The sequence below is a fragment of the Manihot esculenta genome, chromosome 18 (assembly GCF_001659605.2).
Source record: "Manihot esculenta cultivar AM560-2 chromosome 18, M.esculenta_v8, whole genome shotgun sequence".
Classification (NCBI taxonomy): domain Eukaryota; kingdom Viridiplantae; phylum Streptophyta; class Magnoliopsida; order Malpighiales; family Euphorbiaceae; genus Manihot; species Manihot esculenta.
The window spans coordinates 32655965-32728053 of NC_035178.2; the positions used below are offsets into that span (position 1 = coordinate 32655965).

A 72089-nucleotide genomic window follows, 5' to 3' on the forward strand; every position below is an offset into this window, starting at 1 on the left:
TTTAAGGTTTTAAGTAAGAAAGAAATTGAGTTTTTGAAAGAAAAGCACTATGGAGGAAATTCCAGGTTCGGCCGCCGAACTTGGTGGAGTTTTGGAGTCACCTTTGGCTTCCGAAGGTGGTCTGGCCAGCCACCTATAAAAGGCCCCATGTCCGAAAATGGGCAAGCTTTCTCCTCTATTTTCTGGCAAAGGTGAGTTCATGCCCTTCCATGGTTAGTTTTGATGATTTCCTTCAAATCCTTCATGTTTTTGACAAGTTTTAACTTGGTATTGAAGATTTTGAGCTAAAGATCAAGTTTTGGAGCTTGGCGATCCAAGGAGCTTGATTCCTCCCATCTCCAAGTTAGGGATCGCCTCTCTTCTCGATCTTCAAGAGGTAAGCTTAGATCCTACACTTCTTGTATGTTTTATGAAAGTTTTGAGGGGTTTTAAGAGGGTTGATGCATGTTTTAGAGTATATGCCTAATGTTAGGGTTTAGGTTGGTTTTATGGGTAATGTATGATATATGTGTTGCTAGATGTGTTTTGTTGGGGTTTAGGCTAGTTTGAGACCCCTATATGCTTGTGTATGTGTGTATGCATGTTGTAGAATAGCTAAATGCATGTTTGGGAGGTTAGGGAGGCTTAAATGTGCATAAGGGCTGAGTTCTGCCATTTCTGGAAGAACTCAGGTTCGGCAGTTGTAACGACCCAAAAATCGGACCGCTATCGGCGCTAGGATCCAGATCGGCTTAAGACCGCCGGGACCTGTAGCAAGCCTGACATAGCCTGTAAACCTGTTTAATCCCATACATGATCAACAACATACATAAAAATTTAAACTTTTCTTTACATTCATTCACCAAACTCAACCTGTGCATGCACTATACATAACATGGTTATAAACATTAACTCCTCTTTGGAGTCCCAACAGTGCCCCAATGGGGTGACATCATATATATAGAGTTTGGTTACAAAAGCATCATAAAACATAGACCATGTTTACAAAAGGGATTACTATACAAACTCGGTCAAGCACAATTTCTAAACCTCAATCTCAAAATCAACAAATACATGACATAACTATTCATAACTTTTACATCATTATACAATTTATCATGTCCACATTCTATCTATTACATACACATAACTTCATTCATCTTGACTTCTCTATCTAGCCCGTACCTGCAACCCTGGGGGATTAGGGAAGGGGGTGAGCTACTAGAGCCCAGTGAGCAGAATACTAAAACATTAAAAAAAATACATGCTATCATGGAATGCATCACATCACAGGTAAATCACATCAAGGATGGTGTTGTCACCTATAGTCCTCTACATTCCAAAGTGCCGGGACGTAGAATGGGTCAACCGGTCTTTCCCTTAAACATAACATAACATAACATTCCAAGATGCCGGGACGTAGAATGGGTCAACCGGTCTTTCCCTTACATAGTGCCGGGACGTAGAATGGGTCAACCGGACTTCCATACCATACCATATCGTATCACATCGCATCATATCGAGGACTAAGGATCATCCAACATCCATCCACATCCATCATAGAATTATGCAATGCAACATATTCGTGAATTCTAATGCAAACAACCTAGGATATCGCATGGCATTCATGATGCATGAACATGCTCAAACTTACAATTTATTTGCTTTAAAACATAGAGGTTTATTCTACTCACCTCAGCTAGCTCTGACAATGACTGAAGCAGCTGACTCACTGCTGGGGTCCTCGGTTCCTCGGGTTTGAACCTATACAGGTGGACTCAAATGAGGGACTAAACATACATGAACATAACTCTAAACTACTCCCCAAAAACCCCCTAAAACATCATGAAACAATCATAGAAAAACATGCAAAGGAAGGCTGGACAGGGCACTTTCGGCGGCAGGTTCGGCGGCCGAAAGTCCCTCCAGAGCCGAAAGTCAGGCAGGTTCGGCGGCACCTTCGGCTGCTGAAACTCCCAGACAAAGATGAAACTCATGCATGTTCGGCGGCACTTTCGACGGCCGAAACTGCCCTCCAGAGACGAAAGTCCTCTTTCGGGGGCAGGCTTCGGCAGCCGAAAGGCTTGCCTCCCAAGCAGGTTCGGCGGCTGAAAGTCCTTCGGCTGCCGAACCTGGTTTCTGCCAAAGGGTAGAAACTTGGTTCCTCATGCACAGTTGCCTCCCAAAACCATCCAAACATGCATTTTTCCTAATCTACAATATACATACTCAAGCATACAAGTTCCTAGGGGCTTCAAACTATCTTAAACCCCATCTACAACACATTAAACATCCACATTGTCCAAAAACATAACATGGACCCATAAACCTAACCATAAGCTAAACATGCATTCTACCCCATAAATCTACTTAAAACTTACTTAAAACATGCCATAAGCTCAAGATCGGCCCTTACCTCTTGAAGATCGAAAGGAGAACGACCCTAGCTCGGAAAATGGGAGAGAGAGAGTTCCTTGAACCTCCAAGCTCCAAAACTTGCTCAAATGCTCAAAAGCTTCAAAACAAGGGTAAAACTAATGAAAATAGAGAAAGATTTGAAGGAAGGAACTCAAAACCGACGAGGGATGGCGGAGAGCTCACCTTGGCCGAAAATGGGGAGAAAAGCTCGCCCGTTTTCGGCTAAGGGACCCCTTTATAGGTGGCTGGCCAGGCCACGTTCGGGAGCCGAAAGTGCCTCCGCATGCATGCCATGTTCGGCGGCCGAACCTGGTTTCCCTCACTTATGCTTTCGGGGGCCTAAGGCACACCCGAAACGCATGCATGTTCGGCGGCCGAACTTGAGGTTCGGCGGCCGAACCTGAGTTTTCCTCCAAGGTTGTTTTCATGCAAAAAAACTCATTTTCTTTCATGCTTAAAACATAAAACACATTAAAACATTTTATGAAAACATAGTTTTACCCTTCTAGAGGTCTCCGACACCCGAGATTCCACCGGACGGTAGGAATTCCGATACCGGAGTCTAGCCGGGTATTACAGTAGCCGAATGCACTTTCGACCGCCGAACCTGCCTATGGAGGCAAGCTTTTGCCTGCCGAACCCTATCCCCGAAAGTTGGACTTTCGGCTCTGGAGGGGAGTTTCGGCCGCCGAAGGTGCCGCCGAAGATGCATGAGTTTTGTCTCTGGAAGGGACTTTCGGCCGCCGAAGGTGCCGCCGAAAGTGGCTGAGTTTCGGCTCTGGAGGGACTTTCGGCCGCCGAACCTGCTGCCGAAAATACCCTGTTCAGCCTTCCTTTGCATGATTTCTATGAGTGTTTTATGATGTTTTAAGGGGTTTTTATGGAGTAGTTTAGAGTTATGTTAGTGTATGTTTGGTCCCTCATTTGAGTCCACCTGTGTAGGTTTGGACCCGAGGAACCGAGGACCCCAGCAGTGAGATAGCTGCTTCAGAGTCTCTGCAGAGTCAGCCTGAGGTGAGTAGAATAGAACTTTACGTTTTAAAGTAAACAAATTTTGAGCATGTACATGCATCACGAATGCCATGATATATTAGGTTGCTTGCATTAGAATCCACGAATATATTGCATTGCATACTTTGATGTTGATGTGGATGGATGTTGGATGACCCATTAGCCCTAGATATGATATGATGACGATGGTACGGTGTGGAAGTCCGGTTGACCCATTCTACGTCCCAGCATAATGTAAGAGAAATTCCGGTTGACCCATTCTCCGTCCCGGCACATTGGAATGTTAGGATATATTATGTTTAAGAGAAAGTCCGGTTGACCCATTCTACATCCCGGCACTTTGGAATGTAGAGGGCTATTGGTGACAAGTCCATCCTTGATGTGAATTGTTTGTGATGTGATGCATTTCATAAAAGCATATATTTTAAATATAATGTTTTACTATTCTGCTCACTGGGCTCTAGTAGCTCACCCCTTTCCCTTAACCCCCAGGTTTGCAGGTTCGGGATAGATCAGAAGGTCAGCAAGAGTAAAAGTATTGTGTATGTAATAGTTAGATGTGGACATGAGCAAATAATGAAAGATATTGTAATGGAATGTAATGTAAAGTAATGTGTAAGGATGTTATGAGGTTTAGTATTGTGCTTGACCCTAATGTGATGTTAATCCCCTTTTGTACATGATCATTATGATAAATGTTTTAATGTTAAGAAAGGTTAGACCAAGCTTGATGTATGTATGATGTCCCACTAGGGCATTTGATGAGGGCTCTTGTGTGGGGTTTATGTTATGTTATGATGTATGCAGGTCAAGCTTGGTGAATGAAAATGTCTGAAAATTTTATGTATATGTTGATCATGTATGGGATTATCAGGTATGATAGGTTGTATGATAGGCTTGCTACGGGTCCCGGCGACCTTAAGTCGATCTGGATCCTAGCGCCGATAGCGGTCCGATTTCGGATCGTTACAGATTGGTATCAGAGCCCTAGGTTCATATGGTCGGACCTAGAGAGTGTCGGGCTCATAGATGTTCTAGAAGGGCAAGCACAATAGGAAAATAATGTCCACTAGGATAGGATGTGGAGTCCTGTCTTGAATAATGATGTGAAATGCCATGATTTTATGCATGTGCATTAATGTTATGCTATGTATGTGATGCTATGTATGTGATGCGGGTTCATGTGTTTCCACATGAACCATTTGATGCTAATGTTTTATGTGATATGTGTTGTTTTTCAGTAAGCAGAATGAGAGGCACTCGTCGATCTGCACGATTGACTGGAGTACCACTAGAGGAGGAAGGCATGGATGCCTGTCCCCCAGCATTGCCAAGGGCAATGTCATGTAGATCAAGTAGAGAGAGAGTGTCAAGGGACCCTAGAAGGTCTTTTGATACAAGCAGAAGGGGAGCAGTTTAGGGAGGAGTGTCAGCTGAGGGGGAAGATATGGATGTGGATCAGAGAAGGGATGGAAATATGGATGTGAGCATGTCTGACGAGGGTACAGGGGAGTCTCAGGGAGGCGCTCAGGCCTCGGGGTTTGGTTATCCACCCCAGTATCCACCCTTTCCACAAGGCTCAGGGTATCCGATGGGGGGTACATCGGATTACTCCAGCTTTAACCCCTACCCTACCTTCATCCCTTATCCACCTTGCTATCCACCATACCCCCAATACCCAATGTATCCACTCTCACCTTTCTACCCAAATGTGACAAACCCTAATCAAGGGAATGTTGCACCTCCTCCACCACCCCCTGAACCTGTAGCCCCTGAAGTCCAAATACCTAAGCCTAGCTCATCTATAGGGAGCAGAGTTAAGATGACAGACTACTTGAAGCTGGATGCTCCCAAGTTCAAGACGGGAGATGATCCTTTTGAGTACCTGAAGACAATTAAGATGATTACAGATGAGTTAGGGGCAGATGTCAGTAGAGCCATTCAGATAGCGGGGTTCACACTCAAATGCAAAAAGGCCCGTGAGTGGTTCAAGAACTATGTGGACCCTAGATTGGACAGTATGACCTAGGAGGAGTTTGCAAATGAATTTGCAGGATGGGCTTTCCCTGATAGCTCCAGGGAGCTGAAGATGATTGAGTTTGAACAACTAAGGCAGACAGAGGAGATGAGTGTAGATAAATTCACTGATAGGTTCCTGGAGCTTTTGCCGTTTGTAGGGCAAGCTTTTGACACAGACCTGAAGAAGTCTAAGAGGTATGTCATGAAGCTTCACTCCAGGTATTCCTCTTTGATCCAATCAGCAGAGAGGGAGAGTTTCCATGCCATAGTGGATATGGCCCGGAAGATGGAGGCTAATGCCATCATTCAGGGGATAGTTAAGTAGTCTGTAGCACAGTCTTCGGGTTCCAAGACCCCAGGTGGGGGAAAGTTAGATCCCTCTTCTCTGAGTGCAGCAGCTTCAGGCAGTAAGAGGTGGGGTAACACCACCAGAAAGCCAAAGAAGAACAAGTTCTGGAATCGGTTGAAGTCCGGTCTGGATTTAGGTGGTGGCTCGAGCTCGGGTTCAGATGGTGCAGAGTGTTTGAGGTGTGGTAAGCTACACAAGGGAGTGTGTCAGTTTGGGACTACAACCTGCTTCAGATGTGGGCAAGAGGGACACAAGGCACGGGAGTATCCTAGGGCACCTTTCATGGCACCATCCCAGCAGACAGCTTCTGGTAGTGTGGCACAGCCAGCAGCTCCAGCCATGACTCAGGACAGTGGCAGAGGCTGAGGGAGAGGGTCAACCTCTTCTTCAGTAGGTTCCCAAGGTGAAGGTCCATCAGCTCCAGCTCGGATCTTCACTATGACTCAGCAGGAGGCGAACACATCCAACACCGTGGTGTCAGGTAATCTCATCATTGGTTGTTCAGATGTGTATGCTTTAATGGACCCTGGTGCATCTCATTCTTTTGTTGCTCCGAGAGCCGTAGAGAGGTTGGGTTTGATAGTCTCCGGGTTAGAGTGTCCCCTCTGGGTCAGTGGACCCAAGTGTGATCCATCAGTGGCAGAGTCAGTCTACCGGTATAGTCCAGTGTTTGTGGAGAGTAGATGCCTTCCAGCCGATCTTGTGGTGCTAGATTTGACGGATTTTGATGTCATTCTAGGGATGGATTGGCTGTCTGCTCATGGGGCTACCTTGGACTGCAGGGACAAGGTAGTCAGGTTCAAAGATCAGAATGGGTCAGAGGTCGCCTTCAGAGGAGACAGGAGGGGTACGCCTAGAGGTATGATATCAGCCCTACAGGCTCATAGGTTGCTCAGGAGAGGTTGTCAGGGGTTTCTAGCTCATGTGAGAGAGCTGGATAGTCAGGTTAGGGAGCCCGCCTCAATGCCCGTGGTCAGAGAGTTCTTAGATGTCTTCCCAGACGAGCTTCCAGGACTACCACCTGCTTGGGAGATAGAGTTTGAAATTGAATTGATGCCTGGAACCAGACCAATCTCTATCCCTCCCTACAGGATGGCGCTAGCAGAGTTGAAGGAACTGAAGGAGCAGTTGCAAGAGTTGGTAGACAAGGGTTTCATCCGATCGAGTACCTCACCTTGGGGTGCTCCAGTGTTATTTGTGAAAAAGAAGGATGGATCCCTCAGACTTTGTATCGACTACAGGCAGTTGAACAAAGTCACTACCAAGAATAAGTATCCGTTACCTAGGATCGACGATCTATTCGACCAGTTAGTAGGAGTAGGTTGTTTCTCCAAGATAGATCTAAGATCCGGGTACCATCAGCTGAGAATAAGAGAAGAAGATGTGCTGAAGACGGCGTTCAGAACCAGATATGGGCATTATGAGTTCCTAGTAATGCCGTTTGGGCTGACCAATGCCCCTACAGCATTCATGGATCTCATGAACAGAGTGTTTAGCCAGTATCTGGATCACTTTGTTATCGTCTTCATTGATGATATCTTAGTGTATTCCAGGAATGCAGAGAGGCATGCCCATCATCTGAGGATAGTTCTTCAGACCCTGAGAGAGCATGGCTTGTATGCCAAGTTCTCCAAGTGTGAATTCTGGTTGAGGAGCATCTCATTCTTGGGGCATGTTGTGTCAGAAAACGGAATTGAAGTGGACCCCAAGAAGGTGGAAGCGGTAGCTAACTGGCCTAGACCCACTACAGTGACAGAGATAAAAAACTTATTGGGTTTGGCAGGTTACTACAGGAGGTTCGTACAGGACTTCTCAAAAATTGCCGCTCCTATGACTAGATTAACTAAGAAGAATCAGAGGTTTGTGTGGTCTGATCAGTGTGAAGAGAGCTTCGAAGAGCTGAAGAAAAGGTTGACGTCGGCACCGGTGTTAGCTCTGCCTACCAGTAATGAAGACTTCACAGTGTTTTGTGATGCGTCCCGTGTAGGACTAGGTTGTGTGTTGATGCAAAATGAAAGGGTAATTGCTTATGCTTCTAGACAGCTGAAGAAGCATGAGTTGAATTATCCTACACATGACCTAGAGATGGCAGCAGTGATCTTTGCACTCAAAATGTGGAGGCATTACCTCTATGGGGTAAAATGTGAGATCTTTACTGATCATAAAAGTTTGCAATACATCTTGAGTCAAAGAGAGTTGAACCTGAGGCAGAGAAGATGGGTAGAACTACTTAGTGACTATGATTGCAAGATCCAGTACCATCCGGATAAGGCAAATGTTGTAGTAGACACTCTTAGCCAGAAATCACTTGGCAGTCTATCCCATATTACAGCAGAGAGAAGACCGGTGGTGAGAGGGTTTTACAAACTCATCAATGAAGGGTTGCAGTTGGAGTTGTCTGGTGCAGGTGCTTTGATAGCTCAGATGAGAGTGACACCCGTGTTTCTGGAGTAGGTGGCTCAGAAACAGCATGAGGACCCCGAGTTAGTAAAGATAGCCAGAGTAGTTCAAGCAAACAAGAATGAAGAGTTCAGATTTGACAGCAAGGGGATCCTCCGCTATGGGAGTAGATTATGTGTACCAGATGACGTGAGTCTGAAAGGTGACATTATGAGGGAAGCTCATAATGCCAGATACAGCATTCACCCTAGAGCTACCAAAATGTACCAGGATCTGAAAAGAGTCTATTGGTGGCCAGCTATTAAAAGAGAAGTGGCACAGTTCGTGTTCGCCTGCGAAGTATGTTAGAGGGTGAAGCTAGAACATCAGAAGCCGGCTAGAATGCTTAACCCACTGCCAATTCCAGAGTGAAAATGGGAGAATATAGCTATGGATTTTGTGGTGGGGTTACCGGCAACGTCCAACAGATTGGACTCCATATGGGTGATTGTGGACAGACTGACCAAATCTGCTCACTTCATCCCTATTAGGAGTGGCTATTCTGTGGACAAATTGGCGTAGGTATTTGTTGATGAAGTGGTCAGACTGCATGGGGCTCCTGTTTCAATAGTGTCTGATAGAGGACCCCAGTTCACCTTCAGGTTTTGGCGAAGTCTGCAGAGTGCTATGGGTACCAGGCTGGATTTTAGCACTGCCTTCCATCCACAGACCGACGGACAGTCAGAGAGGACCATCCAGACAATTGAAGATATGCTCAGAATGTGTGTGCTAGATTTTGGCGGTTCTTGGAGGCAGCATCTACCTTTGGTGGAGTTTGCCTACAATAACAGCTATCATGCTAGCATCGGGATGGCCCCTTATGAAGCTCTTTATGGGAGGAAGTGCAGGTCTCCTGTTTGCTGGGAAGAAGTTGGAGAAAGGGCCTTAGCAGGGCCTGAGCTAGTAGAAATCACCAGCAGAGTAGTGCCCATCATCAGAGAAAGGATCAAGACCGCTGTGAGTCGGCAGAAAAGCTATGCAGATGTCCGCAGGAAGCAAGTAGAGTTTCAGGAGGGAGATTTGGTGTTGCTTAAGATGTCTCCTATGAAAAGGGTGATTCGTTTTGGGAAGAAAGGTAAGCTAGCTCCATGGTACATCGAACCCTTTGAAATCTTGCAAAGGATCGGGGATGTATCGTACAAGTTGGACTTACCTGCTTCAATGGAAAGCATCCATCCGGTTTTCCATGTTTCTATGTTACGGAAGTTTGTGTCAGATCCGGGCAAGGTTCTTAGTGAGCCAGATGTAGAGATCTGAGAATATCTCACCTATGTTGAGCAGCCAGTGCGGATCCTTGACACGCAGATTAGAAAGTTGAGGAATAAGGAAATCCCGATGGTGAAAGTCCTTTGGAACCACCACAACATTGAAGAATGTACATGGGAGACACGGGAGTCTATGCTCCAGCAATACCCTCATCTCTTTTAAGGTTAGTATCCTTATGTTCTTATGTGTTTATGTGTGCTATGCTGTAATACCCGGCTAGACTCCGGTATCGGAATTCCTACCGTCCGGTGGAATCTCGAATGTCGGAGACCTCTAGAAGGGTAAAATCATATTTTCATAAAATGTTTTAATGTATTTTATGGTTTTAAGCAAGAAAGAAAATGAATTTTTCCATAAAAATAACCTTGGAGGAAGATTCAGGTTCGGCCGCCGAACCTCAAGTTCGGCTGCCGAACATGCATGCGCTTCGGGAGTGCCTTAGGCCCCTTAAGGCATAGGTGAGGGAAGTCCAAGTTCGGCCGCCGAACCTTATGTTTGGCCGCCGAACATGGCATGCATGCGGAGGCACGTTAGGCCCCCGAAAGTGGCCTAGCCAGCCACCTATAAAGGGGTCCCTTGTCCGAAACGGGCGAGCTTTTCTCCCCATTTTCGGCCAAGGTGAGCTCTCCGCCGTCCCTTGTTGATTTTGAGCTTCTTCTTTCGAGTTTTCATGATTTCTTATGAGTTTTAACTTGGTTTGAAGAGTTTTGAGCAAAAGAGCAAGTTTTGGAGCTTGGAGACCAAAGGAGCGAGATCTCTCCCATCTCCGAGTTAGATCGCCTTTCCTCTCGATCTTCAAGAGGTAAGAGTAGATCTTTAGCTCATTTTATGTTTTAAGCAAGTTCTATGAAGATTTATGGGGTAGAAATGCATGTTTAGGTTATTTTTGAGTTTATGGGTTTATGTTGAGTTTTTGGGCAATGTATGATGAATATGTATGTTTGATGTGTTGTTGTTGGGGTTTAGGATAGTTTGAGACTCCTATAGGTTTGTTGGCTTGTGTTGTAGAATAGGTAAATGCATGATTGTATGGTTTGAGAGGTGTTTGTGCATGTGGATGGCTGAGTTCTGCCCTTTGGAAGAACTCAGGTTTGGCAGCCGAAAGGACTTTCGGCCGCCGAACCTACCTGTGGAGGCCAACTTTTGGCTGCTGAACCCTGCCCCCGAAAGTGGACTTTTGGCTCTGGAAGGGACTTTCGGCCGCCGAAGGTGCCACCGAACATGTATGAGTTTTGTCTCTAAAGGGAACCTTCGGCCGCCGAAAGTGCCGCCGAAGGTGCATGACTTTCGGGTCTGGAGGGACTTTCGGCCGCCGAACCTGCCGTTGAAAGTGCCCTGTTCAGCCTTCCTTTGCATGATTTATGTGATTATTTTATGGTGTTTTAAGGGGGTTTTTGGGGAGTATTTTAGAGTCATGTTCATGTTTGTTTGGTCCCTCATTTGAGTCCACCTCTGTAGGTTCGGACCCGAGGAACCGAGGACCTCAGCAGTGAGTCAGCTGCTTCAGTGTCTGTCAGAGCTAGCCAGAGGTGAGTAGAATAACTCTATATGTTTCAAAGTAAATAAATCAGTCTTTAAGCATGTTCATGCATCACGAATGCCATGAGATATATTAGGATGTTTGCATTAGAATTCACGAATATGTTGCATTGCATAATATGATGATGATGTGGATGAGTATTGGATGATCCTCTAGTCCTCGTATGATATGATGTGATATGGTATGATATGGTATGGTATGGAAGTCCAGGTCGAGGCTCATTCTACGCCCCTGGCACTATGTTAAGAGAAAGACCAGGTCGAGGCCCATTCTACGCCCCTGGCATTATTGGAATGTTATGTTATGTTATGATATGTTAAGAGAAAGACCAGGTCGAGGCCCATTCTACGCCCCTGGCACTATTGGATATATTGAGGACTAGTGGTGACAAGACCATCCTTGATGTGATTTGTTTGTGATGTGATGCATTCCATGAGATCATGAGTTTTAAATTAAATGTTTTATTATTCTGCTCACTGGGCTCTAGTAGCTCACCCCTTTCCCTAATCCCCCAGGTATGCAGGTACGGGATAGACCAGGAGGTCAAGAAGAGTAAAGCGATGTCTTGTAATAGCTAGCTGTGGACATGAGATTATTGTAATGTAATGTGTCGAATGGTTATGAAATGTTAAGTATTGTATTGAGGATAGAATTGTGCTTGACCCTAGTATGTTAGTTAATCCCTTTATACAGGGTCTTTAATAATGTTTTATCATTGTTATGTAAACCAAACTTAATGTATGTTATGTTACCCCATTGGAGCATTGATGAGGACTCCAATGCGGGGTTAATGATTATGATTATTAGTTGTGCATGCACAGTTGAGTTTGGTGAATTGAATGAGAAAAGTTTAAAATTTTATGAAATTGTTGATCATGTATGGGATTAAACAGGTTTACAGGTTGTATGTTAGGCTTGCTACGGGTCTCGGCGGCCTTAAGCCGATCAGGATCCTAGCGCCGGTAGCGGTCCGGTTTCCGAGTCATTACATATGCCATGTTTTGCTTGTTTGGTGAACATTCGGGGACGAATGTTCTTAAGGGGGGAGAATGTAATACCCGGCTAGACCCCGGCATCAGAATTCCTGCTTTCCGGCGGAATCTCGGATGTCGGAATCCTCTAGAAGGGTAAAATGTGTTTTTCTAAAATGTTTTCAAGTGTTTTAAGGTTTTAAGTAAGAAAGAAATTGAGTTTTTGAAAGAAAAGCACTATGGAGGAAATTCCAGGTTCGGCCGCTGAACTTGGTGGAGTTTTGGAGTCACCTTTGGCTTCCGAAGGTGGTATGGCCAGCCACCTATAAAAGGCCCCATGTCCAAAAATGGGCGAGCTTTCTCCTCCATTTTCGGGCAAAGGTGAGTTCATGCCCTTCCATGGTTAGTTTTGATGATTTCCTTCAAATCCTTCATGTTTTTGACAAGTTTTAACTTGGTATTGAAGATTTTGAGCTAAAGATCAAGTTTTGGAGCTTGGAGATCCAAGGAGCTTGATTCCTCCCATCTCCAAGTTAGGGATCGCCTCTCTTCTCGATCTTCAAGAGGTAAGCTTAGATCCTACCCTTCTTGTATGTTTTATGAAAGTTTTGAGTTTTAAGAGGGTTGATGCATGTTTTAGAGTATATGCCTAATGTTAGAGTTTAGGTTGGTTTTATGGGTAATGTATGATATATGTGTTGCTAGATGTGTTTTGTTGGGGTTTAGGCTAGTTTGAAACCCCTATATGCTTGCGTATGTGTGTATGCATGTTGTAGAATAGCTAAATGCATGTTTGGGAGGTTAGGGAGGCTTAAATGTGCATAAGGGCTGAGTTCTGCCATTTCTGGAAGAACTCAGGTTCGGCAGTCGAATGCACTTTTGGCCGCCGAACCTGCCTGTGGAGGCAAGCTTTTGGCTGCCGAACCCTGCCCCCGAAAGTTGGACTTTCGGCTCTGGAGGGGAGTTTCTGCCGCCGAAGGTGCCGCCGAAGATGCATGAGTTTTGTCTCTGGAAGGGACTTTCGGCCGCCGAAGGCGCCGCCGAAAGTGGCTGAGTTTCGGCTCTGGAGGGACTTTCGGCCGCCGAACCTGCCGCCGAAAGTGCCCTGTTCAGCCTTCCTTTGCATAATTTTTATGAGTGTTTTATGATGTTTTAAGGGGTTTTTGGAGAGTAGTTTAGAGTTATGTTAGTGTATGTTTGGTCCCTCATTTGAGTCCACCTGTGTAGGTTTGGACCCGAGGAACCGAGGACCCCAGCAGTGAGATAGCTGCTTCAGAGTCTCTGCAGAGTCAGCCTGAGGTGAGTAGAATAGAACTTTATGTTTTAAAGTAAATAAATTTTGAGCATGTACATGTATCACGAATGCCATGATATATTAGGTTGCTTGCATTAGAATCCACGAATATGTTGCATTGCATACTTTGATGTTGATGTGGATGGATGTTGGATGACCCATTAGCCCTAGATATGATATGATGACGATGATACGGTGTGGAAGTCCGGTTGACCCATTCTACGTCCCAGCATAATGTAAGAGAAAGTCCAGTTGACCCATTCTACGTCCCGGCACATTGGAATGTGATGATATGTTATGTTTAAGAGAAAGTCCAGTTGACCCATTCTACGTCCCGGCACTTTGGAATGTAGAGGGCTATTGGTGACAAGTCCATCCATGATGTGAATTGTTTGTGATGTGATACATTTCATAAAAGCATATGTTTTAAATATAATGTTTTACTATTATGCTCACTGGGCTCTAGTAGCTTATCCCTTTCCCTTAACCCCCAAGTTTGCAGGTTCGGGATAGATCAAAAGGTCAGCAAGAGTAAAAGTATTGTGTATGTAATAGTTAGATGTGGACATGAGCAAATAATGAAAGATATTGTAATGGAATGTAATGTAAAGTAATGTGTAAGGATGTTATGAGGTTTAGTATTGTGCTTGGCCCTAATGTGATGTTAATCCCCTTTTGTACATGATCATTATGATAAATGTTTTAATGTTAAGAAAGGTTAGTGTAACGACCCGAAAATCGGACCGCTACCGGCGCTAGGATCCAGGTCGGCTTAAGGCTGCCGGGACCCGTAGCAAGCCTAACATACATCTTGAAAACCTGCTTAATCCCATACATGATCAACAATATACATAGAAATTAAAACTTTTCTTTCATACATTCTCACATATACCAACCTCAACCTGTGCATGCGCTGAACATAGTCATAACTATACACATTGACCCCTCTGTGGGATCTCATCAATGGCCCAATGGGCGATACATCATAAGTTGAGTTGGTTTACATCTACATTATAAAACATCTAAGATCATGTATTCAAAGGGATAACAACATCCATAGGGTCAAGCACAACTTCTAATCCTCAATATCATTATACATAACATGTCTATTCAAACTTTACATCATCTTACGATTTATCATGTCCACTTTCTATCTATTACAAACATATGACTTTACTCTTCTTGACTTCTGTGTCTAGCCCGTACCTGCAATCCTGGGGGGATTAGGGAAAAGGGGTGAGCTACTAGAGCCCAGTGAGCAGAATAATGAAAAACAACATTTAAATTCTCATGCCATCATGTAATGCAACACATCACAACAAATCACATCTCGGATGGTATTGTCACCAATAGTTCTCTACATTCCAAAGTGCCGGGACGTAGAATGGGTACAACCGGTCTTTCTCTTAACATAACATATCATAACATTCCAATGTGCCAGGGACGTAGAATGGGTACAACCTGGACTTTCTCTTACATAGTGCCAGGGACGTAGAATGGGTACAACCTGGACTTCCATACCATATCATGCCATAACATCATCATACCATATGAGGACTAAAGGATCATCCAATAACCAATCCACATCAACATCATAAATGCAATGCAACATATTCGTGAATTCTAATGCAAACAACCTAATTCATCACATGGCATTCATGATGCATGAACATGCTAAAAACTTTATAATTTATTCGCTTTAAAACGTAAAGGTTTATTCTACTCACCTCTTGGCTAGCTCTGACAATGACTGAAGCAGCTGACTCACTGCTGGGGTCCTCGGTTCCTCAGGTCCGAACCTACACAGGTGGACTCAAATGAGGGACCAAACAACTAGAACATAATTCTAAAAACATCCCCCAAAAACCCCCTGAAAAACCTCAAAATAATCATGCAAAAACATGCAAAGGAAGGCTGAACAGGGCACTTTCGGCGGCAGGTTCGGCGGCCGAAAGTCCCTCCAGAGCCGAAAGTCAGGCAGGTTCGGCGGCACCTTCGGCGGCCGAAACTCCCAGACAGAGGCGAAACTCATGCATGTTCGGCGGCACTTTCGGCGGCCGAAACTCCCAGACAGAGACGAAAGTCTCCTTTCGGGGGCAGGCTTCGGCAGCCGAAAGGCTTGCCTCCCCAGCCATGTTCGGCGGCCGAAAGTCCTTCGGCTGCCGAACCTGGTTTCTGCCAAAGGGCAGAAACTTGGCTCCTCTATGCACATCTGCCTCCAAAACTTTCAATCATGCACAATCCTATTCTACAACACACATACTCAAGCATACAAGCTCCTAGGGGCTTCAAACTATCTTAAACCCCATCTACAACACATCAAACAACACAAATCCAACATACATTGTCCATAAACCAACATAACCCCAAAAACTCATAAAACCCTACACATGCATTTCTACTTCAAGAATCAACTTAAAACTTGTTAAAAACATGTAGTGAGCTCAAGATCGGCCCTTACCTCTTGTAGATCGAGAGGAAAACGACCCTAGCTCGAAGATGGGAGAGATTTGAGTTCTTGAACCTCAAAGCTCCAAAACTTGCTTTAAACTCGAAAATCTTCAAAACAAGATGAAAACTCATAAGAAAAACATGAAATCTCGAAGGGAGAAGCTCAAAACAGTGGAGGGGCGGTGGAGAACTCACCTTGGCCGAAAACGGGAAGAAAAGCTTGCCCGTTTCGGCCATGGGGTCCTTTTATAGAGCTGTCCTTACCACCTTTCGGCGGCCTAACGTGCCCCCACAGCGCATGCAAGTTCGGCGGCCGAACATGAGGTTCGGCGGCCGAACCTTGGCTGATTCAAACAAGGCTTTCGGAGGCCTAAAGCGCTCCCAAAACCTCCTCACGTTCGGCGGCCGAACGTGACTTTCGGCGGCCGAACCTGGCAAAGTCTCCAAAGCCCTCTCCACTCAAAACTTGGATTTATTTTCATTAAAAACCATAAAATACATCAAAACATTTTATGAAAACATGGTTTTACCCTTCTAGAGGTCTCCAACATCCGAGATTCCGCCGGACGGTAGGAATTTCGATATCGGAGTCTAGCCGGGTATTACATTCTCCCCCCTTAAGAACATTGGTCCCCGAATGTTCCTCAACTAGCACATAGCATGGCATACACATATCATACATACAAAGCACATAAAACTCACAAGGAACTAACCTCAGAAAAGATAAGGGTATTGCTGGAGCATGGACTCCCGTGTCTCCCAAGTGCATTTTTCCATATTGTGGTGGTTCCACAGGACTTTCACCATCGGGATTTCCTTGTTTCTCAGCTTCCTGATCTGGGTGTCTAGGATCCGTACTGGCTGTTCAACATAGGTGAGATCTTCTTGGATCTCTACATCAGGCTCACTAAGAACCTTACTCGGATCTGACACGAACTTCCTTAACATGGAAACATGGAAAACCGGATGGATTCTTTCCATTGAAGCAGGCAAATCTAGCTTGTACGACACATTCCCAATCTTCTGCAAGATTTCAAAGGGTCCGATGTATCGTGGGGCTAGTTTACCTTTCTTCCCAAAGCGAACCACTCCTTTCATTGGAGACTACTTGAGCAATACTAGATCCCCCTCCTGAAACTCTACTTGCCGTCTGCGGATGTCTGCATAACTCTTCTGTCTGCTTGCAGCAGTCTTGATTCTTTCTCTGATTATGGGTACCACCCTGCTGGTAATCTCTACTAGCTCAGGCCCTGCCAAGGCCTTTTCTCCAACCTCTTCTCAGCAAACAAGTGATCTGCACTTCCTCCCATACAAAGCTTCATATGGAGCCATCCCGATGCTAGCATGATGGCTGTTATTGTAGGCAAACTCCACCAAAGGTAGATGCTGCCTCCAAGAACCGCCAAAGTCCAGCACACACATTCTGAGCATATCCTCGATAGTCTGGATGGTCCTTTTTGACTGTCCGTCAGTCTGGGGGTGGAAGGCAGTACTGAAATCCAACCTGGTACCCATGGCATTCTGCAGACTCCGCCAAAACCTGGAGGTGAACTGGGGCCCTTTATCCGATACTATTGAAACAAGAACCCCATGCAGCCTGATGATCTCATCAACATATACCTGCGCCAACTTGTCCACAGAATAGCCACTCCTGACAGGGATGAAGTGAGCAGATTTGGTGAGTCTGTCCACAATCACCCATATGGAGTCCAATCTGTTGGACGTTGCCGGTAACCCCACTACGAAGTCCATAGCTATATTCTCCCATTTCCACTCTGGAATAGGTAGCGGGTTAAGCATTCCAGCCGGCTTCTGATGTTCCAGCTTCACCCTCTAACACACTTCGCAGGCTGACACAAACTGTGCCACTTCTTTCTTCATCGCTGGCCACCAATAAACTTTCTTCAGATCTTGATACATCTTGGTGGCTCCGGGGTGAACGCTGTATCTTGCATTATGAGCCTCCCTCATAATGTCTCCTTTTAGCCCTATGTCATCTGGTACACAAAGTCTGCTCCCATAGCGGAGGATCCCCTTACTGTCAAATCTGAACTCACTGTCCTTGCCTGACTGAACAGTCTTGGCAATCTTCACTAACTCTGGGTCCTCATGCTGTTTCTGAGCCACTTGCTCCAGAAACACAGGTGTCACTCTCATCTGGGCCACTAAAGCACCTGTAACAGACAACTCCAACTGTAGACCTTCATCAATAAGCTTGTAAAACTCCTTCACCACTGGTCTCCTATCTGCCGTGATGTGGGATAGACTGCTTAGTGACTTCCGGCTTAGGGCGTCTGCCACGACGTTCGCCTTACCCGGATGATACTGAATCTTGGAATCATAGTCACTCAGCAGCTCTACCCACCTTCTCTGTCTCAAGTTCAAATCTCTTTGACTCAGGATGTACTGCAGGCTCTTATGATCTGTAAAGATCTCACATTTTACCCCATAGAGGTAGTGCCTCCACATCTTGAGTGCAAAGATTACTGCTGCCATCTCAAGGTCATGTGTGGGGTAATTCAACTCATGCTTCTTCAGCTGTCTAGAAGCATAAGCAATCACCCTTTCATTCTGCATTAGTACACAACCCAGTCCCACACGGGACGCGTCACAAAAGACTGTAAAGTCTTCATCACTAGATGGCAGAGCTAACACTGGTGCTGAAGTCAACCTCTTCTTAAGCTCTTCAAAACTCTCTTCGCACTGGTCGGTCCACACAAACTTTTGATTCTTCCTGGTTAGTCTGGTCAGAGGAGCTGCAATTTTCGAGAAGTCCTGAACGAACCTCCTGTAGTAACCTGCCAAACCCAAGAAACTTCTGATCTCTGACACTGAAGTGGGTCTAGGCCAGTTAGCCACAACTTCTACCTTCTTGGGGTCCACCTCTATCCCATTTTCTGTCACAACATGCCCCAAGAATGAAATGCTCCTCAGCCAGAACTCACACTTAGAGAACTTGGCATACAAGCCATGTTCCCTCAAGGTTTGCAAAACCAACCTCAGATGATGGGCATGCTCCTCTGCATTCCTGGAATACACTAAGATATCATCTATAAAGACAATAACAAAGTGATCCAGGTATTGGCTAAACACTCTGTTCATGAGATCCATGAATGCTGCAGGGGCGTTGGTTAATCCGAACGGCATTACAAGGAACTCAAAATGCCCATATCTAGTCCTGAAAGCTGTCTTTGGCACATCTTCTTCTCTGATCCTCAGCTGATGATACCCAGATCTCAGATCTATTTTGGAGAAACAACCCGCTCCTGCTAGCTAGTCGAATAGATCGTCGATCCTTGGCAATGGGTACCTATTCTTGGTAGTGACTTTGTTCAACTGTCTGTAGTCGATACAAAGTCTAAGGGATCCATCCTTCTTTCTGACAAACAAGACCGGTGCACCCCAGGTGAGATGCTCAATCGGATGAAGCCCTTTTCTACCAGTTCTTGCAACTGTTCCTTCAATTCTTTCAACTCGGCTAGAGCCATCCTGTAGGGAGGGATAGAGATCGGTCGGGTTCCAGGCATCAGTTCTATCTCGAACTCTATCTCCCTAGCAGGTGGTAAACCTGGCAACTCGTCTGGGAAGACGTCTAGAAACTCTCTAACCACTGGCACCGAGGCGGGCTCTCTAACCTGACTGCTAAGCTCTCTCACATGAGCCAAATACCCCTGACATCCCTTCCTAAGCAACCTACGAGCCTGAAGAGCTGATATCAGACCTCTAGATGTACCCCTCCTGTCTCTGAACCTGACTACCTTGTCCCTGCAGTCCAAGGTAGCACCATGGGTAGATAACCAGTCCATCCCTAGAATGACGTCAAAATCTGTCAAGTCTAGAACCACAAGGTCGGCGGAAAGGCATCTTCCCTCAACAAAGACTGGACTGCACTGGCAGACTGACTCTGCCACTGATGGATCACACTTGGGTCCACTGACCCAGAGAGGACACTCTAACTCAGAGATCATCAACCCCAACCTCTGGACGGCTCTCGGAGCAATAAAAGAATGAGATGCACCAGGGTCCATCAAGGCATACACATCTGAACAACCAATGACTAAATTACCTGCCACCACGGTGTTAGATGCATCTGCCTCCTGCTGAGTCATGGTGAAGATCCGTGCTGGAGCTGATGGACCTTCACCTCTGAAACCCACTGACGAAGAGGCTGCCCCTCTTCCTCTGCCTCTGCCACTGGCCTGAGTCATGGCTGGAGCTGCTGGTTGAGCCACGCTGCCAGAAGCCGTCTGCTGAGACTGTGCTCCAAAAGCTGCCCTAGGACACTCCCGAGCCATGTGTCCCTCTTGCCCGCATCTGAAGCAGGCTGCTGTCCCAGCCCGGCAAACTCCCCTGTGTGGCCTACTACACTTTGCACAAACTGCATTATCCGCACCAGAGCTTGAGCCACTCCCTAGTCCCAGACTAAACTTGACTTTGTTCCAGAACTTGTTCTTCTTCGGCTTCCTAGTGGTATTACTCCACTTTTTGCTACCTGAAGCTGCTGCACTCAGAGAAGAAGAGCCTGGGGTATTGGAACCAGAAGATTGTGCCACTGACTGTCTGACTGTTCCCTGAACGATGGCACTGGCCTCCATTTTCCGGGCCATATCCACTATGGCATGGAAGCTCTCCCTATCTGCTGACTGGATCAAGGAGGAATATCTAGAGTGGAGTTTCATGATATACCTCCTTGACCTTTTCTGATCCGAGTCAAGATTTTGCCCTGCAAATGGCAACAGCTCCAAGAATCTGTCTGTGAATTCCTCTACACTCATCTCATCGGTCTACCTCAACTGCTCAAACTCTATCATCTTCAGCTCCCTTGAGCTATCTGGGAAAGCCCATCCTGCAAACTCGTTTGCAAACTCCTCCCAAGACATGTTGTCCACTCTCGGGTTCACATAATTCTTGAACCACTCTCGTGCCTTCTTGCACTTAAGCGTGAACCCAGCCATCTGAATGGCTCTACTGTCATCAGCCCCAATCTCATCTGTGATCACCTTAACCCTTTCAAGATACACAAATGGGTCATCCCCTTTTTCATACTGGGGAGCACCCAGTTTCATGTAGTCGGTCATCTTGACCTTACTTCCACTGGCTGAGCTAGGTCTAGAAGGTTGAGTAACTGGGGCTGCTGGTCCTGTAGGTGGTGGAGGTGGGGGTGCAGCATTCCCCGAAGTGGGGTTTGCCGGGTGAGGATAAAAGGGTGAGGGTGGATAAGCTGGGTACTGAGGGTGAGGTGGATAGAAAGGTGGATAAGGCATGTAGGTAGGGTAGGGGTTAAAGCTGGAGTAATCCGATGTGCCTCCCATCGGATACCCTGAACCCTGTGGGAAGGGTGGATAATGGGGTGGAAAACCATACCCCGAGGCCTGAGCGCCTCCCTGAGACTCCCCTGTCCCTTCTTCCGACATGCTGACATCCAGATTCCCATCCCTCCTCTGGTCCTCTTCCATAACCTCCCTTACATCTGAAGAACTTCCTCCTCTATCTGTCCCCCTTCTGCTAGCATCAAAAGACCTTCTAGGGTCCCTTGACACTCTTTCTCTGCTTGATCTACATGACATTGCCCTAGGCAATGCAGGAGGACGGGCGCTCGTGCCCTCATCCTCAGGTGGCACTCCAGTCAATCGTGCAGATCGACGAGTTCCCCTCATCCTGTTTTCTGAAAGGCAGCACATAACAAGCAAACATTAGCATCATATGGTTCATGTGGGCACACATGAACCCACATCACATACATCACATACATTAATGCACATGCATATAATCATGGCATTTCACATCATCAATCAATCGGACCGCTACCGGCGCTAGGATCCAGGTCGGCTTAAGGCCGCCGGGACCCGTAGCAAGCCTAACATACATCCTAAAAACCTGCTTAATCCCATACATGATCAACAATATACATAGAAATTAAAACTTTTCTTTCATACATTCTCACATATACCAACCTCAACCTGTGCATGCGCTGAACATAGTCATAACTATACACATTGACCCCTCTGTGGGATCTCATCAATGCCCCAATGGGCGATACATCATAAGTTGAGTTGGTTTACATCTACATCATAAAATATCTAAGATCATGTATTAAAAGGGATAACAACATCCATAGGGTCAAGCACAACTTCTAATCCTCAACATCATTATACATAACATGTCTATTCAAACTTTACATCATCTTACGATTTATCATGTCCACTTTCTATCTATTACAAACATATGACTTTACTCTTCTTGACTTCTGTGTCTAACCCGTACCTGCAATCCTGGGGGGATTAGGGAAAAGGGGTGAGCTACTAGAGCCCAGTGAGCAGAATAATGAAAAACAACATTTAAATTCTCATGCCATCATGTAATGCAACACATCACAACAAATCACATCTCGGATGGTATTGTCACCAATAGTCCTCTACATTCCAAAGTGCCGGGACGTAGAATGGGTACAACCGGTCTTTCTCTTAACATAACATATCATAACATTCCAATGTGCCAGGGACGTAGAATGGGTACAACCTGGACTTCCATACCATATCATGCCATAACATCATCATACCATATGAGGACTAAAGGATCATCCAATAACCAATCCACATCAACATCATAAATGCAATGCAACATATTCGTGAATTCTAATGCAAACAACCTAATTCATCACATGGCATTCATGATGCATGAACATGCTAAAAACTTTATAATTTATTCGCTTTAAAACGTAAAGGTTTATTCTACTCACCTCTTGGCTAGCTCTGACAATGACTGAAGCAGCTGACTCACTGCTGGGGTCCTCGGTTCCTCAGGTCCGAACCTACACAGGTGGACTCAAATGAGGGACCAAACAACTAGAACATAATTCTAAAAACATCCCCCAAAAACCCCCTGAAAAACCTCAAAACAATCATGCAAAAACATGCAAAGGAAGGCTGAACAGGGCACTTTCGGCGGCAGGTTCGGCGGCCGAAAGTCCCTCCAGAGCCGAAAGTCAGGCAGGTTCGACGGCACCTTCGGCGGCCGAAACTCCCAGACAGAGACGAAAGTCTCCTTTCGGGGGCAGGCTTCGGCAGCCGAAAGGCTTGCCTCCCCAGCCATGTTCGGAGGCCGAAAGTCCTTCGGCTGCCGAACCTGGTTTCTGCCAAAGGGCAGAAACTTGGCTCCTCTATGCACATCTGCCTCCAAAACTTCCAATCATGCACAATCCTATTCTACAACACACATACTCAAGCATACAAGCTCCTAGGGGCTTCAAACTATCTTAAACCCCATCTACAACACATCAAACAACACAAATCCAACATACATTGTCCATAAACCAACATAACCCCAAAAACTCATAAAACCCTACACATGCATTTCTACTTCAAGAATCAACTTAAAACTTGTTAAAAACATGTAGTGAGCTCAAGATCGGCCCTTACCTCTTGTAAATCGAGAGAAAAACGACCCTAGCTCGAAGATGGGAGAGATTTGAGTTCTTGAACCTCAAAGCTCCAAAACTTGCTTTAAACTCGAAAATCTTCAAAACAAGATGAAAACTCATAAGAAAAACATGAAATCTCGAAGGGAGAAGCTCAAAACAGAGGAGGGGCGGTGGAGAACTCACCTTGGCTGAAAACGGGAAGAAAAGCTTGCCCGTTTCGGCCATGGGGTCCTTTTATAGAGCTGTCCTTACCACCTTTCGGCGGCCTAACGTGCCCCCACAGCGCATGCAAGTTCGGCGGCCGAACATGAGGTTCGGCAGCCGAACCTTGGCTGATTCAAACAAGGCTTTCGGAGGCCTAAAGCGCTCCCAAAACCTCCTCACGTTCGGCTGCTGAACGTGACTTTCGGCGGCTGAACCTGGCAAAGTCTCCAAAGCCCTCTCCACTCAAAACTTGGATTTATTTTCATTAAAAACCATAAAATACATCAAAATATTTTATGAAAACATAGTTTTACCCTTCTGGAGGTCTCCAACATCCGAGATTCCGCCGGACGGTAGGAATTTCGATATCGGAGTCTAGCCGGGTATTACATTAGACCAAGCTTGATGTATGGTATGATGTCCCACTAGAGCATTTGATGAGGGCTCTTGTGTGGGGTTTATGTTATGTTATGATGTATGCAGGTCAAGCTTGGTGAATGAAAATGTTTGAAAATTTTATGTATATGTTGATCATGTATGGGATTATCAGGTATGACAGGTTGTATGATAGGCTTGCTATGGGTCCCGGCAACCTTAAGTCGATCTGGATCCTAGTGCCGGTAGCGGTTCGATTTTGGGTCGTTACACAAGCAGTCTGGTGAAAACTACCTTGTAACCTGACCTGGAAAAAATTGCCTTGTGGCCTGATTGGTGGGACCAACGCTCGAGTGGTCTAGCAAAAATTACCTTGTGACCTGGCCTAGCAAAAACCGTCTTGTGGCCTTAATTAGTGGGACCAACACCCGAGCGGTATGGCGAAAACCGCCTTGTGATCTGGCTTGGCAAAAATTGTCTTATGGCCTTATTTAGTGGGATCAACTCCCGAGCAGTCTAGCGGAAGCCGCATAGTGACCTATTCTTGTTTCTTTAGTCTCTCTTTCTTTCAAGGAGGCAATCCATCGTTCCTTGTTATTGGAGTACACAACATATGAAAATAATCTCATTAACTCATTATTGATAAAATTTCTCAAATTACAAATATTCCATGCATGGGAAATAACTTGACTATTTAGTTTGGCCAAATTATAAGACTCTGGACGAATAATCTTTGAACTTTAAACGGTTCTTTGCATTTTTCACCTAGTACCAGGTCCAGCATTACCAGTTGTTACATTTACTCTTTTGAGGACCAAGTCTTCCACATTGAAGGCTTGCAGCCTGACCTTGCTGTTGAATATTCTCGAGATTTTATTCCTGTAAGCCGCCATTCTAATTGTGACATTTTTTTGTAAGAATTCGGCTTGGTTCAAATTGAATTGCATCTCCTCGGAATGTTGTGTCCTGAAACTACTCACGTGTATTTCTATGAGGATGAATGCTTCAACCCCATATACGAGAGAAAAGGGTGTCTCTCTAGTAGCTGTTATGGGAGTAGTCCTATATGCCTATAGTAAGTGAGGTAACTCTTCGGACCAATTGCCTTTGACTTGGTCGAACCTTTTCTTCAGCCCCTGTAATATAGTCCTATTTGTGACTTTTGTCATACCATTGGACTAGGGATGGTAGACTGAGCTGAACCTCATATTAATTTTTCATTTCTTGCAAAAGTCTCTAAACCTGGTGCTTGCAAATTGGATTCCATTATCAGTAATTATTATTTTGGGTATTCCAAACCGGGTGAACATATTGTTGCTGATAAAAGAGATCGCTTGTTAGGAAGTGATGGACTGTACAGCCTCAACTTCTGCCTATTTGCTGAAGTGGTCTAATGCCATGATAACAAACTTTCTTGACCTGGACGCCTTGGGGAAAGGGCCGAGGATGTCTATCCCCCACTGAAAGAAAGGCCAAAGACTTCAATGGTCACTTGCATTTCTGCTGGGGTCCTTAGGATGTTTGCATGTACCTAGCATCTTCGATACTTCTGGACAAGTCGCTTCGAATCCTGCATTATCATTGGCCAGCAGTATCCTTGTCTGAATGTTTTCTTTCGAACGATTGTCCGAGCTCCTTCGTGGCTCCCGCAATCTCCTTCATGGATATCTTTTAAGATTTCCTGGCCATTCTCCTCTGTAACACATCGCAACAATGACTGTGTGGAGGACCTCCTGAACAATCCACTATCGATTAGTGTGTACTTAGAAGACTTTCTTATTACCTATTTGCTGATAACTTGTTAGTTGGAAGATTGTCTTGTGTCAAGAATTTGTATACGAGCATCATCCACGATTCTCCTTCTTTTATGAGGAAAGACTTTTCTATCTCTGTTGTCGGAGTATGTAACTCCTCGAATCGAAATGGTTGTGTTAAGTATTGTTCACCTGCCACCGATATCTTGGCTAGAAGATCCGCCTTTTCATTGTTACCTCTGACTACTTGGTGAAGTTCGCAACTGTCTTGCCCGCTTTTGATCTCCTCCATCATAGATCGTACCTTTTCTTCATGTTTGGCAAATCTGTTGTTTGAAGATTGAAAAATTGGAATCTGTTGCTTTGGGTTCATGATGACAGTGACTTTATGCCCGATGAATGGCATTGGGACAGCCGGTGCTGCAAGGCAACAATCCAATGTCGTGTCCTTTCGTTGGTGTCGCCGGTAAAGTCCAAAGCCATGCGCTGTGACAACATGGAGAGCCCGACTGTCTCGAGGACGCAGGAAGACAGTTGTGGAAAATCACGGGGTCTCTTGTGATGTCATCGACTTCATGCGCGTCGGCGGCAAAAAGGAAAGCTGATGAAGCACAAATGTTGCATTGTCATCAGCGGTCCGGAGCGATGAGAGTGGGTCGACTGTGCATGAACTTAGGTGGCGACAACTATAATGCTTCTCAAGAAACGGATGACTTGTGAGGGATGAGGATGATGGCCTGAGGAAGAAGAAACAGATGGCTTGGAGGGGATGAGGGCAGTAAGAGGTGCTGCAACAGAGAAATTGGGCATGAGGATGAAGGTAAAATTGGATTTTAAAAATTTATTCTCTCATTCTTCATCTATTTTTAATGAAAAAGAGGATAGAATGACTTGATTGTTAACGGCTTAATTATGTAAAGGCGTTTTAATGTATTTTTCAAAATCGAGAGAGTGACTTATAAATAATAGTAATATTCAAGAATTAAATAGTAAATCTCCCTTTTACTTTTTATAGTAATAATTAATAATAATAATAATAATAATAATAATAATTGATATTACTGAGATTAAATTGATGATGTGGCCAAAATGAGACTTGATGTTGTTGAGATTAGATTTACTCCGGTACTTAAATTTGTATCTTGACGAATAGAGAAAAAGTAAAGAACTATTTCAGAGTTTTTAGAGAATAGTATGCCTTTATTTATGTGATTCTTCTCTTTTTATACTATAAGAGTTTGAAATGAATATGATATTTTTTTGATAGTATGATGATAATATGACCATCTACTTCATACAGGACATCATCGGCCAATAAGTAAGAATTCCGCGATCACAAACATAGTGAAAAAATACTAAGTTGTGCCTAATAACAGTAATTTCGTATCAAGACTCGTCTCGTTAAAAAAAGAGTAAGTCTTCTAATGATGATCCAAATGTTAAAGTGTCTAGATCTTCTCTTCATCGTACTGATATGCATTTTTTATATGTCTAATTCTTGCCATGTGTCTTCATCGTACTGATATGCATTTTTTATATGTCTAATTCTTGTCATGTGTCTTTACCTAGTGATGATAAGTTTATCATTTTCCTTTTGGTGGATGTTATATTAATAATAATAATAATAATAACAATAATTATTATTATTTTTTTAAACTATAATAATATATAAATAAATTATTATAATTTTATTTTTTTTTAAATTTTTTTTAAAATATCTCTTAATATTTAATAAAATTTAATATTTTTAAAATAAACATAATTAAAAAGCTAATAAAAAATTATATTTTTTAATATATATAAAAAATAAAGTGAACAAGGAGAAAATAGTATTTTGATATTAAAAATTTAGAAATTATTTTTCTTCAGAATGTTATTTATTTTACTGAAGGAAAGGGATACTGCGGGATGATTAAACCAAATAATTATTTTTTAATTAATTATAGTAGAAGGATATCAAAATAAAATAATAAAAAAAAAGACATCAAGAATTGAACAAGTCTAAAAAAATCTAAAATAAAGCTTGAATCAAATTAAATTAAACCAACTTAACTTCAGTTTAGCTTGATGAAAAAATCACTATGATTAATTCAATTTAGTTCGATTCAACTTTTTGAAATTCTTATTTCGTTTATAAAACTCAAGGGATTATGAGAAAATAAATAAGTAAATAAAAAGATTGCATAAGCCAAGTAAGAAGCAGAGTGTGATACAAACTTGTGTATATATGTAACCACCACCAATATATATATATATATATATATAGATATATATATATTACAAGAGAGTAGCATATTATCTTTTATTTATGTTTACAACCTATACACAGAATTAGAATCTAAAACTATTTTTGTTTAAAGTTCCTATCATCATCTGTCCGTTGAAAGAATTAACCCCATTAACTACTGCACTCCAATCCAAAAGCAGTCATCACCCATGGGAATAATGAGGGTATTTCTTTGGTCAAATTAAAAGTCTTTCATCACTTCCATCTTAACAGTTTGCTCTAGTCTACCATGAGAATTCCTAACCCAAAAGAGAGGAGAAAAAAAACATAAATCAAAGCCCTCAGACCCACATATTTCCAGCTTCAAACACAACCCAACCAGCTCATAATTCCAACGGACAGAACTAACAATTGGTAATAGCAATGTGCTATTATGAAACTGACTCAACCAAAACGGATCACAATGCATGATATATCATCCTTACTCTTTCTTGCCAATGCCTCGGTCGTTAAGCGCTTGGCAGCAGCTTGTGGATCCTTAATGGGTTTCACCAAATCAACTGCCTCTTGATTCTGCATGACCTGCCAAATATCAGATACCCAATGAGCATTACATCACAAGCAACTAGTAATTGCCACTTGGAGAAATTTAGGGATCATACACCCACAATCCGTTTGCAATTTTTTTTCCCCTCTTTTTCATATTAATCAGGTAGGCATAGATGGTTAGATGGCTAGATGCAAATGCAAAACCACTTTGAAATCCAACAACAGGCAGCTCAAAACTGGAAAAAAGAATACGAAGGCTAACAACATTTATAAATTCTGCATTGAGATGATTAACTCATGAGATCAACAAGAATATCCCTTCTAGTATTTCTTTAAGTTCTCTTCACTAGATCACTGTGGTCTTTGGCGTGAAGACGCAAAGTCCCAAAAACATTCCAATGGATAAGCACGAATAGTGTTAAATCCGTCCTACTATTATTATCATTATTGTTATGCACAGGCCATAGTGGAATTACTGTTAACTATATGAAAGGAATTCCAGCAAGAAAGACTTTAATACTCATATGGAATTTGATCAATAAAGAAGAATGCCTAGTTCAACCTTGTACCAGTAGTCATATCCTCCAGAACCATGCTTTACCAGCAAAATACACAACTGTCTGATACAAGAATTCAGGAAAAAAGATTGGAGATCGGCATCCCGCAAGTAAGTGCCTCTTTAAACTGACTATGGACAACATGAATACTTTTCTACCCTTACTTGTAATGATAGGTCATGGTCTATGATATGGCATAATCTTTCTATGATCCGGCATAATCTTAAAATGTTCACAATTTCTCGCATTTCATTGTTATGATATATGAATTGTGTACATGTTGCTAAAACTACTTGAATATTTTTCCCTTCAATCATAACAGTTTTATTTTCCTTGAGAATCCATCTCTTTTTTGCATAAAGCAGAAAAACTTTTTTTTTTTTTTCAATCTATTAACCTTCAATCCAATGAAAGTAGCCACCAAAACATCTGCATCATCCTTAAGGAGGCCAATGATTCCCAAGAAATCACAAACTAATTCAACTTAGTCTCCATAATGACCTAGTCAACAATAGTCTTCAAGCCTTTACAACTAAAACAATTTAACCATAATTGTCACCTCGAGAATCGACATCTTCATTTTATGGATCAAGAATTGAGAATCAAATCTAATCTTAAGATTTGATAAAAATTCTAAAAACTAATTAAAAATAATATATGTTCTAAAAATAAGTAAAAAAGCTATCTTATAATGACATGTTTTGATAAATATAATTATCATTTATATAATTAGAAATAATCTTTTTAATAGAATAATATGTATTTACTATGTCATAAAGTTTTATGTTATAAATTATGAACTTTGGAATTGTTGACAATAGTTATCATTATACATATGCTGAAAATCTCATTTAAATTAAATTAAATAATTAAATAGTAAAAAAAGAAGCAAGTTATAATATTATTAATGTAAATTGCCATAACTTGACAACTATAATTAGTTAAGTAAATTAACTAAAAAGTGCAAAGAAAAAGAAAGAAAATGTAGTGGAAGAAAAATAGTTAAAGGTTTTGTATACACTTTTCATGCAAAAATTAATTAGATCCTAAATTTTAAAAACATAAGGTCTAACAAATCCTTTATAAATAATTGATTGAATCAGTTGAAGATTTGATCAATTCATGATGATTCACATTTTTTCGATTTAGTCACAATTCATATACATTTGTAATTTACCCTATATATTTGAATCGCTAAAATGTGGAATTGAATTGAGAATTGTAATGTTTGAATCAAGAATCATACGATTTAGGTATATTTAAGATTCACCCCATAGATTCTAATCGATTTGTAGGAAATAGATTCAAATTGTAAGATTTGAATAAGGAATCGTAAGATTCTAACAACAGTGACTTAGCCATGAATTGAAATAAAATCCACCCATTTAAAGCAAAGAAATTGGGATGATATACTGAATTGGTTAATACATGAAGTGCAAGATACATGGAGATTGGAGAATTCATTAGACTGTAAGAAGTACTGATTGAGCACAAAATATAGTGCAGACATGAAAGCATCTCAACATATATGTACATTTTAGTGGATTTACTACTATGGCAAAAAAAAAAAAAGAAGAAAATTATGTTTAAAAGTTTACTACCACTTTATATCCCCTTATATATCATCATTTCCCCCTGAAATCTGGGCACTTGTACCTAGAATTTTTTTTAAAAAAAAAATTCCTTTTTTCACATTGCATTTCCTGAACTTAATCTCTTTGGGGTTGCTTTTTGATTGGTTTCTCAGTAGATTTTCACACTTCGAATGTCCTAACAAGATAGAGAATTTTTAAAGTCCTATGTCCATTTAGATATAACTAATATGAGATAATAACCACCACAAATAGTAAGAGCATGTCACAATATTCCAGAAAACAGTGATCGCCAAGAAATATTTAAGCAAAGAATTCGTGCATCCGCAGTGAAAATCTCATTTTATAAGGCTTTAAAACTATATAAATACGTTTGAAGCACAGATGAAGTGACAAAATGCAACAAGTCTCATGTAATTACAAAATACTGTTGAGGGGAAAGTAGTTTTATTGGATCAATATTTGACCAGCTATGATGCATAGCAGCAAAGTTTCCCAAAAACAAAAAAACTAGTCCAAAAGATCAGCATGGCACAAACAAGAACGCTAAGATGGATACTTGGAAATATAAGGATGGATGAGATGAGGATCATTACATTCATAGGAACAGCTCATATTGAGGGAAAGTTTAAGAGAAGCAATTTAAGATGGTAAGGACATGTGATTGTAGACTAGCAAATGCACCAGACTGAAAGGTTGAGAACATTGAACTGATAGATATTCAGGAAAAGATACACAGAAGATGATGTCAAGGGAAGATGTGAGAAAGGACTGACCTTAGATCTTTATGAAGTGTAGCCCTAAAATGGATAGAATAGGGAAACAAATCCATATAACCAGAATAGATAATCACAGTTTGGCTAACTGACAATTAAGCATCTTCCTTGAACCAAACCATCAGCAGCAGTTAAATCAGTTTTTACAGGTTTGGTATGAACAATTCTTCAAATCAAATTTGATTTACAATATTTAATTATCAGTGTCGTAATATTATCTTTTAGATACTTCTATAGTATATTAAATGTTAAATTACGAATTAATAACAAATATATGGTCAGTTAACTAATTTTTCTAATTTTGGTTAGGCTTCCAATTTTTTGGATTTCTCCCTCAACCCTAATAACCATCCTCAGCAAGTTTAGGATTTATGTGTCGATTAGATGGCAATGCCTACGTATGTAAATTTCACTCCCAATTATTCACTTAAACTAATAAGTATGGTTGTTACTAAACTTTAATTCACCTATATAATAATTGAAAATCTATTCACAAAAATAATAATATCATAAGTGCTCAATCCCAACCAGACACCAACTAGAATGCTGCTATGGACTCCATTACCACAATTTTTATAAAGCCTGAATATATACTTACACGCCTATACTGATTAGGATCAACCTATTAAACACCTATACAAAAATTGTAATCTATTCGACACTTGAACTTATAAACATCATAACAATTAAACACAAATTAGTCATATTATTGATAATTTATTAGAAAAAGTAAAAAATTGATAGCATATATTGCTAATTTTACTCTAAAATGTGCTAACTGTGCTTTGAATTTTATAAATTGACAAAGTTAGATGAGTATAGTTTTATCACTTTACGCAATTTTAGAATTCAAATAGCAAAATTTTGAGTTCAGTTAGCAATAAATCAAATTATTGTTTACTTTTTTTTATAAATCATTAATAATATGATTAATATGTATTTAATTGTCAATTTTTGTAAGTTTAGGTATTTGATAAGTTACAATTTTAGTTCAGTTGTTTAATAAACTAATATGAAATAGTATAGGGATGTACATATATATTTGGCCTTTTTATAAATATTTAATTGAATATTTTGTTACATAAGAACATTGTCTCTTTCACCAGATCATCTCTCATACCCATCAACTTTCCTCTCTCTTTCTATTTCCACTAAACCTTCTCTCTCCCTCTTAAGAAGTTGATCTAGAAAAGTTATAGTGAAACCTTGGAGGTTGTTCGCCTCTAAATGCACTAGTTAGACTTCCATTGTTGAACTTCTCAAGAACACATGAAGATTGACATGAGGTTACAATGATGTGGTGCTAGAGCTAAAGTGACCAACGTAGGCATGACACTGTTTAGTTCTGACATTGTTGTGACATGGTTATAACGTCAACAAGTGCAAGATTGGAATTAGGTGCTTTGCGACTCAAGTTGTTGGGTGAGCTTAGAAATAGACCTAAGTGGATCAATGTGCGGAATCAATCAAATCTTGCGATAGGAATGGATGTCAAACATGGTTTTAAATTGCAGTCATAATTGCATTTGCGCTCGCAGGTAACAAAAACAGGCTTATAACTGTCATAATATAACAGTAATGGCTAGGAGCTACGCAATGTTTTTTGAAAGATTTGCAAAGTTCATGAAATTAAATAGATATTGCTAGATATAAGTAAGACTAAGTTACACAAGTATATACTAAATATAAATACATCAAATAAAGACTTTATCCCACCAGATCTCTGTTTTGGACCACTCCATGCAGCCAAAAATGCACTAGAGGAGCTGACTAGGGCTACACTGTCAATCTATGGGCATGGTGATTCAATGCTCCAAGGGTGGTCTTTGGTGGAAACAAGGAAGCTTGCTGTGAGACCCAATTAAGCCAGGTGTTTCCTTTTTTCTTCTCTCTTTCCTTTTTTTCTTTTTGGTTTTTAAACAAGAGGTAAATAAAGGACGCTGCAAGGATGGTTGATTCTTTGGCATGGGATAAGACTTTTGATGAAATAAGGGTGGTGGGTCTGGTTAGTAGTAAGGTGACTATTTGTAAGGGACATTAGACAAAACGAGAGGGAAAATATTTGTGAAAGCTTAAATGAATTGTTCATTCACAATTGGATATGTTGCTCTACTGCCAATGTAGATGCGGTAGAATAATGGGGGAAAAAACATGAAATTATGAGAAAACAAATTTTCAAAGGACAAAGAAACACATTCTCAATTGGTAGAGCAACAACACACCCTCAATTTTATTAGCTCAAAGCAGTTGTCAATCATAAGAAAATCTACTAAATATGTAGAGAACCTAAGACTGTATGTATGAGTAATCCTAATAACATCAGGATAGGAACTGTCAATCTAATTCTAATTAGGGATCACAAAACGCACAAAAAATAAAAGGGTAATTTATGGCCAAGTCCCTGAAGTTTAATAAAACTCCTAGATTAGTCCCTACCTTAAATTTTAGTAACAATTTTGTCCTCTAATTTAAATTCCATTAAATAAATTAGTCCTTCTGTTATATTTAGATCCATTTTACCATTAATTTATGTAGTGACAAATATTCCCTTTTATATTAAAAAATGAAATTATTTCGTAAATGGCAATCAATAAAGCCCATCCCAATGCAAAGATCCATCTTCAATTCTTCTTCACTTCACTGCCTCTTTCGTTTCTCATTGAGAAACCACTTCCAATCTCCCTATCACTTCTTTAACCCACCGGATTTTCCTCACCACCCATCCATTCATTTCTTCTCCTTAACACCACCTTGCGCATGCATGTCTTGATTTGTTCATTACTTTGGATCTTTCTCTAAGGTAATATCTACTTTTTGTAAGGAATTTGATAGTGAACATGAAGAAAGATATAAGTGGATATCTCCGTTAGCTTTCCCTTTCACCTATTCAGGTTTCATTTACAACTCCTCTCTCTCCCTCTCTCAAATTAGGACTTATGCTCTTCTTTTTCTCCTCTGCAAAGATTGGTGCCTTGTAGGTTGTTAATTTTGTCCTAATTTCAGTTTGGAACACAAATTGACTTGTTTCATCAATTTTAGTTTGTGGGTTTGTCTTGATTAACATTTTAATTTGGAATTGTTTGCAATTCCAATGGGAAGATAATTAACTGTAGAGATATTGCATCACCAAAAAGAAAGAGAAAAAAGACAAAAAAGATGAGCAATAGTAACATTCAACTCTGTTGGAATATTGACTTTGAAGATTTTTTAGATATTAAGTGCGAAAGAGAGTGTAAGGTGAAAGGACAAAAGATCAACTGCCCTTTTTAAGGGCAATGTGGCTTTAAATCAAAATATGTAACAGTGTTGTTACGGCGAGGAAAAGGCACCGGGCAAGGTGACCAGCCCAGCTTAGGGGAGGGAGGTGAGGGGCAACGGGTGAGCAAGGCGTCGCGCCTCGCAATTAATAAATATCTTCTTTTTTTTTAATTTTTAAGTTTTAAATGATTTTTTAAGTTAAAAACCCTAGAGATATTTTATTATAACACATCAACAGCAGCAGCCAAGACCCACTTTCTCTTTCCAACAGTATACAGCTTCTCTAAGGCTAACACAGCAGATATGTCTCTTTCTCTCCTTCTTCTCTCCTCTCCCTCTCTTTCTCAGATATGTCTCTTTCTCTCCTTCTCTCTTCTCTCCCTCTCTTTCTCTTCTTCTAAGCCGGCTGCAAGGCTGTAACCTACATCTTCTTTTCTAGAGGTTTTTTTAGTTCTACTTTTACAGTATCAATTTAATTTTATACTTAAGCTAAAAGTTCAGGTATGCATACTATTTCTTATTCTCTTATATTGTTGTAAATAATTTTTTTTTTTCATTTGAACATGCTTCTTCCTTTTAATATGCGTTCATTGATGTGTTTGCAAGTAAATAACTATATACATATCACTATACTTGAAATATATAGAAAAATTTTGGCTTTCATTGCCTTTTTCAAAAAGGCATCGCCTCACCTCTCTCCTAAAGCGATAAATGATCTTATCGCCTTAGTGTCGCCTTTTGCCTTAATAACGCTGGTAGGCAAGTTGACTAACAATAAGTTGGTTTTAATTTTAACAAAAGGATCAATTTGTTTAATGGAGTAAAAAATGAAGGACCAAATTGTTACTCAAACTCAAGATAGGTATTAATATGTAGGTTTTGATAAATCTCAGGGATTTAACTATAAATTATCCAAAATAAATTATACATCCTATATTTCTTCATAAATAAGTAGTCTCAAGATCCCTAGTACTTCCTATATCAAGTAGAATTACTATTTAAGGTTCTAAAAAATTTAGCCTTATTTTTTTATTTGGCTATCAATAACAAAAAGTGTTAGAATTTTAAATTAGGATAATGGTTTAAGAATTTCAAAATTTAGCTAAAAAACCATTGTGCATCTTAATGTGCCTTACACCTTTAATAACTATAGTTGTTGCAAATATCATCAATAAAGGTCGAAGCTACTCAATTGTCTTTACCCGAGGAGTTCATTAGTGGCCTCCGCGCATTGAAATTTGTTGCAAGTTTGCCAAATCAAACTTGTGACACCAACTTACTTCTACAAGCTCTCTCTCTCCACCATGTCCAATGATGTTGTTAGTCAAAATATGAAGTTGGAACTTATGCAACATGAAGGATGAATTTTCAGAGCTTTGTTGACACTAGGAATGGCCATATTTTGAAAGAAAAGAAGCTTTCTCTCTCTAGTTCTCCCAATCCTTGGTTTTGAATTCAAATCAATGTTAATTCTTTGTTTTGTATAAAAGGCATGGTGAAACAAATAAATAAAGGGAACTTTAAATCTCTTGTAAGTGGGGATGGGGAAGGAGAATGTTAGTGATCAAACTTTTTGAAGCGGGAGAGAGAAGATCATTGGTTGGTGGAGAAAAAAGAGCTAATAGGGATGGAAGATGAGAACAAGCATATTTAAGTGGCATACTTTTCATACATCAGCATTACAAATAGGGTCTAGCCAAAATCAGGTGCTAGTGCTGCAGTTATTAATTTTTAAGTAACATATTGAAGTTTAAAGATACAATTGTAAGCATCAGTTGTGAGTAGACATTAGCTTATATATGGAATTATGCATATGCCAATTCTAGATGCATGGAAGAAATGGTCCTGCATTTATAGAAAGAACTCTAAGCCTTTAATATGCAAAAATTAAAGCATATGAGAGGAACAATAAATAATTGGTATAAAGTGTAGAAATGAGACAAGCAAAACTACTAGTTGTAAGATATAACAACTGACCTTCCACAAACCATCACTAGCCAAAATAACAAACTCCATGGTTGAGTCTATGGGCACATGTCTTACATCAGGTTCTGAACTTAAATGTGCTTTAAGACTTTGATCTCCAAAAGCTCGGGCAACTGCAAGTTGGCCATTAACCCTAGGCACATCCCCTGAAATGACTTTATCAGCTGTTAAGTAACCAAATAAAAAAGATGAGCATTATAGTAAAAACTATAGAGGTATATACCCGGAAGAGTTGTGACAAAGCCACCCTGTTTCTCAATCCTTTTCCGTTCAGTGTGTGGCTCATGGTCCACAGTAAGCTGATTGGCACAGCCTCTCTCACAGACAACAGCTCTAGAATCACCAACATTGGCGACCCATAAGTCCTTGCCATCAATGACAATAGCAGTAACAGCAGTAGAGCCACCAGTGCCCAATTGCATAGAATTCTCCAAAATAAACCTATCAGTCTTTTTATAAGCATTCTTAATTGCGGTTTTAGGGTCTTCCCAGAAGTTGGACTGCAAAGAAAACAAAGGAACCAAGAGCAAACAAAGAAGAGTAATCAAGTAAGTGATATCAAGTCATTAAGTACAACAACTAAACTTTAATCCCAAAATAGTTGGACACAACCATACTGTTTTTTTATTATTTTTTTTTTCCCTTTTTTTCCCCGATGTTCATCTCTATCATATACCAAGTCCACATCCATGTCTAAATCAAGTAATCGAAAAAAAAAAAAAGAGACCTCATGAAGGATGTTGACGAAGAGATTATCTTTCAAATAACTAGGTACTCGATCCCCAAGATGACCATCAAATATAGCGAATAATCCAAGCTCGTGATTCTTGATTTTCCGATACTCAGCGACATGATAGTCTTCCATATCATGGCCGGATTTTCCTTCAACCAACTGAAACCCATGAGACAATTTCTTGGTTGAGGATTTACTTCTCCCTTTTCCAGAGTCAGGGGAAGATGAATCAAGGCATGCACTCTACAGCAACAACAACAACAAAAACATCGATTGACGATTGAATTTGATAAAGAAATCAAGAAAAACAAAGCAATCGAATAAAGAAAAAGGAACGAACCATGATCTTTTGGAAGAAGGAGGTGCGAGAAGCACTTGCAACTGAGTGCCTACTCATAGTATTATCTTCAAATTTCAAACATATAAACAAAAATCACTCACTTTCTCTTTGCCTCGTATTTGGTTAAGGAAACGCAGAAAAAAAAGTCTCAGAGGAAGAAGAGGATTAGCATTAGACCAACAAGAAAGAAGCGTTTACCAAATCTCCTTTTCTTATTATTTTTTTTTTCTCTTTTTTTTTTTCTTCCTTTCTTAAATTTTCTTATTAAAATCCTTCTCGGTCAAACCTGGGATATTTTATATAATAAATTTAAGATGAAATTATTATTTAATTCTATAATATATTTACTCTTATTTTCACATAATTTTCACATAACTTTAAAAAAAATAATGTAGATAAATCTTTAAAAAAATATATAATAATGTTAATACATCTTTCACTCGCATCAAAATTTCAATAATTATAAAATAAATAAATAAATACATATTTATTCAAAGATAAAGTAAATAATTTATTTTGCTAAATTATTTTTAAATTAATAAATCAGTATATGAACCATATCTTAACAATATTATTATACAATTTAAAGTGAATAAAGGAAAAAGTAAATTTATTATTATAAAAATAAAGGAGTTAGCTGTTTAAATATTTATAAAAAAATGTATGCACTTATATAAATATTATTATCTTTCATTCTATAATTTTTATCTATTTTTTAATTAATTTAAAATTATTATTATTTTTTATACTATAATAATATATTATTTTATTTTATTTTATTTTTAAAATATTTTTTATTATTTAATATTTTTAAAATAAGTATAATTAAAAATTTAATAAAAAATTTTTTTATTAATATATATATGAAAAATAAAATTAATAAAAATTTGGAAACCAAACAAGTATTTCTGCGTGAATATTTCGAATTTCTACATCAGTTAAATAAAAGAGAACTAAATTTAATTAAAATAGTTTTTTATTAAAATATTAAATCAATTTATAATGAATAGTATTTATATTTTTCTTAATTTTACCATCTTAAAGTAAATAGTAGCAGAATTTTAAAATTGCAATCAATTAATTTTATGTAAAATATAAAATTTAATAGCCAAAAAATAGTTTGTTGTAAAATTGAGCTTCTATACATAAACTGCAAATTTATATATTAAAAATAAAATTTCAGGTTATTAAATTTATTTTTTATATTTTGCTACATATGCTTAATTAATTTAATTATTATTAAATTTATTTTTACTCAAAATAGTGTCTACTTTTTATATTTAAATATATGCTTTTTTTAAAAATATATATATCCAAATCAAATCACGCGGTTTCCCTCCCGCAATTTCCCTTCCTTGTTCTGTTTTTTCCAACTTCACGCTGGACCACCTAAATGACCTAAGCAAATACCCTCCTATTAATTTCTTCACCAAATACCTTTTTTTATTTAATTTTAATTTTTCCCATTTTTAACAAAATGAATTTTTGACAATGAAATAAATACTAATGAATACAAAATGAATTTTTTAAATATTTTTTCTTATATAAAAATTTATCAAAACTAAAAAAAAAATTTACTCTCCGTTTCAAAAAAATAAATTAATAGTTATTTTCATATATATTAAAAATATACCGTTAACATAATTAAAATAATAATTTATATTGTCGCTAGAGATAGGAGAGCTGAGGTTGCACTACGAGGTCCTTAAGATGGCAAAGAATCTCCTCTTAGGAAAAGATGAGAGGTTGAAAACTCCAATAGAGGTGGTGGAGTCTCTCTGAGTTATTACACAAACTCCAATTTAATTTAGATGAGTCTATGACTTAAAAGGTGGAAATTGAGAGAAAGCTAAAAGATGACAAAGAGAAGGCAACTTTGCTGGCAGAGAAGGTGAAGGCACTCGAGAGTAAAGCTATTGAGACCAACACTTCTACTATTTGGTTTATTGAGACCAACACTTCTACTGTTTGGTTTGTTGAGCCTCAATGACACGGTAACCTGTGGGAGAGGGATATTCATTGAGGGCCAGGATTTCGTGAAGAATGAGCTTATCAAACACTTCTTATTTGAATAATTTTATTGGATCGACGACATCCTCCCTGAAGAGAAAGAGGAAAAGGAAGGGACAAAAAGGCAAGAGGGTGAGGACAATGATCATGTAAACACAACTTCTCCTGAGAATCGTATAATTACTTTAGATGAGAATGTAATGGAAACTCGGGAGGAAAGTATTAAAGATCCTCCTGCACAGTGATTGTAACAAAAACTCCTTAATGAAAATTCTATTTTCTCTTTACTTATTATTGTGTCTTTCTTCTATGTCTCACCTACTCTCAACAAGAATGGACACTCAGAACCTCACTAAGCAACAATATGATTAATCAATAAATAAAAATGACTTGGTAAAATTTCTATGGGACTAACACCTAGACCCGCTTGGAGGTGTCCTATTTTATGATAATATTTAATTAAGAACAACTAAGTAAAATACCTAGGGGTTTAATACCCGACCGCTCGCAAATGGCTTACCTTAGCAAAAAATGCTTCAATTGACTCAACCACGTCATTTAGGGGAGAACACCTAGACGCTCGCCTTTTAGTTACTTGCCTTGTAGTATTTTTTACAAAAATTGTTTTTGCCTTAACCATTTCATTAAGGGGCCAATACTCTAACGCTCGCTCGGCAGTGACCCTCCTTGTAGTGATTTTGGCAAAAATTGCTTTAACTATTTCATTAAGGGACTAACACCCAGACATTCGCCTGGCAATGACCCGCCTAGCACTTTTGGAAAAATTGCCTTAAATGCTTTGGCTAGATTGGTACCTAGGGACTCGCCTAGTGGTTATCTATCTTGTGGCGATTACTTTAACTCTATGCTTTTGATAATCCATCATTTTTTATAATTCTGATACAAAAACCAAAAGAACTAAAAAAATACATCGTAACTTTATTGATAAAGTTACAAATATTATAGGAATAAAAAATGACGCAGCCATCTAACTTGGCCAACTTACAAGTATCAGTACGAATGACTTTAGAGACCCTATATGGTCCCTTTCAATTCTCGCCTAACTTACCAGACCGAGAATCCCATCCCATTACATTAGACCATTTAAGGACTAGATCCCCTACATTAAAGCCTTAGAGTTTGACTTGGGAGTTGAATATGTGTGACATTTTATTTCTGTAGATGACCATCCTGATAAGTGCTCGTTCCCTCAAGTACTCAGCCTGATCAAGATTAAATTGCATCTTTTTAGGATTTCTTAATAAGTCAGGTTGTTGGACTTCGAAGCTACTCACTTGAACCTCCATAGGAATGGTGCTTTGGCTCTATATGTAAGTGAAAATGGGATTTTGCTTGTAGCTAATTGTAACGACCCGAAAATCGGACCGCTACCGGCGCTAGGATCCGGGTCGACTTAAGGCCGCCGGGACCCGTAGCAAGCCAAACATACATCCTGGAAACCTGCTTAATCCCATACATGATCAAGGAAAAACATAAAAATTTAAAACCTTTCTTTCATACATCCAACTCAACCTAAACATACATTACATAACCATAAACATGACCCCTCTGTGGGATCTCAACAATGCCCCAATGGGCAAATACATCATGAGATGAGTTGGCTTACATCTGTATCATCAAATATCTAAGATCATGCATCAAAAGGGATTACAATACTCATAGGGTCAAGCACATCTATAACCTCAATAAATCTCATTATATAACATACTAAAATCTCTTACATTACATTATAATACAACTGTCATGTCCATAATCTAACTATTACATACACAAACTTCAAAACTTTGGCTAACCTCCTGGTCTACCCTGTACCTGCACATCTGGGGTTAGGGGAGAAGGGTGAGCTACAAAGCCCAGTGAGCAGAATAATGAAATCATACATTAAAATTTCATGCCATTATGAAATGCAACACATCACAGCTAATCACATCTCGGATGGTATTGTCACTAATAGTCCTCTACATAGTCCAACTGTGCCGGGACGTAGAATGGGTATAACCGGTCTTTCCCTTATCATAACATATCATAACATACCAATGTGCCAGGGACGTAGAATGGGTACAACTTGGACTTTCTCTTACATCGTGCCAGGGACGTAGAATGGGTACAACCTGGACTTCCATACCATATCATGCCATAACCTCATCATATCATATGAGGACTAAAGGATCATCCAATAACCAATCCACATCAACATCATAAATGCAATGCAACATATTCGTGAATACTAATGCAAACAACCTACTATATCTCATGGCATTCATGATGCATGGATCATGCTCAAAATTCATATTTCAATTATTTTAAAGCTTAAGGTTTATTCCACTCACCTCTGGCTAGCTCTGACAACTCTGTAGCAGCTGGCTCACTGCTGAGGTCCTCGGTTCCTCGGGTCCGAACCTACACAGGTGGACTCCAATGAGGGACCAAACATACGTAAACATAACTCTAATATACTCCCCAAAAACCCCCTAAAACATCATGAAAACATCACATAAAAACATGCAAGAAATGGCTGAACAGGGCACTTTCGGCGGCAGGTTCGGCGGTCGAAAGTCCCTCCAGAGCCGAAAGTCAGGCACTTTCGGCGGCACCTTCGGCGGCCGAAAGTCCCAGACAGATCCGAAAGTCTTCTTTCGGGGGCAAGCTTCGGCAGCCGAATGCTGCCTCCACAAGGGGGGTTCGGCGGCCGAAACTCCCTTCGGCTGCCGAACCTGGTTTCTCCCGAATGGGCAGAAACTAGGTTCAAACGAACCTCTTGCCTCCCAAAACCTCAAATCAAGCATAAACTTGCTCTAAAACATGCATAAACACCATATATTACACCTAGGGGTCTCAAACTATCAAATACCCCAACTACAACACTTCAAACACACACAATCAACATACATTGCTCAAATCATCATCAAAACCCATAAACTCAACTTAATGCCTAACATGCATTTCTACCCCATAAAACAACTTAAAACTTACTTAAAACATATAAGGAGCTTAAGATCGGCTCTTACCTCTTGAAGATCGAGAGGGAGACGACCTAAACTTGGAGATCCACGAAAATGAGCTCCTGAGTTCCCAAAGCTCCAAAACTTGTTTCAAAAGTTCAAAACCTTCAATGCAAGCTTAAAACTCAAGAAAAATGGTGGGGATTTGAAGGAAGAACACTAGATTTGGAAGAGGGAGGTCGGAAGCTAGCTGTGGTCGAAAATGGGAGAAAGCTCGCCCATTTCGGCCAAGTGACCCTTTTATAGTGGCTGGCCAGGCCACGTTCGGGGGCCGAACTTGCCTCCGCATGCATGCCATGTTCGGCGGCCGAACTTGACTTTCGGCGGCCGAACCTGGGTTTTCCTCCAAAGACTTTTCATGCAAAAACTCATTTAATTTCCATACTTAAAACCATGAAATACTTTAAAATATTTTAAGAAAACATGTTTCTACCCTACTAGAGGCTTCCGACATCCGAGATTCCACCGGACGGTAGGAATTCCGATACCGGAGTCTAGCCGGGTATTACACTAATCGTGGAGTTATCTTGTATACCTAAAGAATATGAGGCAATTCCTCAGGTCACCTGCCTTTAGCTTGGTCGAGTCTTTTCTTTAACCCTTTGAGGATTTTTCTATTCGTAACCTCTATCATGCAATTAGTTTGCAAGTGGTAGGCTGAGTTGAATCTTAGGTTAATTTCCCATTTCTTGCAAAATTCTTTGAACTTAGAACTTGTGAATTGCATCTCATTGTCAGTAATGATTAATTTTGGAATGCCAAAATAGGTAAAAAGCTCCTTTTGATGAATGAAATTATTTGTTAAGTTATGATGGATTGTACTTCTTCTACCTCTACCTATTTGTTGAAATGGTCTATTGTTATTATCACATATTTCTTTGATCCCGATGAATTAGAAATGGGTCAAGGATGTCCATCCCCCATTAAAAGAAAGGCCAGGAGCTGCCTATGGCTGCTTGCATCTCTCCTAGCATCCGAGGTGTGGTGGCATGTGATACAAGCAAAAAAATAATATGATACTTCAAAAATTTAAAATGAAAAACTCCAGATTATGACAAATCAAGTTACTATCGCTCAATTCAAGACTTACGAGATGAGAACTATATTTGAAAAATATGGGAGAATAAGGAAATAAGCCACACTCTCTTCAATACATGTGAATGCGCAACACAATTTCAAATCGCGTAATGCATGTATGGCCAAATTGCATTTAGGCGAATTTTGTTACTTTGGTATTTTAGTATTTTTTGGGATTTGTTTTAAATTAATTTGACCTATATTAGAAGCTAAATTCGTGTAGCCCATTTAGGAAGGAGATTTCTCCAAGACAATTTAAGAAAATGATCTTTAATGTAATTTAGGTTTGACTAGATACACTTCCTATATTGTAATTACACATTCCTACAATGGAATTAGGGTTTGGAGGCTATAAAAACACCCTTAAGGTGGCAGCCACAAGAAGCCAATAAATAAAGATGATTTTATGAAAAATATTTGGTTCTTCTCCATTGTATCGACCCGAAATCGGACCGCTACCGGCGCTAGAATCCAAATCGACTTAAGGTCGCCGGGACCCGTAGCAAGCCTAACATACAACCTGTCATACTTGATAAATCCCATACATGATCATATATTTTCATAAAAATTTTAAACTTTCCATCTACCAAGCTTGACCTGTGCATGCACTAATACTGAATACATAAAAACTCCACACTAGAGCCCTCATCAAATGCTCTAGCTGGGTCAACATTACATACATTAAGCTTGGTTTACATCACATTAATAAAACATTACATATAGATCATGTATCAAAAGGGATTAACCATAAACTCTAGAGTCAAGCACAATACTAATCCTCAATACAATTCTATACAATATCTTACATTACATTACATTATCTTTCATGTCCACAACTAACTATTACATACACTATGCCTTTACTCTTACTGATCTCCTGGTCTATCCCGAACCTGCAAGCCTGGGGGTTAAGGGAAAGGGGTGAGCTACTAGAGCCCAGTGAGCAGAATAGTAAAACAATATATTAAAACACATGCTTTCATGGAATGCATCACATCACAAACAATTCACATCAAGGATGGACTTGTCACCAATAGCCCTCTACACATTCCAATGGTGCCAGGGGCGTAGAATGGGTCTCACTGGTCTTTCTCTTAACATAACATAACATAACATTCCAGTGTGCCAGGGGCGTAGAATGGGCCTCACTGGACATCCGTACCGTATCATCGTCATCACATCATATCGAGGGCTAATGGGTCATCCAACATCCATCCACATCAATATCATAGAATGCAATGCACATATTCGTGATTTCTAATACAAACAACCTAGTATATATCATGGCATTCGTGATGCATGAACATGCTCGAAATTTATTTGCTTTGAAATATAAAGATCTATTCTACTTACCTCAGGCTGACTCTAAACAGACTCTTAAGCAGCTATCTCACTGTTGGGGTCCTCGGTTCCTTGAGTCTGAACCTACACAGGTGGACTCAAATGAGGGACTAAATATACACTAACATGACTCTAAACATCTCCCCAAAAACCCCCTAAAACATCATAAAACAATCATAGAAAACATACAAAGGAAGGCTGGACAGGGCACTTTCCGCGGCAGGTTCGGCGGCCGAAAGTCCCTCCAGAGCCAAAAGCCATGCACCTTCGGCGGCACCTTCGGCTGCCGAAACTCCTCTCTAGAGCCGAAAGTCCAAACTTTCGGGGGCAGGGTTCGGCAGCCAGAACTGCCTCCCCAAGCAGGTTCGGCGGCCGAACATGGCTTCGGCAGCCGAACCTGAGTTCTTCCAGAAAGCAGAACCCAAGCCACAAACATGCATCCAGCCACCCCAAACCTCACAACTCAAACCAACTCATGCAAAAACATGCATAAACACATCCTCAAGCATTTAGGGGCTTAAAACTAACCTATACCCCAACAACAACAACATATAGCATACAATAAACATATATTTCATCATTAACTCACCTAAACCCTAACATTTTACAACTACTCTAATCATGCATCCTACACCCTTCAAACCCCTCAAAACTTAATAAAAACATAAAAGAAAGGTAGGATCTACTCTTACCTCTTGAAAACTCGAGAGGAGAGGCGATCCAAATTTGGAGTTATGGAGGAAATGGCTTCGGGGTCTCCAAGTTTCCAAACTTCGATCTTTGCTCAAAAATCTTCAAAACCAAGTTAAAACTCATCAAAAACATAAATCATTTGAAGGAAGACATCAAAACTAACCATGGAAGGGCATGGACTCACCTTTGTCTGAAAATGGGGAAGAAAACTCGCCCTTTTTTGGACATGGGGCTTTTTATAGGTGGCTGGCCAGACCACCTTCGAGGGCCAAAGGTGCTCCCTAAACTGCACCATGTTCGGCAGCCGAACATGAGGTTCGGTGGCCGAACCTAGCTTTCCTTCCTTGGTGCTTTTCTTTTAAAAACTCAATTTCTTTCTTCATTCAAAGCATAAAACATGTTTATAAAAACATGATTTTACCCTTCTAGAGGTTTCCGACATCCGATAATCCACCGAAAAATAGGAATTCTGATGCCGGGATCTAGCCGGGTATTACATTCTCCCCCCCTTAAGAACATTCGTCCCCGAATGTTCACCAAACAAGCATAACACACATAAACACACCAAAACACATAAATACTAACCTTAAAAGAGATGAGGGTATTGTTGGAGCATAGACTCCCGTGTCTCCCAGGTACATTCTTCTACATTATGGTGATTCCAAAGGACTTTCACCATCAGAATTTCCTTGTTCCTCAACTTTCTGATCTGCGTGTCTAGGATCCGCACTGGCTACTCAACATAGGTGAGATCTCCTAGGATCTCCACATCAGGCTCACTAAGAACCTTGCCCGGATCTGACACGAACTTCTGTAACATGGAAACATGGAAACCGGATGGATTCTTTCCATAGATGCAGGTAAGTCCAACTTGTACGATACATTCTCGATCTTTTGCAAGATTTCAAAGGGTCCGATGTACCGTGGAGCTAGCTTACCTTTCTTCCCAAAACGAATCACTCCTTTCATAAGAGACACCTTGAGCAACACCAAATCTCCCTCCTGAAACTCTACTTGCTTCCTGCGGACATCTGTATAACTCTTTTGCCTGCTCACCGCAATTCTAATCCTTTCTCTGATGATGTGCACTACCCTGCTGGTGATCTCTACTAGCTCAGGCCTGCTAAGGCCCTTTCTCCAACTTCCTCCCAGCAGATAGGTGACCTGCACTTCCTTCCATACAAAGCTTCATATGGAGCCATCCTGATGCTAGCATGATAGCTGTTATTATAGGCAAACTCCACCAAGGGTAAATGCTGCCTCCAAGAACCGCCAAAATCTAGCATACACATTCTGAGCATATCTTCAATTATCTGAATGGTCCTCTCTGACTGTCCGTCCATCTAAGGATGGAAAGTAGTGCTAAAGTCCAGCCTGGTACCCATAGCACTTTGCAGACTCCGCCAAAACTTGAAGGTGAACTGGGGTCCTCTATCTGACATTATTGAAACAGGAGCCCCATGCAACCTGACCACTTCATCAACAAACACCTACGCCAATTTATCCACAGAGTAGCCACTCCTGACAGGGATGAAATGAGCAGATTTGGTCAGTCTGTCCACAATCACCCATATGGAGTCCAATCTGTTGGACGTTGCCGGTAACCCCACCACAAAATCTATAGCTATATTCTCCCATTTCCACTCTGGAATCGGCAGTGGGTTAAGCATTCCAGCCGGCTTTTGATGTTCCAGCTTCACCCTCTGACATACTTCACAGGCGGACACGAACTGTGCCACCTCTATTTTCATAGCTGCCACCAATAAACTTTCTTCAGATCTTGATACATCTTGGTGGCTCCAGGGTGAACACTGTATCTGGCATTATAAGCTTCCCTCATAATGTCACCCTTCAGACTCACATCATCTGGTACACATAATCTACTCCCATAGCGGAGGATTCCCTTGCTGTCAAATTTGAACTCTTCATTCTTGCCTGACTGAACAGTCCTGGCAATTTTCACTAACTCTGGGTCCTCATACTGTTTCTGAGCCACCTGCTTCAAAAACACGGGTGTCCCTCTCATCTGGACTATCAAAGCACCTGTACTAGACAACTCCAACTACAGCCCTTCATCAATGAGCTTGTAGAACTCCCTCACCATCGGTCTTCTCTCTGCTGTAATATGGGATAGACTACCAAGTGACTTCCGGCTTAGGGCATCTGCCACAACATTTGCCTTACCCGGATGGTACTGAATTTTGCAATCATAGTCACTAAGCAGTTCTACCCATCTCCTCTGCCTCAGATTCAACTCCCTCTGACTCAAGATGTACTGTAAGCTTTTATGATCTGTAAAGATCTCACATTTGACCCCATAAAGGTAATGCCTCCACATCTTGAGTGCGAAGATCACAGCTGCCATTTCTAGATCGTGTGTAGGATAATTCAACTCATGCTTCTTCAGCTGCCTAGAAGCATAAGCAATTACCCTCTCATTTTGCATCAACACACAGCCTAGTCCCACACGGGACGCATCACAAAATACTGTGAAGTCTTCATTACTGGTAGGCAGAGCTAACACCGGTGCTGACGTCAACCTTTTCTTCAGCTCTTCAAAGCTTTCCTCACACTGCTCGGACCACACAAACCTCTGGTTCTTCTTGGTCAATCTGGTCATAGGAGCGGCAATTTTGGAGAAGTCCTGAACGAACCTCCTGTAGTAATCTGCCAAACCCAGAAAGCTCTTAATCTCTGTAACTGTAGTGGGTTTAGGCCAGTTTGCTACAGCTTCCACCTTCTTGGGGTCCACTTCAATTCCTTTTTCTGATACAACATGCCCCGAGAATGAGATGCTCCTTAACCAGAACTCACACTTGGAGAACTTGGCATACAAGCCATGCTCTCTCAGGGTCTGCAAAACTAACCTCAGATGATGGGCATGCTCCTCTGCGTTTCTGGAATACACTAAGATATCATCAATGAAGACAATAACAAAGTGATCCAGATACTGGCTAAACACTCTGTTCATGAGGTCCATGAATGCTGCAGGGGCATTGGTAAGCCCGAACGGCATTACTAGGAACTCATAATGCCTATATCTGGTCTTGAACGCCGTCTTCGGCACATCTTCCTCTCTGATTCTCAGCTGATGGTACCCAGATCTCAGATCTATCTTGGAGAAACAACCTGCTCCTGCTAGCTGGTCAAATAGATCGTCGATCCTAGGTAACGGATATTTATTCTTGGTAGTGACTTTGTTCAACTGCCTGTAGTCGATACAAAGTCTCAAGGATCCATCCTTCTTCTTTACAAACAGCACTGGAGCACCCCAAGATGAGGTACTCGGTCGGATGAAACCCTTGTCTACCAACTCTTGCAACTGCTCCTTTAGCTCTTTCAACTCTACTGGTGCCATCCTGTAGGGAGGGATAGAGATTGGTCTGGTTCCAGGCATCAATTCTATTTCAAACTCTATCTCCCTAGCAGGTGGTAGTCCTGGAAGTTCGTCTGGGAAGACATCAGGAAACTCTCTGACCATGGGCACTGAGGCGGGCTCCCTAACATGACTATCCAGCTCTCTCACATGAGCTAGGAACCCCTGACAACCTCTCCTGAGCAACCTCTCCTGAGCAACCTATGAGCCTGTAGGTCTGATATCAGACCTCTAGGTGTACCCCTCCTATCTCCTCTGAAGACCACCTCTGACCCATCCTGATCTCTGAACCTGACTACCTTGTCTCTGCAGTCCAAGGTAGCACCATGAGCAGATAGCCAATCCATCCCTAGAATGACATCAAAATCCGTCAAGTCTAGAACTACAAGCTCGGCTGGAAGGCATTTACTTTCCACAAACACTGGACTATATCGGTAGACTGACTCTGCCACTGATGGATCACACTTGGGTCCACTGATCCAGAGGGGACACTCTAACCCAGAGACTATCAAATCCAACCTCTCTACGGCTCTCGGAGCAATAAAAGAATGATGTAATACCCGGCTAGATCCTGGCATCGGAATCTCGACTTTTCGGTGCAATCTCCGTCGGAATCTGAAATTCGAGGATGCCGGAGCCTTCTAGAAGGGTAAAATGTGTTTTTCTAAAATGTTTTTTTTAAGTGTTTTATAGTTTTAATGTAAAAGAAATTGAGTTTTGAAGAAAAAAGACCAAGGAGGGAAGAACCTCAAGTTCGACCGCCGAACATGGGATAGTTTAGGGGGCACGTTAAGCTGCCGAAGGTGGTGGAGCTGTGGAAGCAGCTTTAGTCGCCGAAGGTGGTTGACCGGCCACCTATAAAAGGCCCTCAGACCGAAAATGGGTGAGTTTCCTCCCCATTCTCGAGCTAAGGTGAGTTCATGTCCTCCTTTGGTTGATTTCATGTCCTTTTTCCAAATCTTTCAAGTTTTAACAAGTTTTAACTTGGGTTTTGAAGTTTTGAGCTTAAGATCAAGTTTTGGAGCTTGGAGACCCCAGGAGTTTGTTTCCTCCCATCTCCAAGTTAGGGATCGCACCAACCCTCGATTTTCAAGAGGTAAGTGTGGATCTTTGCCTTCCTTTATGTTTTAATGAAGTTTTAAAAAGTTTTGATGCTTGTGTGTGGGTAGATGTGCATGTTAAGGTTTATGTGGGTTTTATACCCAATGTTTGTTTATGTGATGTTATGTTGAGAGGTTTAAGCTAGTTTATGCCCCATTGCATGTGGGAGTGTGTATGCATGTTTGGGAGAGAGCATGTGAGGTTTTGGGTTGTTTTGGAAGGTTTGGAAGGCTGTTTGTGCATGAGGAGGCTGAGTTCTGCCATTTTGGAAGAACTCAGGTTTGGCAGCCGAAGGTCTTTCGGCCGCCGAACCTGCCCGTGGAGGCAAGCCTTGGGCTGCCGAACCCTGCCCCCGAAAGTTGGACTTTCGGCTCTGGAGGGGAGTTTCGGCCGCTGAAGGTGCCACCGAACATGCATGAGTTTTGTCTCTAGAAGGGACTTTCAGCCACCGAAGGTGCCGCTGAAAGTGGCTGAGTTTCGGCTCTAGAGGGACTTTCGGCCGCCGAACCTGCCACCGAAAGTGTCCTGTCCAGCCTTCCTTTGCATGATTTCTATGATTGTTCTATGATGTTTTAGGGGGTTTTTGGGGAGTTGTTTAGAGTCTTGTTAGAGTGTGTTTGGTCCCTCATTTGAGTCCACCTATGTAGGATCGGATTCGAGGAACCGAGGAGGCCAACAGTGTTAGCTGTTGCAGAGTCCGTTCAGCGTCTGCCAGAGGTGAGTAGAACCAACTAATCAAATGTTTTAAGCATGTTCACGCATCATGAATATCATGTATATGTATTAGGCTGTTGCATTAGATTTCACGAAGATGTTGCATTGCATAATTTGCTGTTGATGTGGATGGACCAAGGCGACCCCAATAGCCCTAGATATGATATGTTACAGAAGTCTTGAGGGGCTCCTTCGAGGGCTGGGCACAGACAGAGGGAGTTTTGGAGGTCATGTCCATCCGTGATGTGAAATGTTTGTGCTGTGACACATTCCATGATAGCATGTTTTATTATAATGTTTATTGTTCTGCTCACTGGGCTTTTTAGCTCACCCCTTTCCCCTAACCCGCAGGTTTGCAGGTCTGAGGTAGATCGGGAAGTCGGCAAGGGTTAAAGTTATGTTTATGTAATAGATTAGCATGTTAGCGTGGACATGTAATGTAAATTGATATAATGTATTGTAAGTCAATGTAAAGTATTGTAATGTAGCGTATGGTAGAGTTATGGTTATGGATTAGTATTGTGCTTGGCCCTAAGGTCTGGTTAATCCCTTTTTGTACGTGATGTATGTTATGTTTTTATTATTAAGATGTGAACCAGGCTTGATGTATGTAATGTTGACCCAGCTAGAGCATTTGATGAGGGCTCTAGCACGGGGGTTTATATGTTTACAGTTATGTAGCATACGAATCAAGCTTGGTATATGAAAGGTTTTAAAGTTTTTATGTTTATGTTTGATCATGTATGGGAGTTTACTAGGTAACAGGATGTATGTTAGGCTTGTTACGGGTCCCGACGGCCTTAAGCCGATCTGGATCCTAGCGCCGATAGCGGTCCGGTTTCCGGATCTTTACAGATTGGTATCAGAGCCCTAGGTTTATATGGTCGGACCTATAGTGTGTCGGGCTCATAGATGTCATAGAAGGGCAAACACAATAGGAAAAATCATGTCCACTAGGATAGGATGTAGAGTCCTGTCTTGATTGATGATGTGAATTGCCATGATTTTATGCATGCGCATTAATGTTATGCTATGTATGTGATGTAGGTTCATGTGTTTCCACATGAACCGTATGATGCTAATGTTTGTATGTATGTGTTGTTCTTCAGAGGAGCTAGGATGTGTGGCACTCGTCGATCTATGGAATCGACTGGAGTTCCGTCTGAGAGGGAAGGTATGGACACCTTTCCCCCTGCTCTGCCAAGAGCGCAGTCGTGTAGAGTCGGCAGATGGGGAACATCAAGGGACCCTGGAAGGTCTTTTGATGTAAGCAGAGAAGGAATGGATCTAAAGAGAATGTCTGCAGATGCGAGAGAAGTAGAGTTGGATGTGCAGAGAAGAGATGGAGGCCTGGATGTGAATATGTTTGAAGAAGGCATGGGAGAGTCTCAAAAAGACACTCAGACTCAGGATTTCAGAATCTCAGGTTCAGGAGGAATGGATCCCTCCACTCTGAGTACAGCTGCCACGAGAAGTAAGAAGTGGGGCAGAACCCTGAGGGGGAAGAAGAGTAAGTTTTGGAAGAGGTTGAAGTCCAGTCTGGGATTAGGTGGTGGTGCGAGCTCTGGCTCAGGCAGTTCAAGATGCTTGAGATGTGGAAGCCCGCACAAGGGAGTCTGTTGGATTGGGACAATAGCATGTTTTAGATGTGGTCAGGAAGGGCACATGGTACGTAAGTGTCCCATTGCGCCCCAGTTGGCACAGTCCCAGCGGACAGCTTTAAGTAGAGCGGCTCAGCCAGTAGCTCCAGCCATGTTGCAGGGTAGTGGTCGAGGCCGAGGGAGAGGGTCAGCCTCTTCTTCCGTAGGTTCCCGTGGAGAAGGTCTGTTAGCTCCAGCTCGAATCTTCACCCAGGCTCAGCAGGAGGCAGACACATCGAACAAGGTGGTGCCAGGTATGCTCACTTTTGAATGTTCTGATGTGTATGTTTTTGTGAACCCTGGTGTTTCTCTTTCTTTAGTTGCTCTAGGAGCCGTCGAGAGGTTGAGTTGATAACTTCTGGGCTAGAGTGTCCTCTTTGGGTCAGTGGACCCAAGTGTGATCCATTTGTGGCAGAGTCAGTCTGCCGGTTCAGTTCAGTGTCAGTTGAGAGTAGATGCCTTCCACCCGACCTTGAGGTCTTAGACTTGACTGTCTGGACGTCATTCTAGGGATGGATTGGGTTTTTCTACTCGTGGTACTACCTTGGGCTGTAGAGACAAGGTAGTCAGGTTTAGAGGACAGGATGGGTCAGAGGTAGTCTGCAGAGGGGACAGTGTAGGGATGCCTAGAGGTTTGATGTCAGCCTGTCAGGCTCGTAAGGTGCGTAAGAGGGGTTGTCAGAGGGTTTTAGCTCTTGTTAGAGAGTTTAGTAGTCGGGTCAGGGAACCAGCCTCCGTGTCTATTGTTTGAGAGAGAGTTCTTAGATGTCTTCCCAGACGAGTTGTCAGGTTTACCACCTGCTAGAGAGATAGAGTTTGGAAATAGAAGCGATGCCAAGAATCAGGTTCATCTCTATTCTTCTCTACAGGATGGCACCTGCAGAGTTATAGAAGTTGAAGGAGCAGTTGCAAGAGCTTGGTAGACAAGGTTTTTATCTGACCTAGTACCTCACCCTGGATTGCTCCAGTGTTGTTGTGGGAAAAGTAGGATGGATCCTTGAGACCCTGTGTTGACTTTAGGTAGTTGAACAAGGTCACTACCAAGAACAGGTATCCCCTACCTCAGATTTGTGATCTATTGGACCAGCTCGTAGGAGCCAGTTGTTTTCCAAGATAGATCTGAGATCCAGGTACTACCTGGTGAGGGTTAGAGAAGAAGTCAGTTTAGTAGAGAAGAAGGGAGAAGAGAAAGGATCAGAGTGCGCAGCAGAAGCTTGTGGAGTTCAGGAAAAGGTTGGGTATTGCTTATGGTGTCTCCATTAAAGAGGTGATCCGTTATGAGAAGAAAGGTAAGCTAGCTCCACGATACATCGGACCCTTTGAGATCTTGCAGAAGGTTGGGAATGCATCGTATAAGTTATATTTACCTGCTTCGATGGAGAAAGTCCATTCGGATTTCCATGTTTCTGTGTTATGTGAGTTCGATTCAGATCCAAGTGAGGTTCTTAAAGAACCAGAGGTGGAGATCTCAGGGGGTCTCACCTATGTTGAGCAGCTAGTGCGGATCATAGATACACAAGTCAGAAAGCTAAGGAACAAGGAAATCTCGATGGTGATAGCCCTTTGGAATCACCACATAATGGAAAAGTGTGCCTGAGAGACCCGAGAGTTCATACTCCAGCAGTACCCGTATCTCTTAGGAGAGGTTTTAGGCTTTGCTTGCTTGCTTGCTGCTTGTTTGTTTGTTGTTTGGACATTCGACGACGAATGTTCTTAAAGGGGGGAAGAATGTAATACCCGGCTAGATCCTGGCATCAGAATTCTGACTTTTCGGCGGAATCTCCGTCGAAATCTGGAATTCGAGGATGCTAGAGCCTTCTAGAAGGGTAAAATGTGTTTTTCTAAAATGTTTTTTTAAGTGTTTTATAGTTTTAATGTAAAAGAAATTGAGTTTTGAAGAGAAAAGACCAAGGAGGGAAGAACCTCAAGTTCGGCCGCCGAACATGGGATAGTTTAGGGGGCACGTTAGGCTGCCGAAGGTGGTGGAGCTGTGGAAGCAGCTTTGGCCGCCGAAGGTGGTTGACCAGCCACCTATAAAAGGCCCTCAGACCGAAAATGGGTGAGTTTCCTCCCCATTCTCGAGCTAAGGTGAGTTCATGTCCTCCTTTGGTTGATTTCATGTCCTTTCTCCAAATCTTTCAAGTTTTAACAAGTTTTAACTTGGGTTTTGAAGTTTTGAGCTTAAGATCAAGTTTTGGAGCTTGGAGACCCAAGGAGTTTGTTTCCTCCCATCTCCAAGTTAGGGATTGCACCAACCCTCGATCTTCAAGAGGTAAGTGTGGATCTTTGTCTTCCTTTATGTTTTAATGAAGTCTTAAGAAGTTTTGATGCTTGTGTGTGGGTAGATGTGCATGTTAAGGTTTATGTGGGTTTTATACCCAATGTTTGTTTATGTGATGTTATGTTGAGAGGTTTAAGCTAGTTTATGCCCTATATGCATGTGGGAGTGTGTAAGCATGTTTGGACGAGAGCATGTGAGGTTTTGGGTTGTTTTGGAAGGTTTGGAAGGCTGTTTGTGCATGAGGAGGCTGAGTTCTGCCATTTTGGAAGAACTCAGGTTCGGCAGCCGAAGGACTTTTGGCCGCCGAACCTGCCTGTGGAGGCAAGCCTTGGGCTGCCGAACCCTGCCCCCGAAAGTTGGACTTTCGGCTCTGGAGGGGAGTTTCGGCCGCCGAAGGTGCCGCCGAACATGTATGAGTTTCGTCTCTGGAAGGGACTTTTAGCCGCCGAAAGTGGCTGAGTTTCGGCTCTGGAGGGACTTTCGACCGCCGAACCTGCCGCCGAAAGTGCCCTGTCCAGCCTTCCTTTGCATGATTTCTATGATTGTTCTATGATGTTTTAGGGGGGTTTTTGGGGAGTTGTTTAGAGTCTTGTTACAGTGTGTTTGGCCCCTCATTTGAGTCCACCTGTGTAGGATCAGATCCGAGGAACCGAGGAGGCCAACAGTGTTAGCTGTTGCAGAGTCCGTCCAGCGTCTGCCAAAGGTGAGTAGAACTAACTAATCAAATGTTTTAAGCATGTTCACGCATCATGAATACCATGTATATGTATTAGGCTGTTGCATTAGATTTCACGAAGATGTTGCATTGCATAATTTGCTGTTGATGTGGATGGACCAAGGCGACCCCAATAGCCCTAGATATGATATGTTACAGAAGTCTTGAGGGGCTCCTTCGAGGGCTGGGCACAGACAGAGGGAGTTTTGGAGGTCATGTCCATCCGTGATGTGAAATGTTTGTGCTGTGACGCATTCCATGATAGCATATTTTATTATAATGTTTATTGTTCTGCTCACTGGGCTTTCTAGCTCACCCCTTTTCCCTAACCCCCAGGTTTGCAGGTCTGAGGTAGATCGGGAAGTCGGCAAGGGTTAATGTTATGTTTATGTAATAGATTAGCATGTTAGCGTGGATGTAATACCCGGCTAGAATCCGGCATCGGGATTCCTGCCTTCCGGCGGAATCTAGGGTGTTGGATCTCTCTAGAAGGGGTAAAATGTGTTTTCTAAAATGTTTTCACATGATTTCATGGTTTTAAATGAAAATGATTTGAGTTTTGAAAAGGAAAGACCAAGGAGGCAATTGCCAGGTTCGGCCGTCGAAAGTGAAGTTCGGCCGCCGAACATGGGAAGGCTTCGGGAGTGCTTTTGGCCTCCGAAAGTCTTGTTTGAACGAGCCAAGGTTCGGCCGCCGAAAGTGAAGTTCGGCCGCCGAACATGCATGAGTTTAGGGGGCACGTTAGGCTGCCGAAGGTCTTCGACCAGGCCACCTATAAAGGGCCCTCAGATCGGAAATGGGTGAGTTTTCTCCCCATTCTCGAGCTCAGGTGAGTTTATGCCTTCCTTTGGTCGATTTCACGTTTTCCTTCAATCTTCTATGGTTTTTATGAGTTTCATTCTTGGTTTTGAAGAGTATTAAGCTTGGATCAAGGATTTGGAGCTTGGAGACCCCGGAGCTAGTTTCCTCCACATCTCCAAGGTTCGGGTCACACCAACCCTCGATCTTCAAGAGGTAAGTGTAGATCCTTGTTTCCCTAGTGTTTTTATGAAGTTTTATGAAGGTTTTGATGGTTGAGTATGGGTAGATATGCATGTTTAAGGATTATGTGGGTTTTATGCCCAATGTATGTTATGTGATGTTTGTGTTGAGGAGTTATGTTAGTTTATGCTCCTTTACGCTTGTGGGAGTGAGTATGCATGATTGGGAGAGAGTATGTGAGGATTTGGGTATATTTGAGTTTGTTTTTTTGGCTTGGCAGAATCGGACCTGTCGTCCAGAGGGGACCAGGTTCGGCCGCCGAAAGGAGTTTCGGCCGCTGAACCTGCATGGGAGGCAGTCTTTAGGCTGCCGAATGTGCCCCCGAAGGAGGGACTTTCGTTTCTGTCCCAGGGTTTCGGCCGCCGAACCTGCCGCCGAACCTACCCGAGTTTCGTCTCTGGAGGGGACTTTCGGCCGCCGAAGGTGCCGCCGAAAGTGCCCTGTCCAGCCGTTTCTTGGGCGTTTTCCATGCATGTTTAAGTGATGTTTAGAGGGGTTTTTGGGGAGTTGTTTATGAGTTGTTAGAATGCGTTTGGCACCTCATTCGAGTCCACCTGTGTAGGATCGGACCCGAGAGACCGAGGAGGCCATCAGTGTTAGCAGTTGCAGAGTCAGTCAACGTCTGCCAGGAGGTGAGTAGAACTAAACTTAATCTTTTATGCACAAAATCTAATGCCTAAAGCATGTTCATGCATCATGATTATATGTAGTAGGTTGATTGCACTAGTTTCACGAATATGACGCATTGCATTATTTGATGTGGATGGAGGAAGGGTGGACCGAGGCGACTTCAATAGCCCATATCTGTCACGAGTCTTGTCTTAGTCCTTTGAGAGCCGGACAAGTACATGTAGGAAAGTCCATGTGAGCTCTCTGTGGACCAGACACCATGTCATGTATGTTACAGGCCTTTGTGAGCTCCTATGGGGGAGCCGGGCACCGACAGAGGAATTTTTGATGTCATGTCCATCCTCTGAGAGGAAAGATGCATGCAAAAAGACAGACTCTCAGAAACCAGGGTCCGTGGGGAATAAATATTGCATAAGCCCCGAGGCGGACAAGATTATGTGATTTCTCTGTGTTATGATGCATTTCATGAAAGCATGTAATTAATGAACTGTTTTCTATGTTTAAACTCACTGGGCTTTTTAGCTCACCCCTCTCCCCTAACCCCAGTGTTGCAGGTTTAAGTCAGAGTTCAGAGGCAGCAGGGTAAAGTCAAGTCGTATGTTCATGTAATAGTTTATGTTTATGTTTCAGTTTAGTGGTTTTAGAAGTGGACATGTAATATAAGTTGATGTAATGTAAATTGAGATAATGTATGTAACTGATAGTAGAGTTATGTTCAATGGATTAGTACTGTGCTTGGCCCTGAGACTTGGTTAGTCCCTGTTTAATACATGATGTATGTTATGCTAGATGATGAGTTATGTTTGAACTAATCTTGTGGCATGTGTTGTTTACCACGTTATGTAATGGATGAGGACCCTAGAGGAGGTCTGATGTTTGTGGTTTGAGGCATGCACAGGTTAGGTTCTAGTTCTTGGATGTAATACCAGTTTGATGTATGTTATGTTGACCCAGCTAGAGTTGTGATGAGGGCTCTAGTAGGGGGTTCCTTTATGTTCTCAGTTATGTCGCATACAGGTCAGGCTCGGCATTTACATCATATGTTACAGTTTTATGTTAAAGTTTTTGATCATGTATGGGATTTGACCAGGTGATAGGAGGTATGTTTGGCTTGCTACGGGTCCCGGCGGCCTTAAGCCGATCTGGATCCTAGCGCCGGTGGCGGTTCGGGCCGTTACAGAGGGGTATCGGTTTCCGGGTCGTTACAGAGTGGTATCAGAGCTTTGGGCCTCAAGAGTACGGTGTGTTGCACATCGGAAAGAGGTTAGTTTAGAGGTCATAGAAAGGGCAAGCACAATAAGAAAGATCAAGAGTAGAATCATGTCCACTAGGATAGGATGTAGGATCCTGTCTTGTATGATGATGATGTGTAATGCCATGACTTTATGCATGTGCATTAATGTTATGTATGATATGCTATGTATGTATGTATGACATGTACGTAGGTTCATGTGTTTTCATATGAACCATATGATGCTAATGATTGATTGTATGCTCGTGTGTTGTTCTTCAGAGGAGCCAGAATGCGAGGTGCTCGTCGATCTGTGGAATCGACTAGAGTTCCATCTGAGAGGGAAGGTTTGGACACCTTTCCCCCTGCTTTGCCTAGAGCGCAGTCGTGGGGAGTCAGCAGATGGGGAACATCAAGGGACCCTAGTAGGTCTTTTGATGCAAGCAGAGAAGGAATGGCTCCAAGAAGGATGTCAGCTAGTATGAGAGAAGTAGAGTCGGATGTTCAGAGAAGGGATGTCAGTATGGGAGTCAGAGTACCTGAAGAAGGCATGGGAGATTCTCAGGAGGATGCTCAGACTCAGGATTCCAGGATTTCAGGTTCAGGAGGGATTGATCCCTCCACTCTGAGTACAGCCTCCACGAAAAGTAAGAAGTGGAGCAGAGGCCTCAGAAGGTCGAAGAAGAAGTTTTGGCAGAATCTGAAGGCTAGTTTGGGTTTTGGTGGTTCGAGCTCTGGCTCAGGCAGTTCAAGATGCTTGAGGTGCGGAAGGCCGCACAAGGGAGTCTGTCTCGCAGGGACGACAGCATGTTTCAGGTGCAGACAGGAGGGGCACATAGCACGTGAGTGTCCTACTGCACCCTGGTTGGCTCAGTCCCAGCAGATAGATGCAGGTAGAGCAGCTCAGCCAGTAGCTCCAACCATGTTTCAGGTTGGTGGTCGAGGCAGAGGAAGAGGGTCAGCCCCTCATTTCTCAGGTTCCCATGGAGAAGGTCCGTCAGCTTCAGCTCGGATCTTCACCCAAGCTCAGCAAGAGGCAGACACATCGAACATGGTGGTGTCAGGTACGCTCACTTTTGAATGTTCTGATGTGTGTGTTTTTGTGAACCCTAGTGTTTTTCTCTTTCTTTAGTTGCTCTAGGAGCCGTCGAGAGGTTGAGTTGATAGCTTTTGGGCTAGAGTGTTCTCTTTGGGTCAGTAGACTCACGTGTGATCCATCTGGGGCAGAGTCAGTCTGCCGGTCTAGTTCTGTGTTAGTTGAGGGTAGATGCCTTCCACTCGATTTTGAGGTCCTAGACTTGACTGTCTGGACGTCAATCGAGGGATGGATTGGTTTCTACTCGTGGTGCTATCTTGGTCTGCAGAGACGAGGTAGTCAAGTTCAGAGGACAGGATGGGTCAGAGGTTTTCTTCTGAGGGGACACAGTAGGGATGCCTAGAGGTTTGATGTCAGCCTGTAAGGTTCGTAGGGTGCGTAGGAGGGGTTGTCAGAGGGTTCAAGTTCTTGTTGAGAAGTTTAGCAGTCACGTCAGGGAACCAGCCTCAGTGCCAGTTGTTAGAGAGAATTCTTAGATGTCTTCCCAGGCGAGTTGTCAGGTTTACCATCTGTCAGGGAGTTAGAGTTTGGTATAGGAGTGGTGTCTGGACGCAGAACCATTTCTACCCTTCCCTATAGGATGGCGCCTGCATAGAGAGAGGTAGCAGTTGAGTAGAGGCGAGACTTGGTAGACAAGGGGTTTTGTCCGACCTAGTACCTCACTCTGGATTGCTCCAGTATGGTTGTGGGAAATGAAGGATGAATCCTTGAGACTTTGTAACGACTGTAAGCGGTTAAACAAGGTCACTACCAAGGGCAGGTATTCCCATGTAGGATGGATGATCTATTGGGACAGCTAGTAGGAGCTGTTTGTTTTTCCAAGATAGATCTGAAATTCGGGTACTACCTGTGAGAGTTAGAGTTAGTTTTGGGTTAGTAGTGAGAAGAAGCCAGTTAGTAAAGATGAGAAGAGAAGAGTAAGAGCAGAGAAGGAGGAAGATAGAGAAGCATCAGAGTAGCGCAGCAGAAGCTTGTGGAGTTTAGGAACCTGGGAGTTCTTACTCCAGCGTTTGGTGTCTCTCTTTGGAGAGAAGCTTTAGGATTCGCTTGCTTGCTTGCATGCTTGTGTTTGTTGTTTTAACATTCGGGGACGAATGTTTTTGTAAGGGGGGTAGAATGTAATACCCGGCTAGAATCCGGCATCGGGATTCCTGCCTTCCGGCGGAATCTAGGGTGTTGGATCTCTCTAGAAGGGGTAAAATGTGTTTTCTAAAATGTTTTCACATGATTTCATGGTTTTAAATGAAAATGATTTGAGTTTTGAAAAGGAAAGACCAAGGAGGCAATTGCCAGGTTCAGCCGCCGAAAGTGAAGTTCGGCCGCCGAACATGGGAAGGCTTCGGGAGTGCTTTTGGCCTCCGAAAGTCTTGTTTGAACGAGCCAAGGTTCGGCCGCCGAAAGTGAAGTTCGGCCGCCGAACATGCATGAGTTTAGGGGGCACGTTAGGCTGCCGAAGGTCTTCGACCAGGCCACCTATAAAGGGCCCTCAGATCGGAAATGGGTGAGTTTTCTCCCCATTCTCGAGCTCAGGTGAGTTTATGCCTTCCTTTGGTCGATTTCACGTTTTCCTTCAATCTTCTATGGTTTTTATGAGTTTCATTCTTGGTTTTGAAGAGTATTAAGCTTGGATCAAGGATTTGGAGCTTGGAGACCCCGGAGCTAGTTTCCTCCACATCTCCAAGGTTCGGGTCACACCAACCCTCGATCTTCAAGAGGTAAGTGTAGATCCTTGTTTCCCTAGTGTTTTTATGAAGTTTTATGAAGGTTTTGATGGTTGAGTATGGGTAGATATGCATGTTTAAGGATTATGTGGGTTTTATGCCCAATGTATGTTATGTGATGTTTGTGTTGAGGAGTTATGTTAGTTTATGCTCCTTTACGCTTGTGGGAGTGAGTATGCATGATTGGGAGAGAGTATGTGAGGATTTGGGTATATTTGAGTTTGTTTTTTTGGCTTGGCAGAATCGGACCTGTCGTCCAGAGGGGACCAGGTTCGGCCACCGAAAGGAGTTTCGGCCGCCGAACCTGCATGGGAGGCAGTCTTTAGGCTGCCGAATGTGCCCCCGAAGGAGGGACTTTCGTTTCTGTCCCAGGGTTTCGGCCGCCGAACCTGCCGCCGAACCTACCCGAGTTTCGTCTCTGGAGGGGACTTTCAGCCGCCGAAGGTGCCGCCGAAAGTGCCCTGTCCAGCCGTTTCTTGGGCGTTTTCCATGCATGTTTAAGTGATGTTTAGAGGGGTTTTTGGGGAGTTGTTTATGAGTTGTTAGAATGCGTTTGGCACCTCATTCGAGTCCACCTGTGTAGGATCGGACCCGAGAGACCGAGGAGGCCATCAGTGTTAGCAGTTGCAGAGTCAGTCAACGTCTGCCAGGAGGTGAGTAGAACTAAACTTAATCTTTTATGCACAAAATCTAATGCCTAAAGCATGTTCATGCATCATGATTATATGTAGTAGGTTGATTGCACTAGTTTCACGAATATGACGCATTGCATTATTTGATGTTGATGGAGGAAGGGTGGACCGAGGCGACTTCAATAGCCCATATCTGTCACGAGTCTTGTCTTAGTCCTTTGAGAGCCGGACAAGTACATGTAGGAAAGTCCATGTGAGCTCTCTGTGGACCAGACACCATGTCATGTATGTTACAGGCCTTTGTGAGCTCCTATGGGGGAGCCGGGCACCGACAGAGGGATTTTTGATGTCATGTCCATCCTCTGAGAGGAAAGATGCATGCAAAAAGACAGACTCTCAGAAACCAGGGTCCGTGGGGAATAAATATTGCATAAGCCCCGAGGCGGACAAGATTATGTGATTTCTCTGTGTTATGATGCATTTCATGAAAGCATGTAATTAATGAACTGTTTTCTATGTTTCTACTCACTGGGCTTTTTAGCTCACCCCTCTCCCCTAACCCCAGTGTTGCAGGTTTAAGTCAGAGTTCAGAGGCAGCAGGGTAAAGTCAAGTCGTATGTTCATGTAATAGTTTATGTTTATGTTTCAGTTTAGTGGTTTTAGAAGTGGACATGTAATATAAGTTGATGTAATGTAAATTGAGATAATGTATGTAACTGATAGTAGAGTTATGTTCAATGGATTAGTACTGTGCTTGGCCCTGAGACTTGGTTAGTCCCTGTTTAATACATGATGTATGTTATGCTAGATGATAAGTTATGTTTGAACTAATCTTGTGGCATGTGTTGTTTACCACGTTATGTAATGGATGAGGACCCTAGAGGAGGTCTGATGTTTGTGGTTTGAGGCATGCACAGGTTAGGTTCTAGTTCTTGGATGTAATACCAGTTTGATGTATGTTATGTTGACCCAGCTAGAGTTGTGATGAGGGCTCTAGTAGGGGGTTCCTTTATGTTCTCAGTTATGTCGCATACAGGTCAGGCTCGGCATTTACATCATATGTTACAGTTTTATGTTAAAGTTTTTGATCATGTATGGGATTTGACCAGGTGATAGGAGGTATGTTTGGCTTGCTACGGGTCCCGGCGGCCTTAAGCCGATCTGGATCCTAGCGCCGGTGGCGGTTCGGGCCGTTACAGAGGGGTATCGGTTTTCGGGTCGTTACAGTGGACATGTAATGTAAATTGATATAATGTATTGTAAGTTAATGTAAAGTATTGTAATGTAGCATATGGTAGAGTTATGGTTATGGATTAGTATTGTGCTTGGCCCTAAGGTCTGGTTAATCCCTTTTTGTACATGATGTATGTTATGTTTTTATTGTTGAGATGTGAACCAGGCTTGATGTATGTAATGTTGACCCAGCTAGAGCATTTGATGAGGGCTCTAGCAGGGGGGTTTATATGTTTACAGTTATGTAGCATACGAATCACGCTTGGTATATGAAAGGTTTTAAAGTTTTTATGTTTATGTTTGATCATGTATGGGAGTTTACCAGGTAACAGGATGTATGTTAGGCTTGCTACTGGTCCCGGCGTCCTTAAGCCGATCTGGATCCTAGCGCCGATAGCGGTCCGGTTTTCGGGTGGTTACAAATGAGATGCACCGGGGTCCATTAAAGCAAACACATCTGAACAACCAATGATGAGATTACCTGACACCACGGTGTTGGATGTGTTCGCCTCCTGCTGTGTCATAGTGAAGATCCGAGCTGGAGCTGATGGACCTTCACCCCGGGAACCTGCTGAAGAAGAGGCTGCCCCTCTCCCTCGGCCTCTGCCATTACCCTGAGTCATGGCTGGAGCTGCTGGCTGAGCCACACTGCCAAAAGCTATCTGCTGGGACTGTGCCATAAAAGGTGCCCTAGGACACTCCCGTGCCATGTGTCCCTCCTGCCCACATCTGAAGCAGGCTGTGGTCCCAAACCAACACACTCCCTTGTGTAGCTTACCATACCTCTGTAATACGCGGCTAGAGTTTGGCATCGGAATTCTACAGTCCGGTGGAATCTCGGATGTCGGAACCCTCTAGAAGGGTAATAGATATGTTTTCTAAAGTGATTTTAATATGTTTTAAGGTTTTAAGTATAAAGAAAATGAGTTTTTGAAAGAAAGCACCAAGGAAGAATTGCCAGGTTCGGCCGCCGAAAGTGATGTTCGGCCGCCGAACGTTGCATGGCTTTGGAATCACGTTTGGCCACCGAAGGTGGTCTGGCCAGCCACCTATAAAAGGCCACATGTCGGTCAATGGATAAGATTTTCCTTTCCATTTCCACGGACAGAGGTGAGACCATGATCTTTCTTGGGTGATCTTCATGTTTTCTCAAATCCTTCAAGGTTTTGACAAGTTTTCATGTTGTTTTGAAGCTTTTGAGCTAAAAACCAAAGTTTGGAAGCTTGGAGACTTTGAGAGCGAGTTTCTCCATATCTCCACGTTAGGATCACCTATCCTCTCGATCTTCAAGAGGTAAGTGTAGATCCCTAACTGCTTTCATGTTTTATAAAGGTTTTATGGAGTTTTATGGGTAGAGATGCATGATTAGGTTAAGTAGGGTTTTTGGTTGATTGTTGGTGAAAGCATGTTTATGTGTTGAGTTGTGATGTTTGATGGGGTTTTTAAGTTAGTTTTGGACCCCTTTGTGCATGTACTTGAGTATATGCTTGTTGAGTTGTTGGTTGCATGTATGAGGAAGATGGGAAGCTGGTTGCATGAGGCAGAGCAGGGTTCTACCTTATTGGAGAACCCAGTTTCGGCCGCCGAACATGCTAAGGAGGTGGTTTCGGCTGCCTAAGCTCGCCCCCGAAAGTTTGGACTTTCGGCTCTGGAGGGGGTTTCGGCCGCCGAATGTGCCGCAGAAGGTTGAGACTTTCGTCTCTGGAAGGACTTTCGGCTGCCGAAGGTGCCGCCGAAAGTAGCTGAGTTTCGGCTTTGGAGGGACTTTCTGTAATACCCGGCTAGACTCCGGTATCGGAAATTCCTACCGTCCGGTGGAATCTCGGATGTCGGAGACCTCTAGAAGGGTAGAATCATGTTTTTGTAAAATGTTTTAATGTGTTTTATGATTTTAAGTATGAAATTAAATGAGTTTTTGCATGAAAATAGCATTGGAGGAAAACCCAGGTTCGGCCGCCGAAAGTCATGTTCAGCCGCCGAACATGCATGCGTTTTGGAGGCACGTTAGGCCCCCGAAAGCATGAGTTAGGGAAGTTCAGGTTCGGCCGCCGAAAGTGAAGTTCGGCCGCCGAACATTGCATGGATGCGGAGGCACTTTCGGCCCCCGAACGTGGTCTGGCTAGCCACCTATAAAAGGGGCACTTAGCCGAAATGGGCGAGCTTTCTCCCATTTTCGGCCATAGCAAGCTTCCAACCTTCCTTTTTGCAACTCTTGTGTTCTTCCTCCAAATCTCTTTCATTTTTCTTGAGTTTTAAGCTTGCATTGAAGGTTTTGAGCTTTTAAACCAAGTTTTGGAGCTTTGGGAACTCAGGAGCTCTTTTTCGTGGATTTCCAAGTTTGGGTCGTCTTCCTCTCGATCTTCAAGAGGTAAGGGCCGATCTTAAGCTCCTTATATGTTTTAAGTAAGTTTTAAGTGATTTTATGGGGTAGAATGGCATGTATAGGGTTGTATGAGTTTTTAAGTAAATGTTAGGTTTTATGTGATTTTTGAGCAATGTGGCATGTTTGAGTATGTTTGAAGTGTTGTAGTTGGGGTATTTGATGTTTTGAGGCCCCTAGGAGCTTGTATGCATGTTTTGGTTGAGTGGTATGCATGATTTGTGAGTTTAGAGGCGAAAATGCACAAAGGAGCCAAGTTTCTGCCCTTTGGCAGAAACCAGGTTCGGCAGCCGAAGGCACTTTCGGCCGCCGAACATGGCTGGGGAGGCAGGCCTTTCGGCTGCCGAAGTTGCCCCCGAAAAGAGACTTTCGTCTCTGTCTGGGACTTTCGGCCGCCGAAGGTGCCGCCGAACCTACCTGAGTTTCGTCTCTGTCCAGGACTTTCGGCCGCCGAAGGTGCCGCCGAAAGTGCCCTGTTCAGCCACTTCATGCATATCTCTATGTGATATTTTCAGCATGTTTTAGGGGGTTTTTGGGGAATATATTAGAGTTATGTTTTTGTATGTTTGGTCCCTCATTGGAGTCCACCTGTGTAGGTTCGGACCCGAGGAACCAAGGACCCCAGCAGTGAGCAAGCTGCTACAGAGTTTGTCAGAGTCAGCCAGAGGTGAGTGGAACTAAGCTCAACCTTTTAAATCAAGAAATGAAATGCTTTTATCATGCTTCATGCATCATGATCATATTATAGGTTGTTTGCATTAGAATTCACGACTATGCCGCATTGTATTGTTGTGATAGATGATAGTGGATGGACACTAGGATGATTCATTAGCCTTCTATATACGAAGTCCTGTGGTGCCCATAATAGGGCCGGGCAATACGAAGACCTGTGGTGCCCATAATAGGGCCGGGCAATAACTCCGAGTACGAAGTCCTGTGGTGCCCATAATAGGGCCGGGCAATACGAAGTCCTGTGGTGCCCATAATAGGGCCGGGCATGGAGTTGAGGGATTTTTGAATCAGTCCATCCGTGGTGTGATTTATTTGTACAGTGACGCATTTCATGATAGCATGTTTTAAATATCCTTTTTATAGTTCTACTCACTGGGCATCTAGCTCACCCCTCTCCCCTAACCCCCGGGTTTGCAGGTACGGGATAGATAGAGAAGGCAAGAAGAAAAAGTCATATGTATGTAATAGTTAGTTTGTGGACATGATAATTGTATTATGATGAATTGTAAAAATATTCAGGATGTTATGTAATGAGGTTATTGAGGATAGAGTTGTGCTTGACCATAATGTATTGTTAATCCCCTTTGAATATACATGATCTTATGTTATGATGTTTATGTAAACTAACTCAACACAGGTTGTTTTGCCTTTAAGGCTTGATGAGATCCCACAGAGGGACTATGTTATGTATATGATCAGAGTATGCACAGGTTGAGTTAGTTGATGACAGTATGTATGAAGAAAAGTTTTAATTTTTATGCATGTTGTTGATCATGTATGGGATTATACAGGTTACAGGTTTTATGTCAGGCTTGCTACGGGTCCCGGCGGCCTTAAGTCGACCCGGATCCTAGCGCCGGTAGCGGTCCGGATTTCCGGGGCGTTACACTTTCGGCCGCTGAACCTGCCGCCAAAAGTGCCCTGTGCAGCCTTCTTTTGCATGTTTTCCTTGTTTGTTTTAGGATGTTTTAGGGGGGTTTTGGGGAGTTTTATAGCGAGGTTTTTGAGCTAGTTTGGTCCCTCATTTGAGTCCACCTGTGTAGGTTTGGACCCGAGGAACCGAAGAGATCAGCAGTGTTAGCTGCTTCAGAGTTTTCAGAGTCAGTACAGAGGTAGCCAGAGGTGAGTGGAACTAAACTTAATCTTTCTAATTGAGAAATTAAATGCTTTTAGCATGTTTCATGCATCATGATTATGCAATAGGTTGACTGCATTAGAGTTCACTAATATGTGTATTGCATTATTTATTGTATTTGTGGACGGACACAGGGTGGATTCATTAGCCCTCCTATCAAGACTTGAGGAGCCCCTTTGAGGGCCGGGCATATCAAGACCTGAGGAGCCCCATTGAGGACCGGGCATATCAAGTCCTGAGGAGCTCCTTCGCAGGCCGGGCACAGTTTGAGGGATTTTTGTTTCTGTCCGTCCGATATGTGATTACTTGTGATGTGATGCATTCCATATGAGCATGTTTTATCAACATGTGTTTATTGTTCTACTCACTGGGCTAGTATAGCTCACCCCTCTCCCTTAACCCCAGTCTTGCAAGTTCAGAGTACAGGGGGAGTTCAGCAGGGGACAGAAAGAGTAAAGAGTTGTGTAATAGCATAGTGTGGACATGTAATATTGTAAAAGAGATGTTTTAGTATTGTATAGAGTATAGTATTGTGCTTGACCCATATGTTTTGTGAATCTCTTTTTGTATACATAGTCTGTTTATGTAAATGTTTTAATGATGAGTATGAAAACCAGGCTTAACATATTAAGAGGTTAACCCGTCTAGAGCAATGATGAGAGCTCTAGTAAAGGGTTCCATAGTACAGAGATAGTGCATGCACAGGTTGAGCCTTGGGACAGAGCAAAGTTTTATATTTTTACAGAAAATGTATGATCATGTATGGGATTTTACAGGTACTCACAGAGTATAGTAGGCTTGCTACGGGTCCCGGCGATCTTAAGTCGATTTGGATCCTAGCGCCTGTAGCAGTCCAATTTTTGGGTCGTTACAGATTGGTATCAGAGCCCTAGGTTCATATGTTCGGACCTAGAGAGAGTGTCGGGCTCATAGAGGTTATAGTAGGTCAAGCACAATAGGAAATCATGTCCACTAGGATAGGATGTTGAGTCCTGTATATATGATGATGTGAAATGCCATGATTTATGCATGTGCATTGTTGATATGTGATGCTAATGTGTTATGTTATGTATTGTTTTCCAGAGTTAAGATGAGAGGAACTCGTCGATCTGCATGATTGACTGGAGTCCCACTAGGGAGTGAGGGTCCAGCTGCTCATCCTCTTGCGTTGCCTAGGGCAATGTCTCAGAGATCAAGCAGGGAGGGTACGTCAAGGGACCCTAGAAGGTCTTTTGACGAAGGCAGAAGAGGAATAGACAGAGGAGGGAGGTCAGATGAAGTGAGGGAGGCTATGGATGTTGACCAGAGAAGAGATGAAAGCATGGGTAGGGGCCGGTCTGAAGAGGGTATGGGAGAGTCTCAAGGAGGCGCTCAGGCCTCGGGGTTTGGTTATCCACCCCACTATCCACCCTTTCCACAAGGCCCAAGGTATCCAATGGGGAGTACGTCGGATTACTCTAACTTTACCCCATATCCTGCCTACATGCCTTATATAGCTTATCCTCCTTTTTACCCACCATATCCCATGTATCCGCCCTCACCTTTCCATCCAAGTTCAGCACACCCTGATCCAAGAGATACAGTACCTCCTCCACCACTAGAACCCGTAGCCCCTGTTGTCCAAGTACCTCAACCTAGCTCATCTAGGGGAAGTAAAGTGAAAATGACAGAGTACTTGAAGTTGGATGCTCCCAAATTCAACACGAGAGATGATCCATTTGAGTACCTCAGATTGGTTAAGATGATAACCGATGAGTTAGGAGCTGATGATAGCAGAGCCATTGAAATGGCGGGGTTCACATTGAGATGCAAGAAGGCTCGAGAGTGGTTCAAGAATTATGTGGACCCCAGGTTGGACAGCATGTCATGGGAAGAGTTCGCAAATGAGTTTGCTGGGTGGGCTTTTCTTGACAGTTCCAGGGAGATGAAAGTCATAGCATTTGAACAGTTGAGACAGACTGAAGAGATGAGTGTTGATGAATACACTGACAAGTTCCTAAAATTGCTACAGTATGTGGGTCAGGTTTATGACACTGACCAAAAGAAGGCAAGGAGGTATACTATGAGACTTCATCCCAGGTATTCCTCCTTGATTCTTCCATCAGAGAAAGAGAGTTTCCACTCTATAGTGGATGCAGCCAGAAAGATGGAGGCGAGTGCCATTATTCAGGGGACAGTTAAGCAGCATGTGGCACAGTCTTCGGGTTCTAAGACCCCCAGTGCAGCAGCTTCTGGCAGCAAAAAGAGAGAAAAGTTTAAGTTCAAGAAGGGCAAGTTCTGGAGCAAGATCAAGTCTGGTCTGGGAATGGGTAGTGGCTCGAGCTCTGGCACATACAGTCCAGTATGTATGAGATGTGGGAGACAGCACAGGGGAGTTTGTCGGTTGGGATCTACCGCTTGCTTTAAGTGTGGGCAGGAGGGACATTTTGCACGGGAATGTCCTCAAGTGACCTTAGTGGCACCATCCCAGCAGATGACTTCTGGCAGTGTGACATAGCCAGCAGCTTCAGCCATGCCTCAGAGTAGTGGCAGAGGTAGAGGGAGAGGATCAGCCTCTTCTTTAGCAGCAGGTTCCCGAGGTGAAGGTCCGATAGCCCCAGCACGGATCTTCACTGTGACACAGGAGGAGGCAAACACGTCGAACACAGTGGTGTCAGGTAACCTCATCATTGGTTGTTCTGATGTGTATGCTTTGATGGACCCCGGTGCTTCTCATTCCTTCATTGCTTCGAGAGCCGTGGAGAGATTGGGTCTGATAGTCTCTGGGTTAGAGTGTCCTCTCTGGGTCAGTGGACCCAAATGTGACCCATCAGTGACAGAGTCAGCCTGTCGTTTCAGTCCAGTGTTCATAGAGGGTAGATGCCTTCCAGTTGACCTAGTGGTTCTAGATTTGACAGATTTTGATGTCATTCTAGGGATGGATTGGATATCTACACATGGTGCTACCTTGAACTGCAGAGACAAGGTAGTCAGTCTCAGAGATCAGGATGGGTCAGAGTGTGTCTTTAGAGGAGACAGGAGGGGTACACCTAGAGGTTTGATATCAGCCCTTCAGGTCGTAGGTTGCTCAAGAGGGGTTATCAGGGGTTTCTAGCTCATGTGAGAGAGCTAGATAGTTAGGTTAGGGAACCAGCTTCAGTGCCTATAGTCAGAGAGTTTCCAGATGTCTTTCCAGACGAGCTTCCAGGACTACCACCTGATAGGGAGATAGAGTTTGAAATAGAATTGCTGCCTGGTACTAGACCGATCTCTATCCCTCCCTACAGGATGGCACCAGCAGAGTTAAAAGAGTTGAAAGAGCAGTTGCAAGAGTTGGCAGATAAGGGTTTCATCCGCCCTAGTACCTCACCTTGGGGTGCTCCAGTGCTTTTTGTCAGAAAGAAGGATGGATCCCTCAGACTTGTATCGACTACAGGCAGTTGAACAAGGTCACTACCAAGAATAAGTATCCCCTGCTTAGGATCGACGATCTATTTGACCATCTAGCTGGAGCAGGTTGTTTCTTTAAGATAGATCTGAGATCCGGGTACCACCAGCTGGGAGTCAGAGAAGAGGATGTGCCAAAGACAGCGTTCAGGACCAGATATGAGCATTATGAGTTCTTAGTAATGCCGTTCGGGTTGACTAATGCCCCTACAGCATTCATGGATCTCATGAACAGAGTTTTCAGACAGTATCTGGATCACTTTGTTATTGTCTTCATCGATGATATCTTAGTGTATTCCAGAGATGCAGAGGAGCATGCCCAGCATCTGAGAATAGTTCTGCAGACCATGAGAGAGCATGGCTTGTATGCCAAGTTCTCTAAGTTTGAGTTTTGGTTGAGGAGCATTTCATTCTTGGGGCATGTGGTATCAGCAGAAGGTATTGAGGTAGACCCCAAGAAGGTAGAGGCGGTAGCTAACTGGCCCAGACCCACTACAGTGATAGAGATTAAAAGCTTTTTGGGTTTGGCAGGTTACTACAGGAGGTTCGTTCAGGACTTCTCAAAGATTGCCGCTCCTATGACCAAACTGACCAAGAAGAACCAGAGGTTCGTGTGGTCGGACCAGTGTGAAGAGAGCTTCGAAGAGCTAAAGAAGAGGTTAACGTCAGCACCGGTGTTAGCTCTGCCCATCAGTGGTGAGGACTTCACAGTGTTCTGTGATGCGTTCCGAGTGGGACTGGGTTGTGTGTTGATGCAGAATGACAGGGTGATTGCTTATGCTTCTAGACAGCTGAAGAAGCATGAGTTAAATTACCCCACACATGACCTAGAGATGGTAGCAGTGATCTTTGCACTCAAGATGTGAACGCATTACCTTTATGGAGTTAAATGCGAAATTTTCACAGATCATAAGAGTTTACAGTACATCTTAAGTCAGACAGAGCTGAATTTGAGGCAGAGAAGATGGGTAGAACTGCTCAGTGACTATGAGTGCAAGATTCAGTATCATCCGGGTAAGGCAAACGTTGTGGCAGACGCCCTAAGCCTGAAATCACTTGGCAGTTTGTCCCATATAGCAGTAGAGAGAAGACCAGTGGTGACGGAGTTTTATAAGCTCATCGACGAAGGGCTACAGCTAGAGTTGTCTGATACAGGAGCTTTGATAGCACAAATGAGAGTGACACCCGTGTTTCTAGAGCAGGTGGCTCAGAAACAGCATGAGGACCCTGAATTAGTAAAAATTGCCAGGACTGTTCAGTCAGGCAACAGTGCAGAGTTCAGATTTGACAGCAAAGGGATCCTCCGCTATGGGAGTCGACTATGTGTACCAGATGACATAAGTCTGAAAGGAG

General features: G+C 42.5%; 1 protein-coding gene across 3 annotated transcripts; it reads right to left on the reverse strand.

Moving 5' to 3' along the window:
- Window positions 1-22486: 22486 nt before the first annotated feature.
- Window positions 22487-37731, reverse strand: LOC110606722 (probable protein phosphatase 2C 44). Of its 3 annotated transcripts, XM_021745675.2 has the most exons (6): window positions 37509-37731; window positions 37163-37411; window positions 36659-36935; window positions 36427-36590; window positions 28203-28299; window positions 22487-22548 (listed from the first exon to the last, which is right to left on the reverse strand). In XM_021745675.2, the coding sequence occupies exons 1-6, from the start codon at window positions 37563-37565 to the stop codon at window positions 22514-22516; spliced, it is 879 nt and encodes a 292-aa protein (XP_021601367.1). In that variant the 5' UTR covers window positions 37566-37731; the 3' UTR covers window positions 22487-22513. The 3 variants fall into 3 exon arrangements, with proteins under 3 accessions (XP_021601367.1, XP_021601366.1, XP_021601368.1); XM_021745674.2 differs by lacking the exon at window positions 22487-22548 and having other exon boundaries at window positions 27696-28299; window positions 37509-37729; XM_021745676.2 differs by lacking the exon at window positions 22487-22548 and having other exon boundaries at window positions 27696-28299; window positions 36427-36581; window positions 37509-37726.
- Between the last annotated feature and the right edge of the window lie 34358 nt (window positions 37732-72089).

Excerpts from the sequence above, each read along its gene's own strand:
- LOC110606722 (XM_021745674.2), bottom strand. The coding sequence starts at position 37,565 with ATGAGTAGGCACTCAGTTGCAAGTGCTTCTCGCACCTCCTTCTTCCAA. Across the intron at positions 36,936-37,162 it reads TCGTCAACATCCTTCATGAG|TCCAACTTCTGGGAAGACCC; the intron begins GTCTCTTTTTTT and ends TTTTCTTTGCAG. Across the intron at positions 36,591-36,658 it reads CTTTGTCACAACTCTTCCGG|TCATTTCAGGGGATGTGCCT; the intron begins GTATATACCTCT and ends CAGCTGATAAAG.